Source organism: Canis lupus, chromosome 19, assembly GCF_011100685.1.
Source record: "Canis lupus familiaris isolate Mischka breed German Shepherd chromosome 19, alternate assembly UU_Cfam_GSD_1.0, whole genome shotgun sequence".
In the NCBI taxonomy this organism is placed as follows: Eukaryota; Metazoa; Chordata; class Mammalia; order Carnivora; family Canidae; genus Canis; species Canis lupus.
The window spans coordinates 14,898,143-14,970,231 of NC_049240.1; the positions used below are offsets into that span (position 1 = coordinate 14,898,143).

Below are 72,089 nucleotides of genomic sequence, written 5' to 3' on the forward strand. Positions count from 1 at the left end.
ATTTCTGCTCCTATTACTTTCATTGTATGTTGAGTATGCGTCAATAGTGTCTTCTCAAAACTCTTTGTATCAGGGCAGCCCAGGTGGCTCAGCGGTTTATCATGCCTTCAACCAGGGGTGTGATCCTGGAGACGAAGTGGGATCCAGTCCCACATCAGGCTCCCTGCATGGAGCCTGCTTCTCCCTCTCCCTGTGTCTCTGCCTCTCTTTCTCTTTGTCTCTCATGAATAAATAAAATCTTAAAAAAAAAAAAAAAACTCTTTGTATCAGTTGCATCTGTTGTATTAATGAAATGTAATTGACTATTGTATAAGTCATTGAAAAATAAAATCAAACAAAAAATTACTTCTATGAAGACTAAATGACATGATTTGAAAGCTTAAATATGGGGTAGTTGCAAACTTAAGTGTGTACCTGAAAATGTAGAAAAATTGTAGAGGAAAGGAATTATGAAGCACTAGGAGGCTCTTGCATTCAAATTGCTTTACATTTCTTTTTAAAAATTCTAGTTTCTCCTTAAAGAAACTTAAATTGGTACATTTTGCATATAATTGATTCAAGAAAATTTAAGAAACCTGCAAATTGTAAACCTAAAGGAAATGGCTTTCTTCCTACAGTAAAGAATAAGCAAATCAAGTTAAAATTGCTATGTTGTAAGTTAAATGTTTAAGTTATGACTACATCACTATTTTTATGATTTCCAGATTTAACTTCCATTTACAATGATCTTACTTACCACTGACTGATTTCAAGTGTGCCAGATATGAGGGATTCAGTTGTTTCTAAATACTTAATATTAACTCATTAAATATCTGCTGCCTAACTCAGTGTCCAAGTCACAATGATGTTTGTTCATAGAGACCTAGAATATTCTACCAAAAATGTTAGATCTATCATGTGAAATCTGCAAAGTGTGGAATCTGCACTGTCCATGGTAGGTAAGGAATGAGGAGAAACTTTTGTGTGACGTGAAGAAACAAACATATTACTACCTCACAACAAATAGAAGCAGTGAGTTTTTCAGGAATCTGATGTAGCATTCTGGTTCAGAGAAGTTCTGGCTGTGCCTTGGGGTTGAGCTTGCTGTTTATCACTTGAATGCAAGGGACAGATGACAAGGGGAAGTTTCCCACATGTGAATCCATCCTTGGACCTTAAAGAGAAGATGATGGATGTTAGTGTGGTGAGAGATAAATGGGCTCAAAGTAATTATGCCCCTGAGTATTCTGGCTTAAGTCTTTTTTAATATAGCATTCTCATGTAAATTATTTCTTTCAAACATTTTTTTTTTCAGGCTAAAGGGCTGAAAAATCTTTGGTTAGGATAAACAAAACAATTGTAAAAATATTTTTATACTCTAAATGAAATTTAAGTGTACTCGCAGATACTCTATATTAACTCTGGTTAAATTTCCTAGAACACATAATACTCAATTATACCACTGAAACTTCTGTTTTGGTCTCTCTGGCACCTAGATATATTTCAGAGAAATGGCTAGTTTTGCACACAGATATTGGTGATTACTAGATGGCCTAAAAATTTGGATTATTTTGTTAATTTAAATTTGGCTTTCTTAAAATTCTATAATTCTATTTTATGATCCAGATAAATATGACCTTGAAAGGGAAAATGTGTATCTTAAAATAAAATATAACACCCATAAGTTCTTAGGTTTTGTTTTTTCATCTGCAGTTCTGCAAAACACATTCCATTTCCATCCACAAGTTAATTTTTTCAAGTTATCTTAAGAATTTTATCTGCATGAAATTTTCAATAACTACAAAGTAACTGGAAATTTCTCTGAAGATATTATGATTAAATTACCAGCAAAAATCTTATGTGCTTGGAATTTCAAAATGATTTGGACAAGCAGCCAAAAACTTCTTTGTCATCAAATCTGTGTTTACAAAGTACAGCTAGACACATTTCTGTGCTTTACATTTCTTTGAACAGAAAAATTGAGTGTACATGTATGTATGCATATGTAATGAGGCCATATTGACTAGACTGACCCAGTACAAGAAGGAATAATCATCAGGAAAAAAAAAATTTCCCCCCCAGATTTTTTTTGCTATTGTCTACTAATTTAATAAAAATGTTCAAACAATGTATGTTTCATTAAAACCTGAGTTCTTAGTGTAGTTCAGGGTTTTTTTTTTCCCACTTCTTTTTAAGATTTATGATTATCTTCTAGAGCAGTTTTAGGTTCACAGCAAGATTGAACAGAAGGTACAGAGATTTCCCACCTACCTCCTGCCTATACATGCAAAGCTCCCACCCCCCATTATGAACATCCCTTACCAGAAGAAACATTTGTTACAATTGATGAATCTACATTGATATACCATAAACAAATAGTTCCCTTTTATGCATTAAATTCTGATAACCTACTGTGTACCTCATATTTAAATGGAACCTTGAAATTTTATGAAAACATTAGAGGGGTGGGTGCCTGGGTGGCTCAGTGCCTGACTCTTGATCTCAGCTCAGGTCTTCATTTCAGGGTTGTGCGTTCTAGGCCTACGTTGAGCTCCGTGCTGAGCATGGAGCCTACTTAACAACAACAACAGCAATTGAAAAACACAACAATAAAAAAACCTACATGTGATAAGTAAAAAAAATTTGATACCCAATTGGATAAATAAAGTACTGAACATGTTTTCCTTTGGCTTTAGCATGAGATTTTCATACAACTTCTGAGATACCATCTAGGTTTATTCAGTTTAAATTTATCCAAAATAATCTCTTTGGACAATATAAGCCTATACTTTTGAGTTATTTCTGTTATTCATTAGGAGAGTTGTAGACTGATAGCTTCAATTGCCATCTTAGCAGGAAATCTCCATCAAATGTGCTAAATATTTATAATATTTTAAGGGAGTGTGAACACATTTTAAAATGTATGCAGAGCAACCAAGAGGTTGAAGAGTTTACAGACGAGATTATACATAATGATCAAAGGAACCGGGCACATTTCTTGTTGATAAAACTGATTCTGAAGAAGGCGTGTATTGAAATACCTGGAGGGCTGCCATTTAGTGAAGATTTAGACTTACTGTTTACAGCTCTAAAAGGCTGAGGGAACCAAAGATAGAGGGAATCCACAGGGAAACATATTTTAGTTTAAGAGAATGATATTTGTAAAATTGGAAGAAATATTTTATAAGATTGTGATATATTTTCCTTTGTGGTATGAGAACATACTTGGCAAAACTTATTTATTTTATAACTGAAAGTTTGTATCTTTGACCACCTTCCTCCAGTTCCCCCTCCCCCAACCCTCCACCTCTAGTTACCACAAAACTGATCTTTTTTTTTTTTTTCTATGAGTTTGCGTGTTTTGGTTTTGTTTTGTTTTAGATTCCACATATAAGTGAGATCATACATTATTTGTCCTTCTCTGTCTGGTTTATTTCATTTAACGTAATGCCTTTAAGGTCCATTCATGTTGTTGTAAATGGCAGGGTTTCCTTATTTTTTTTTTTTGGCTAAATAATACTCCATTGTATACCACATCTTCTTTATCAATTCATCCATCTATGGATGCTTAGGTTGTTTCAGTGCCTGGACTATTGTAAATAACACTGCTGTGAACAAAAGGGGAGCTGATATCTTTTTGAGTTAGTGTTTTTGTTTCCTTTGGATTTATTTCCAGAAGTAGAATTGCTGGATCATATGGCAGTTCTGTTTTTAATTTTTTGAATATCATCCATACTGTTCTCCATAAGTGCAACAGTGCCCAGGGTTCCCTTTTCTCCACATTCATACCAGCTTTTGTTAGTACTTGTCTTTTTGATGATGGTTATTCTAACAGGTGTGAGGTGATATCTCATTGTAGTAGTAATTTGCATTTCCCTAATGACCAGTGATATGGAGCATGTTTCTATGTACCTTTTGGCCATTTATATATCTTCTCTGGAAAAATATCTCTTTAAATACTTTGCCTATTTTTCAGTTGTATTACCTTTTTTTTCTGTTGTGTTGTATAAGTTCTTTGTATATTTTGGATATTAACTTTTGCAGGTTTGCAACTTTTTTCTCCGTTTTGTGTGTTGTCTTTTCACTTTGTTGATGTTTCTATTGCTGTGTAGGAAGTTTTTAGTTCGATGAAGTCCCAGATGTTTATTTTGTTGATTATGACAGAACATTCACATTTAAAATAATTATTGATATATTTACATTACTATCTACCATGGTTGTAACTATTTTCTATTCATTGCCTTTGTACTTCATTTTTCCTCTTCTCACTATTTTCCTGCTTTTTAAATTGAGCATTTAATATCATTCCATTTCACTTTTTTATTTCTCATAGCATATAAATTAAACTTCTTTTTATAGAATTTTTAGTGGCGACCCTAGACTTTGAAATATACATTTTAAACTAATCTGAGTCAACTTTCAGATAATCCTTTACCACTTCTAGCTATTGTAGGTTTCTTATGAAAGAGTTTTCTCATTTCTTGTCTCCTACCCCTGGTGACATTGCTGTTCTTCATTTTATTGATCCATACGGTATAGTCATCCAATACACTGTTACCATTTTTACTTCAAACAAATAATTATGCTTTTGATCAGTTAAAAATAAAAAATATATTTTATATTACCATCATTTATTCTTCTCTAATGTTCTTAATTTCTTTATGTCATTTTAAGTTTCTATATCATTTTCATTCTCCCTGAAGAATCTTTTAAAGCATTTTTTGCAAGACCATTCTTCTGGTTATGAATTCCTTCAGTTTTTATTTGTAGGGAAAAGGATTTTTTTCTTCTTCTGTTTTGAAGGATAATTTTGCTGGATATAGAATTTTGGGTTGATGGTTTATTTATTTTCTTTGAAGTCTTTAAATATTTTGTTTTACTCTCTTCCTACTTCTATAGTTATGAGAATACCACTCTAATTCTTATCCTTTTTCCTCCATAGGTAGGATATTTTTATCCCTTGGGCTTTTTTCAAGATTTTCTTTTTGTCTTTCTTAAGTTTGAATATGACATGCTTAGGTGTGGCTTTTTAGGTATGTGTACCACTAGGTATTCTTTAGGCTTCCTAGACTTTTCATTTGGTGTTTATCATTAATTTTGGAAAATTTTCAGCCACTATTACTTGTTGTGACCAATTTCCAATGATTATATGAGAGCCAACTCAAAATTGGACACCGACTGTGATCTTGGTCAGGGATTGCGATCCTGATAATCACACAGGTGCACACACACACACCCAAGAGGATATGAAAATTTTACTAGTCATGTAATGAGGCTTTCTAGGAAAAGCAGGGAATCTTCCAAGCAAATGCTAAACTGCCCTTGAGAGTGTAGGCATAGGATTTTCCTTGGAGTAATTATGGTGGTTAGGAGCTAGGGCCAGGATGAGAGTTCCTGTGCATTGTTTGAACTTAACAGCTCCCAAAGGAGCATCTAGGTTTTTCCAGATATAGGAAAGAAGGTTCAGACAGAGGCATGAGGCTTAAAAGATGTCAGAAATCAAATATAAAAAATTGAGTTAAACCCTTCATTATATTACTTTCAATATTTTTTTGTTCCAATCTTTTTCTAGTATTCAACTCTATATATGTTCTGTCTTTTGAAATTATCTAATTTGGATGTCTGTTCTGTTTTTTTCCCAATCCTTTCTTCTCTTTGTATTTTAGTTGGGAAATTTCTACTGACCTGTCTTCAAGCTACTGACCCTTCAGGCATGTCAAGTCTGCTGATGAGCCTATCACAAGAATTCATTTCTGTTAAAATGTTTTAAATTTCTAGTAATTACAAATTATTTGAATTTCCTTCTCTCTGCATGTATTAGTGAGGTTCTTTAATATTGTCTTCTTTTTTGATTAGAGCCCTTAACATATTAAATGTAGTCATTTTAAATTCTTTGATAATTCCAACATCTGCATCATTCTTTGAATCTATTTCTGATGATTGCTTTGTCTCTTAAGGCTGTATTTTCATTTATTTTTTTGTCATGTCTTACAATCTTTTTGTTTAAAGCCAGACATATTTAACTGGATGATAGAAACTGAGGTAAATAGACTTCTTGTGTGGGAATTTATGTTATCTGCTGGGAGTTAGACTGTTTGATGTTTGCTATAGTTACACTTGCTAGAGGTGTTAGATGTCCCTGGTATCTTTGTTTTCGTCTCCTCTTTCCACCTTGGGCTTCCCTTAGCATTCTTCATCATGTGATTGAAGTTCCTTCATCTCTAATCCACTCTAATCCAGGATCTCTGTTAGTGTGATGGGCGAACAGGAGCATTCTATAATCTTCTCATTATACCTTAGTGTTTTAGTATGCCCCATCTCAGGACTGTGCCTTTGACAAGTGTTTCTTTAGTGGCATAGCATCTTTCACTGACCCCCATACACCTTTCTCTCATTTCAGCATTTTACATCCATTTCTTTGAAGCCTCAGACTTTGTTAACTATGTTTTCTTTCTCTTTTTCCCTTAGGTAAGACAAAAAGACTAGAGAGGGCAAAGTGGAAGGATGCCCTTTTTTCACTTGGGAAAAAGCTCTAGCCAAGTCTTTTCTTTGGAGAGTGAGAATTTATGATGACGAAAGTTTTGGGCATTTCACAATCATCATTCTTATTTTGTCATCACCAGAGCCACAGAGTCTTTCTTAAATACTCACCTGTTGGGGTTCCTGGAGGCAAAACCAATGAAATTGTGAATCTTTCCTAAGCCTACATTTCCCAGGAGTTTTTCACTCTCAAGCTAGTTCACACTTGGCCCCCAGATATTCATCAAAATTGCCAGTTAAGTGTTCCACTAGTTCATGGCTCTAGTGGTTTCTATTTGAAGTGAGTCTATCTTGGCTGTCTCCCTGGATAAGTCTGCCTCTCCAGGTTCCAGGGTGACAGTTTGCCCTACAACTTCATTTCTTGATAAGCCCAAGAAAAATAATTAATTCTTAGTTTGTTTAGCTTTTCTGTTGTTGTTGTACAAACAAGAGTGATGACTCCCAAACTCTGTACAAACTGGAGTTAAAACCTGCTTTCTTATTTTTAAACAATTGGGAAAAGTTTAAGGAAAGTTTTCAAAGTTTACATATTCATGAATAGTATAGAGATGTCTTCTTATCTCGGGATATTTGTGTCTGGTTTCTCATTTTTCCCTAATTCTCCTCACCACTTCCTTCTTATTCTTAAATCTCCTCTTAAAAGTTACGTTTTTAGTGATGCAAGGAGGATTTGAGATGCTTTGGGCATAGAGTGTAGTCAACTTGCATGTTTCAAAGCAAGCTCCCTTACTTACTAGTGGATAACTTTTAGCAAGTCATTTATCTAGTCTCTGTCTTAGCTCCCTCACTTGTGAAATGGAGATAAAAGTAGAATCCTATCACATTAATAAATTGATTAACATTAAGTTCTTAGGATAGTATGTGGCACATAGTTAAGTGCTCTACAGGTGTTATGTATAATATTAAATAAGTGGTCTACAATGAGGATAACTTACTGTATGTCTCTATCAGTTACTGTATTTCAGATCTTCACTTTGAATAATTGGTGAATAACATCTTGATTTTGTGAATTCCCTAACAATCCACAGAGCCATTATAATGACATCCAAAGCTACTTTTTATTCTGATCTTCAGAATCCTCTGAGAGAGATTGGGGAGACATTGCCTTTCTCATTTTAAAGGGACATCATTATCTTGCCAAAATCCCACTAGTAAGTAAACTGTGCTAGAGCTTGAAGCTAGGCTTCTGATTCTAAGTGTGGTGTTTGTTCCATATCATGTACTATGTCAATAGATTTTTTTAAGTTTATTTATTCATGAGAGACACACACGGAGAGGCAGAGACACAGGCAGAGAGAGAAGCAGGTTCCCTGCAGGGAGCCTGATGTGGGACTTGATCCCAGGACTCCAGGATCACACCCTGGGCCAAAGACAGGTGCTCAATCACTGAGCTACACAGGCATCCCCTATCTCAGTAGATTTTAATGAACTTTTAACCATATTCAAGTTGTAGTAAAATCAGTGTCCTGTTATCTTTGAGAGAAGATACTGAAAATGAGAATTTAAAATTCTTTTCCTTTTCATCTGCAAATATTATATGATCTGTGCAAAGCCATAGCTTAATAATATTTTTGCTTTTCTTATTGCAATGCATCTTAAAATGTCAATATTTGTAAAAATGAGGGTAATCATACAGAAAATGTAACTCAGAAAATGTAACTCTAACCAGTAGTTCTGTTCATAATACCAAAGAAAACCAGGGTGAATATTTTGAAGGAAACCGAGTTGCTGTATAGTCTCAATTCTCACTTCATTTTAAATTTGTAATGTTACATAGACTCACTGACGATTTTGTTATTACATTAGAATTAATGCATAGGTGTAGTTAATTATAATTGCTTCTTATTTTCCAGATCTAAGTTATTAACAATAGTTTATAATATTCTACATTTTATGTCTCCTTTTGTTACCAAATGCTTTGGTATGTATATTGTCTTCATTCTATAAGTTAGCATCCAGCTGCAGTACATTTTCAAGTTGATGAAGTAAGGAATTATTACATGGGATAAGGAACTTGTTAAATGACAGAAGGAGCTAGGAACCATTTATTTTACTTTATTTTTATAAACTTGTTAGTAAATCTTTGTAAGTCTATTTTTACAAGTTAAGCGGTTTTATATGTTTTAAGAGCAGTATACTGTGTTGTTTAAATTATTAATTGACTCTGGATAGGTCATTGATCTAGTGACTAGGCATTCTTAAATCCACTTTAATATGTTTGTTTGGCTTTTCCTAAAAACAAGGCTGGGAAAGAGGAATTCAGAGTTCTAACGGAGAAAATGCTCATTTGTGCCACCAGCATTTCTAAAGAATACATTTGTTTTCTGGCTATATGTAATACATATATTTTATTTAACTGTACATAAATAGGAAGTTTCCATAGTTTTGTAAACAGATAAACTATTGTTCAGGCTTCCTGAACACAGTCCATGTTATTGGCCAAGCTTTATTATTATTATTATTATTATTATTATTATTTGCACTGACAAACGTGCCCATATATTTTCATTTGCAGCACAGGTTTGTTTTGTTTTGTTTTGTTTTTTAACAGAAAACAACAAAAACAAAGTCTCCCAATAAAATCTAGTGATTTTTTTTTCAATGAATTGTTGAGAATAGTTATTCTCTAAAGAATGGCTGCATTCTCATACTTCATGAAACAGCAGATTTCAGAATGAGTTCCCGAGGTTGTAGGAAATGCCTCAGGGATATTTCAGAGAGCTGGCTGAGAATTGGAGAGGGCAGGTAACATTTAGTGGAGTTATTAATTTTCTGCTCCCACCTCAACCTGCATAGAGGTTGTTTGTAATATTTTATTTTATCATTAGGGAAACAAGAATTCTTCTGCTAAAATAACACACATTTGAAAGCCCCTATTCTTTAAAGGTGATATTTTGTACAACAATATTTTTAAAGGATTGATGTTGGAGTATACTGTGTCAGGAAACAGCATTAAAAATAAGTGTGATGACTTAACTATAGATTTTCAGAACTTTCAATATAGATCAAAATTTTGAGGACAATGATAAGGCTGAGAATTCACAGAAGGAACAGATTAATTCATATAGTTTATGTATGTGAGAATATAATGACCCTGGAATTTCTGTTCTGCGAAGCAGTCTGCGAACATCCAGTTGGTCATTGTTTTTAAGAATTGTTGTTCAAGAGGGACATGCCTAGACCAGCCAATTACCCGTAAATGTCCCCTCAATACTGAAGACTATTTACTTCCAAATACTCCGAAAAAAATACCACGTTTTCATCTTCTCCCTAAAACTTGGGGAGATCATTGAATTACAATAAGGTAATGAAATTCTAAAAAGTAATTTTAGTTCAGTATTTGTACAGTCATACAAGAAATGTTACTTGCCAGCAGATGAATTGTATTGCAGAAGTACAGCTAGGACATCTATAAAAATCCAATGTAGACTTTTTTTTTTTTGCTTTCCCTTTTGCCCCCAAAATCCTTTTGTCATTTTTCAACCTTTAACCTTAAACTTCATTTGACTGTGAGGCCTGCCAAATTTTCATCAAGACAGCAGCATATAGATACAAAGGGAAGCATAAATTATTATCATTAATAATCCATCCTGTTCTTCCCCCACCTCATTTAAACTAATGGACCATATGTTGCCATTTTCTTTTAACTGTATCCAAGAAAATTTCAGAACAGAAGAGGAGAAGAGTTTGTAAAATATATGACCACAACCTCACATTTATTTTCCAATTAAGACAAGAAAAGTAATGATAACTGTGATACTTTTTTATCTGTCTCCATGGAAATATTTCTTGATGAAAAATAGAGTAATCAAATTTAGTTATTTAAAGTTTCAAAGGAGAAAACTATTTTTGAAAATGTTTCAAGGATTTTTAAAATTTTTAAATGTTTCAAGGATGTTATAATGAATAAAGATCAACAAAATTTTAGTGTATTATTATTCTTCATAGCATACATTTTTTTCTTTGACTACTCAGGTTAATTGGCCATGTTTTCATTTGTTGGTGAAAATCTTAACATTTTTATATCCAGTCAAAGGTATATATACCATTAGATGAAAGGAAATGCTGTTCAAACTAGGGAAAATAAGAGCAAAACAGTCAGAGTAGTTGGATGTAAATTATTTTCAGGATGCAAGAAGTAGTAGAAAAAACTGAGATGGAGCTTACATAAAGTAGAATGGAACTTGACATAGGAATTTTGAATATTATAAATCAGATATGACTGGAGGATTAGGGGAAAACCAAGCAATCTATTGAGAAAGAATTTAGCAAAGATAATATGGAAGATGTTTGAGGCATAAAAATTAGGTTCAGAAAACTACACAAAGGTAAGCAGAAAAAATGTGGTTCTCAGTATGGTGTAATAGTGACCCAGGCTATCCATGAATTCAAGTCTCGGTCCTGGGCTGGGAGCTCATCCTAACAGTTCTTTCCCAAAAGATGTTAGGAGCACCATTGGTGTTACTGTCATTGGAAAGAGGAAATCCCTAGACTTCAGCAATGCTATAAGATGATGCTGAGGCCTAGTCATCAGATTTCTCACCCTTAGGCTTTGAAGGGTTATTATATGAGCTGGAATATCTGCAGTGATTAGGGGTGAGGCTAAAGAAAAGATATTTTCAATTGTTGTTATGATCAGGGGCAAGTCAGGGTAGAAAGCATTTACATATTTTTCCTCATTGTTTTTCTAATAAATAATATATGGAGAAATTATGATAAACTCTAAAATTGTAAAAATTGTGTACTTAACTCATGCTTGATGACTCATTCAATTTGACTTCATAGTTTAAAAATTATCCAGTCCACATCAGTTATACACCAGGTACCATGCTAGGCCTTAGCTATAGAGAAATGAAAAAGTGAGGTACCTGTTCTCCAAAGCTTTTGTTTTTGTTTGATAGGATTTTCTTTCTTGAGACTTTTCTTTTACTTTGATCTCTAAAAATGTTGGACAGGACAAAAGAAAAATGAAAGGACAGGAGGACAGAAGGAAAGAAGGATAAAGTATAGTTTCAATAATCTGCCATCTGGTCTCCCTTTCTCTTCTTGCTACTCTTTTGATATTCTCCATAGGGTAAGATCTTTTTGGAATAGATTGCCCCCAAAAACATGCAGATGACTTATCATATAGCTTAAAGAATAAAAGCCTAGCTCCTAACTTTGAACACTCTATCTTATGAGTGTACATTGTAAACTTCAAATATACTGGTGTCTTTCTTCCCCTTTACACTTCTTGCCTAGCACCTTTGCACTAGCTCTTGCTTTGACGTGAGAAACTCCTTGCCTGGATCTTGTCATGGCCACTTCCTCCTTCAGATCTGTCATCTCTCCAGAGTATTCTTATGACTTTCAAATATAAAGTGGCCCCTCAGTCATTTCCCAGAGTACTGCCTTATATTATTGCCTTTGTGTGAAGTCTTACTACTAGCAGTCAGTTGCTCTACTTATTTAATTATGTTTTACTCATTCAAATGTAAGTTCATATGTTTGTTTTACATGTTTAACTACTAAATTGCCATATCCTAGAAATAAATTCTTATCTAAGATTTTCATCAAAACTTCTCATGAAAATCTCCAAATAAAGAGAACAAGCTCAGTTAAGAAATGCCAGAGAAAAACAATAATAACAATAATAAAATCCAGTAGCACTCCTGAAAAGGTTACCCAGATATACATTCAAAGTCTCTGGAAAACAGATTTAAAAATAAAAAACTTTTTTAAAAAAAAAAAAGGTAAATTTATTGGTTCATATAAGTGAAAATTCCAATGATAAGACGAATTTCAGATAGAGTTGAATCTATGTACCCTAAAGTTATTTTGAAAATTCAGTCACCTTATAGTTATGTCCCCAGTCTGCTTCTATTATATTAGCTTGATTCTCAGACAGGCTTTCTCCTTATAGTTGGCTACCATTACCTCAAAGCTTCTCATCCTATAAGGCAGTATTCTTAGCATAAAAAGTTTTTTTCCCTAAAAATTCTAGAATTAGCTATTATTGAACTACCTTGGGCCATGTGCTCATTCTTGACTTAAGTACTATGGAATACTTTGACCAAAGCCTTAGAGCCACATGAATAGGTAAGACTATCTGAAACAATATGCAATGAAAGTAGGAGAGGTTGTTCTTCAAACAGAGCAGGAGATTGTCACTTGAGGGAAAAGATAGATTATAAGCTGGTGAAAACCAAAAAATATTCATGGCAAAATCAAAAAATGTTTTTGAATATGCTTATAACACAAAAACAATACAGATTATAATATCAACTCTACAAATAGAATGCAAGAAGTGGAGAGGAAAGACAAAATCAGCACACTTTATTTCAAAGAAAATCCAATTTTTGTCATTAATGTTAATCAGATTGATATGAATTTAGAAATTATTTGAAAAATTTTAAGTCCTTGACAAATGCATTTATAAAATTAATGGCTATTTTCTGAACTAATGGTACATGATCTACATGGTATATTATATACTAATTCTTAGCTGGCTGATGTTGATTTGATGAGACAGTACTTTTGTTTTATGTTGCTGTAATATTAATATTGGCATGAACACAATATATCACCAAGCAATATAAATAAGGAAGAATTTTTAATAGTGAGATGGGGTATACAAATTCTGTGATGTCTTTTTGTAATGGAATCTGATGCAGGTCATACTCAATATGAACACTTCAACCTCTGAAACACCATCTACTTCCCCAGAGCACAGCTCAGAAAGAAATAACAGAGTACCTAGAGGTGGGAAGATCTATTACAACTTTCCCATTTCTGGAAAATAGCTGAGGTCTGGGTTTGAGAAAGAGCTCAACATGGAAGAAGGGCAGGGATGGAACTCCATTAAAAAAATAATAATAATAAAATAAGTAAATAAACAAGCAAATAAGTTTACCAGAAAACTTTGTACTTATAATAAACAAAATAATTGTGGGCAAATATGTTTATTTATTTATTTATTTATTTATTTATTTATTTATTTATTTATTTATTTTTTGCATCAGCATTAAAGACCCTCTCACACACAAGATTTTCTTCAAGTATTAGATGACCTGCTAATGGCATGGTTTGAACTGTATCCTCAAAGTGTGTATCCTCAAAGTGTATATGTTGAAGTCCTAATCCCTGGTACTTCAGGATACAACCTTATTTGAAAAAAAAAAGGTCCCTTAAACAAAACAAAACAAAACAAAAAACAAAAAGACTCCTTAAAGAGTGGTAATCAAGTGCAGGTGAGGTCAGTAGGGTAAGTCCTAGTCCAATTTGACTGGTAACCTCTTAAGAGGAAGAACTCTGTCAGAAAGATGCCCATAGAAGAGTATGTGGAAAGACACAGAAAGAAGCACAGTGTCTACAAGCCAGAGAGAGGCCTGGAGCAGATCCTTCCCTCACAGCTCTCAGAAGGAATAAACCCTGGGAACATCTTGCCTGCAGGCTTCTCACCTCTAGAACTGTGAGATAATTAGCTTCTTTTGTGTAAGCCACCCAGTCTGTGGTACTTTGTCTTGGGAGCCTTAATAAATTAAAATAGTCTGTAAATAGAGTAGAAAATGGAATAGCATAGGAATGCCTGGATGGCTCAAGGCTTGATCCTGGAGTCCCCGGATTGAGTCCCACACCTGGCTCCCCAAGGGGAGCCTGCTTCTCCCTCTGCCTATGTTTCTGCCATTCTCTCTCTCTCTCTCTGTGTGTGTGTGTGTGTCTCTCATAAATAAATAAGTAAATCTTAAAAAAAAAAAAAAAGGAATAGCATAGACAAGAGAGAACAAATAAAGACAATGAAAGAAGATAGTCTAGGTCAGAAGAGAAAGATTTCCCACAGCCACACCCATTTTTTTTTTTTTTTCTTAAAAACAAATTAGAAGTTGATACTGGATCCACATTATGTGTCCTTGTGTACAATCTGCAGTTTGTTGTGTTTGGTAGTGGTCTAGAAAATCACACATAATTCACATTATGGAGGCTGAGTATTCAAAATAATCCATTTTATGATCTTTATAAATTAGTTAAATGAGTATCTTTAATATGGGTGAGTTGAAAATACATGTTCCTTGAGAAATAGGCCCTTGGTATTCTATTCTATTTGGGAGATACAAAGACAAATGCAGTCCGTGATATGATTTTAGTGTTCCTACTAACATACATATATATGTAATTTAGGGATAGTCTGCTCATTTAGGGGTATTTATACCTGGATTGGTACCACTCTTTAAGGAACAGTGCATCGAAAGAGCTCACTTCTTACCAGTTGTACTCCACTTATATAATTCCACTTTATGTCCTCTTTGAATAACAGGCTAAGACTTTATCATGCAAAAAAGGCAAATGTAAATTCACAGTTTTGCTTTGAGTCACAGCCTCTGCAACTTACAACATTTAATGTAAAAATGTATATAAAACAGAGATTCTAATTTATCAGTTCGAGTTTACTCGGTAATTGCCAGTTCTTAATCACAGCCTAACAGTGTAATCTAGTCAACAGTGTTTGAGTTTTACAAAGGGAGAATATCATTTGAGTATTATTATTCTTTCATGTATATGCTGTTTTTTAGTGTAAGGTAAGCAAACTCTTCCTAAAGGAAAAGTGAGGGATCTTCTGAAACATATATTAACATTTTCTGTGTTTCTCATTAATTATACAGATTTGGGTTTGGGTTTTAACATGGCATGCTGTCTCAGATAAATATAAAAATCTCCACATCATTTATCTTATGTTGTTGTTGCATTCTTTTGGTAAAAATTAGTGATTTTAGCCTTTGATTCTCAGGAGCTCACTATCTCATCAAAAAAATCCATTGTGCCAAATTAATTTTCATGTAATTTATTAAAGTTAGTGCCTCATCAACCTGAAAAACTGTCAGTACATATGGTTATTCTTTATTTTACTGGGGGATAAATTCAAACCATCTTCTATATTTAGAAATTCTGAAAGAGGCAGCAAGCTGTATTTATTTTACTTTCATCAGTTTATGAATTTGCAAATAGGTAAGAAACATGTGATTATTTGAAAAAGTTCTTAACTGTGCTATATATATCATGAAAAGCCAGGATAAAATGTGTAAAACATTAACGGAGTTTTTAGGATTATCTGTTAATGAGGCCTCGTTAAGGAGTCTTCTTTTCTAAGATGTTTACATTTGTAAGTCATTATTTTTTAATTAAACGAAATCAGGCACATCTGTGTCCAGTATGTGAACAAAAAATCCCTATTTGTTACCTCAGCCATTTTACTGCTGATACTAAGTGAAAAATGTACACAGCACAATTTCTTCCCCCTGAAACAAAATACCAATTAAATAATCTGGAAAGTGTTACTGATGAGCTGGAGTCTGGCTTCTATACTTAGATTTGAAATAAAGCATGCTTTGCCCTTTCACAATGTTTTAATTTTGAAAACTGTCAGAGAGTGTTTAACAGGAACAAAAACCACTGTGTGAATGCTTAATTCTTTATCAAATTCAACCCACCTGCACCTATATTATTAGCATTTTTCTGTCACCGTTTTGTTGGTTCATTACACTTTGAAAGAGAATTGTAGAATCTTCAACTTAGGGGAGTAGACTGCCCTGTAGGTCAGGTTTAGTTGAGAAAGGTTTTTCAGAACAGAAAAATAAGTGCAGAAATATACATGAATTTTACCATATAACATAGAGCAAGAATATAACCCACATTAATAGGTTGAAGTCTCCACTCATTTTTGTCTTTTGTACTTTCAATTTTTCTTTTTCTGGTTCTGTTTCTACTTAAGGTGCATGTATGAGACATCAGGAAAAATAGTTGAAAGATTTATGAAATTTTTAATTGTTAATTGTATTACACTATTTTATATTCAATTATATTATTTTTAATAATATTAAATAGCTTGAAAGATTATGCAAAGAGTTTTGTTGATTGTTTTTCTCTATAATTCATTGATTTTTCACTGACTGACATATTAGGTGATACTTGGCAACATTTATAAATAGTTCTTTTCAATCAGCTTCTTTTTTTTCTAAAAAAAGAATTTCTTCCACATGTTATTCTTAATTTGGCTCTCATGGAATCATAGGATTACTTGAGTTTTTAAAATATCTTCATTCTTTATTCTCTCTTGTTTTTCCATGCTAAGAAAGAAGTTTTTAATTTATTTTTTCAGTTTTTTAACTTTTATTTTAATCCCAGTTAGTTAACATACAGTGTTTTATCAGTTTCAGGTATACAATTTAGTGATTCAGCACTTCCATACAACACACAGTGCTCATCATAACAAGTGCCCTCCTTAATCCCCATCACCTGTTTCATCATTCCCCTCACCCTCTTCCCTCTGGTAACCTTCAATGTGTTCTCTATAGTTAAGACTCTGTTTCTTGATTTCTCTCTCTTATTTTTACCCTTTGCTTGTTTGTCTTTATTTTCATTCTACAGAATTAAAAGCCAGAAATTATGCACTTTTGATTATTTATTTTTTTCTTTTTCAGTACATAATTTTAAAAAACTGACATAAATATTTTGTTACATTAATTTGCAAAATTTACATATGACAGATGCTGAATTCTGCATCTCCTGATTCCTTAACGATTGTTTATTGGACCAAAATCATAAAGCCAGACAAAAATTGTTCTAGAGCATTTCTATTGCTTAGTGTGTACATAGTCATGTTTTAAAGAATACTTGATCTTGTCATAATGAAGTCTACATACATCTTGAAATAGAGTCGAAAGCAAAAGTTGTAAGGTCAGATTGCCTGGGTTCAAGTGCAGACACTAAAAATTACTAGCTCTGGGAACATGGGTAAAATTCCTAACCTTTATAACCCTCAGTTTTCTTACATAGAATATGGGGGAAAATAATAGTGTCAAACTCATAGTTCATTGTGAGGAGCAATTGTGATCTATGCAAAATGACCAACAAGGTACCTAACAATTTGTGAATGCCCAATAAAGGTTGAGTATTTTTATATTTAAAATACTTCAATGCTTTCCTTAAGTTATGATTAAATTCATTCCATCTTTACCAAGTGATTTAAAAGACATCATTTATGGGGTTTCACTAATTCAGTAGTACTAAATATTTGTTACCTCCTACTGCCATTACTGCATGCATTATTTTACCTAATAGAAGCAAAACATAGAAATGCTTTTCCATTCATAAGGTGGATACACTGGAACTTTTTTTTTTTTTTTTTTTTTTTTTTAACTTCTGGGTAGCTTAGGAGCTTCTCAATACATTTTGGAAATTTAATTGGGTGCATAGCCATACTGCCATTGAAAATATCAAATTAACCTTCAATACAAATGAGAATTTTGTAAGAAAAATTCCATTGTAGAATATTTATTTAGTACAACAGCAGTCTTTGTTAAAGGTCAGAGTAAAATGAATTGCCTTTTTTTCCCAAGTTAAACATATGAAAATTTAGAGCTATAATTTCACTTTTCATTCACATTTCCGTTCTTGATGGTTTCATTATATGCATTCTCATGTTAAATGAATAAGTGTATTCAATTAGCAAGTACATTTTCAGCATTATTTTTGTCACAGTGATTCTGGATGTTCCACATTTGAGGATATAAATTAAGTAATAAAGAAAACTTTAAAAATTTTAAATTCAGGGATCCCTGGGTGGCTCAGCGGTTTGGCGCCTGCCTTTGGCCCAGGGTGCGATCCTGGAGTCCTGGGATCGAGTCCCGCATCAGGCTCCCAGCATGGAGCTTGCTTGTGTCTCTGCCTCTCTCTCTCTCATTCTCTCTCTCTCTCCTCTGTGTGTCTATCATGAATAAATAAATCTTTAAAGAAAATTAAATTCAAGCAATCATTTCATTTTGCAAGGTATATTTTACAAATTTTCTTCTATCATATTTCAGAAAAGAATGAGTTATAAATTCTGAACAATTTTATGCCATCTTTAAAAGCTTATTTTTTTAAAAGATTTTATTTTAAAGACAGGGGCGGTGGGGGGAGGGGGGTTAGAGACACAGGCAGAGGGAGAAGCAGGCTCTGTGCAGGGAGCCTGATGTGGGACTGGATCCTGGGTCTCCAGGATGGGGCCCTGGGCTGACGGCTGCACTAAACTGCTGAGCCACCAGGGCTGCCCTAAAAGAAATTTTAAACGTTAAAGAAATTAAGTAGAGCATAGGGATATGAAGGATTCACAATATGACTATACTTTGTTATCTGGAAGTTAAACATTCTTTGAAAATAATTACATTTCTAGAACTATTTTTGCCGGGGGGAAAGTTGTATATTTTGGCATATTTCTTTGAAATTTATAGGAAAGTCCCTTTCAAGGTGCTTGTGTACTTCAACTATCTCTCATTGCTGGCCCAGGTCAGTAATGACTTCAGTCTTATTGTCTGCCTCCACTCTATTTAATACTTCAATTTCTAACTAAACTTGAATGAGTGAGAGTTAAGCAAAATTGAAGGCAATCAACTTTAATTGAGACAGATGGGTAATTTTATTTTGATAAAAATTATAATTCCTAATGTAGATATATCCTTTATTACATTTCAAACATGTGTTATGCTGCCTCAAAAATACATATGTAAAATTGTTAGAAATCAAAAGGAAACTAACATAAAACAGTTGCTGAAAATTTTTGCATATGTTGATCACCTGACAATGTTCAACACATCAAATATATAAGAACGTGGAGAAAATTTGAATGTTATACTTAAGGTTTAATTCATGAATTAATAATGTTGATCTTCTGTTCATCTCTCTTTCTGTGTAAGACCAAACTTTCTGGTACTAGCAATGGCAAAGAGAATAATTTTGGCAATATTTTATCTGGTTTTTATTTGGTTTGCTCAACTCCAGGCCAACTTAGGTGGATCATCAGAATAGTGAACTTTTGTCATTTTGAGCTTATAGTTTCTTCTCAGTAATGATGTCAATAAATATAGTAGATAAGAATATGTAGGTACATTTCTACCTGTAAAGATTTTGCCAAGTTATAAAAGCTTTCTCTCTCTCCTCTCTCTCTTGATATACAGATATATAGGTATGTCATCCATGGTGGCCTAGCACGTGGAATTCGCAAAGCTGCCAAAGCCTAAGACAAGTACCAAGCCCATCTGTGTGTGCTTGCCTCCAACTGTGATGAGCTTGTGTAAGTCAAGTTGGTGGAGGCCCTTTGTGCTAAACACCAAATCCATGTAATCAAGGTTGATGACAAGTATCAAGGGGAATGGGTAGGCCTCTGTAAAATGGACAGAGAGGGAAAACCCCATAAAATGTTTGGTTGCACAGTGTGGTGGTTAAGAACAATGGCAAAGAGTCTCAGGCACAGGATGTCATTGAGGAATACTTCAAATGCAAAAAATGAACAAATAAAAAGCTTGGTTTTTGTTCCTCAAAAAAAAGTAACATGTATACAATGTTACATATGTTCATATGTTATACATAAACATGTTATATATAATATAAAATCTTTAAAATATATATTTATAATATATGACATATATAAAACATCTCAATTCATTTCTAACATCCTATATCTCATTTTTTAAAACAAGAATAAAAGAACAATTCTTCTATCAAACAATCCATCTTAATCCAAAAGCCTATATCCTACTGAAAGTCAAAGTATAGCATTGGAAGGACTTCCTTGAAGAGACAGGCATGCTTGCTATCACCATAACAACTTAGCAGCGGACTACAGGTTACATAACATGCTGTCACGCATTTTATTCTTCAGCACATCATATAATCTGTTCTGACATAAGTCAAAAGAGCCATTATTTTTTTTATTTAAATTCAGTTAGCCAACATATAGTACATACTTATGTTCAGATGTAATGTTCAATAATTTATCAGTTGTGTATAACACCCAGTGCTCAAGGTAAAATATAATGCAGAAAACGCACAAATCCAGGTGTCCAGAATGCTAAATTTTCTTAGAGTATACTTGCGATGTCAGCACTCTGTTCCAGAAAGAAAATATTACCAATTCCTCAGAAGTCTCCCTGGTTTTCCCGTCTAGGCACTACTCAGCCCAAAGTTTATACACTGTCTTGACTTTTAACTCTATATATTGTTTTGCTAAAAGCAGCTATTGATTAACTACATTTACTTATTAGATAAGGAGACTTAGGGTTTGTCGTAAAGCCATTGCTTCGTCAATTAAAGGCAGTAAATTCTGCAAGCAAGAACTAGGTTATAAAAGTTGGAAGCAATATTAAATAAGCTAAATATTCTTGTCATAGAACTGAAAGTACGGTTACTATTCTTCACAGGCCTCCCTTCTGAAAATAGGACCTCAGACCTGGGAATCTGGCCTCTGTGCCTTGCTGGAAATTTTATCGTCAACCTATTTTGACATTGGCCGTTGGGAGTCTGAAATAAGGAACTCGGATGCTTAGTTCCAGATAGAGAAGATAGTCTTAAGGGGAACTGTGGGATCTGAATCTCAGCAGCAATTGTTGAAATCCTTTTTTGTCTGGCTTTAACCTTTGTAAATACAATATTCACCTTCACTTTCTCCCAAGGAACATGAATAGGCCTGTATAGGAATTGGTAAATGAGCCATGGAGAATGAGGATGGAATCAAATTGAGTGAAATAATTTCAGCTGCTGGGAACTCTTAATAGGCATGTAAACAAGAAGGGGTTTGTTGTGTGTGAACGCTCTCACGGAGGTGCATGAACCCTTATCTCTTCATGCTGGCTGCATTTGGAGCGGTTCGTGTTTAATTTGAAACAGTCTCCTGATGGTTCAGTTCAATTTGAAACTGTGCTCAGCCCATTATTTTATTATTTTTAGCTTAGAACAAAAGAAAACATTTGGAAATAACAGTCATTTCAAGTGGTGGGTTGCATGGGACACTTCATATCATTTTCCAAAGTATGTCTGCAGTATTTGGATATGTAGCTAAAGGGTTAGGGGAATTGAATGTGATGCATTTTATTTGCTTGTCAGAAGTAAAAAAAAAAAAAAAAGTAGAGAAATCATGCCTAAAAATAATGCATGTAGCTGTTTTGTTAACAGGTCTGTATCTTCCCTTTCTTTTCGCCATCCCTAATCCAGTATAATGGCATTGTCAGTATATCCTTGCTTTGTGTTTGTTTGAAAAAAAAACCTTTGATCTTCGCCTCAAAGTCTCCCTTCCTAGCGTTATTTTTCATTCCTCACTATCATTTTCTAGACCTTTCAGTGCTTGTACCAAAGGACTATTTCCCATTTTGAGAACCTGTGATGCTTAGGGTGCGACGGTTTTATATATGGTTAACAGAAATGCATTTTAATTAGACCAACTATTGTATGAGTAACAGCTTTAGAATAAATAAAAGACACGAAAGTCTGTGTGTCTATGATTAAAATGTTGCAAATACATATTAACAAGTTTGTATCAGTCAACATATGTATTGAAACAAATTTTCTGAAAAAAATCCTTTTTTTCTACAATTAACTAAACATACAAGGAATTGTAAGAGAGTACTAATTTTAATACCCTGTCAACTAGAAGTTATATATTCCTTCAGAATAAATCAATATGCTATATTTAGTGATCTTTAAACATAATGGAATTTACCCCCAGTTTTTCGGTGTTCTAAACTCAGACTTACTTTGTTGCAGACATTTGACAGAATTAAGTTTAATGATCTCTTCAGTTTTCATTATCTCCACTCTGCCTGGGACTTTGCTAAATTTTTACTAAGAAAGAAATAGGGAAAGAAAAACCTAATCAAATAGCTTTAGTGAAACATAAGCAAGAAATGCTATATGTCAATAAATTAATATAAACCGATAATAATGTAACTGAAGTGATCCTATACTGGATTATTAATTTTGATTTTGAACATCATCCAATCAGGATTCATAACCAACAAGAGGATTGAAGGAGAAGTAGCCTGGGAGCCACCAGGGATTCTAACTTCGAGTGAAAGCATGGCTTTGGGTCTGTTTTTTGTGTGTTAATTTTGTTCTTCAATAGATGTCAAACAGTCACAATGAATCATTGTCACAACACTTCAGGAAGAAATATAAAAGGCAACTTTTTATCTATAGCTTCTAGGTGGGAAAAAAAATGCCTCAGTGAAATTTAGTAATATATTTCTGGCCAGAAAAAGGAGCAAAACCAACATCTTTAAGCTTCCCATGTTCTGTTTTCCTTTTAAAAAAACATTCTTCCCTCTGCCACCCCCAGACTAATTATGATAGAAACATGAATCACAAAGCCTATACTGTTCATATAATTAATTGGTGATCTAGTGAAGATGTTAAAATGGGACAGTCTTTCCAAAAAAAGAAAATGAAAAATCTGTTAGTACAAATAACATTAGGAACTGGTGGAGACTTTTCCCTATTAGCTCCTATTCTAGAAGAGGAATGGGCCAACTAACAGTCCTAAGGCCAAATCTGGTCTGATGCCTGTTTTTGTAAATAAAGTTTTGTTGGAACACAGCCACCCGTATTCATTTATGTATTTACTAGGGCTGTTTTCATGCTTCCACTGTAGCAGAGTTAAGGAGTTGCAATAAAGACCATATGGCCTACAAAGCTTAAAATATTTATTATACTATCTGGTGCAGTAGAGAAAAAGTTTCCAGACTTCTGTTTTAGAAAATAAATCTCACATCACATCTCTGATTACATGAATCATGCTTAATCACTGTGACTGATTAGTTCTATTTTTACGTCTTTATTCAGTACTTAAATCCATGTAAACCGTTAATAATAATAGGAATAATATCTATCTAGATTTATTCATCACCTAATGTGCGGGATAATGTACTAAAATGGGCATTGTTTTAAGCCGTTAAGTTTGGGGTAATTTGCTCCACAGCAATACAAAGCTAATTGAGTTGGCATTCCTATTTTGTTGATAAAGCACCTGAGGCACCAAGAGACTAATGTTCCCACTGTCACAAGCTAGCAAGCAATAGATTCTGTGCTCTACTTTCGACTAGATCTGCCTTACTCCAAACTGTTGGAAGCTTTTTGGTGTCTCTTGGAAAAATCTTTTCCAAGTTTATTTCCTGCCCCATATCATGGATCTATATTTCTAAGAGGCTGTTCTTAGTCTCACCCGCTGGACAGGTTTATTAAATCAAGTAAAATGGAAAGGGAAATGTTGGAATGTATTTCAACTTCTTTTCATCTGCAGGATGGATCAAAATATCATTAAATTTTATGCTAGAAGAAACAACCATTGTTTTTAAAATACTGCATGTGGTCTGCCTTATTATAAGATCATTTCATTGGAGCAGGTGGTTGGGCAACTCATCATTTTAAAGTGAGATATATTACCGCTTCTCAGCCTTTTGGCTAAGATCAAGTGGACTATCTGTTCTTATCAGTTTAATAAAGTGAGACATGTTATGCACAAAGCAAGCCTATCTTATCACTTAAGACCTAAGAAAGCAGAGAAATGTAAACCTGTGTTATTATAAATTTTCAAATATAGGGACAAAATAGAAGAATTGGAAATCCAAAATATGACCACATAATAATCAGGAACAGTTTACAATGATGCTATTTTTTTTCTCTATGGAATTTATTAATATTAACAATAAAATAAAGGTAAAATGCATTATAAAGTACAATCAATTCCTGGTGCGAATTTTCATTGCATTAGGAACAGTGTAATATTTACATTTACTCTAGAGGTAATGGAGCCACTCAACAATTAATGGAGGAAAAGTTATATATTTAAGATGTGACATGTCATGTCTGTCTAATTAGACTGCTTTGTTATTCACCAAAGAAGTGTGTAAGGAAGTTGGAGATCTTATCCTGGCAATATCTGGTTACTGTAGGCTAATCAAAAGTTGATAGAACATTCTGGAGTCCTCTTCCTCAGTGCCCTACACCTGCGTTTACAGAGAACCACAAGACTGTTCTTTCTATGGTATATCAGAAGCATCACTTGGATGCTGTTCATCTATTTTGTGAAAGGAACTTTACTCAAAATTTCCTAAGCCTGGAAATTTGTAAACCAACTAATCATAGTGCATGTTCAATATTTAAGGTTAATTCAAAATCTACAATAAATCATAAGAGTTTATAATTAGAGCCAAATGGTGACAATACATCAAAAACCTAAAATAAAACTTCCCATCAACACTAGTTCTTTAAAGAATTATTATGTTTCCTCTGTGTGTGTGTGTGTGTGTGTGTGTGTATATATATATATATATACACACACACACATATATATGACAGTGTGATTGGCTTTGGAGTTTTTATTCAACAACATTTTACTGAAATGAGCACAAGAGTGCAGATTAAAAAGAAAGACTCAGCCCAGATGTTTTGGGTTGTTTTTTTGATCTAATTAATAAGAAATTATATTTTTATTATAATAAAATTCAGACCCAGATTATGGGAAAGTATAAGGTATTAGAAACTTAATGAATTTTGAAAGAACAACATTACAAAATATTTCATAAATTTTAACTATTTTTTAGGATACAATTAACACCTTCATTTTGACAGCTTTGAAAAACTAGTATTCAATATTTAGAGAAAATAATCATGAATGTCATAAAACAATATTTTTATGTATTGTGTAAGAGGTTCTTTATATAAAATAAATAGTATAGAGATGTTTTAAAGATAATTTACTACCAGCCACCTGTGTGGCTCAGTTGATTAAGTGCCAGACTTGATTTCAGCTCAGGTCATGACCTCCAGGGTTGTGAGATCAAGCCCGCATTGCTCCACATTGGGTGTGGAGCCTGCTTAAGACTCCCTCTTCTCTCTGTGCCTCTCCCTTTTCCCCTCCGTATACCCTCCCATGCCTGCTTGCCATAGGCTCTCCCTCTCTCTAACAAAAAAGATAATTTTACTCCCTATTAATCATAATTATTGAATCAGTAGCTACAAAAAGTATTATGGAGTCAAGATTAGAGACTATAAGCCTATATGGAGAAACTTTAAGAGTTATTTATACCAAGACTTTGTTTTTTATAAGGAATTTTATTTTAGTTACTAAAAGTAAATAAAGATTATGTGAATAAGCTGAAAATGATTAATCATTGTTTCTGAAGTCAGGAAGTTCCTAAATCAAAATATGTGATCTCTCTACAAGATACTGGATGTCTAGTTTATCTTTCCAGAATATTACTGAACACTATCCTAAAATGAATCAAAGTGCATACAGCAGAACTTCACCTGACAGAAATTATAAGCTTCCCTTAATTTGTTTTTAGTTATTATTTTTATTGTTGTACATTTTGCAAAAACTTGGAAGTATCACTGTAGTGTTCATCTAATGTTCTTTATTTCACTAGAGAGATAAAAAGTGAAAAGAATATGGGATTAGAAAATAAACATGTCCAAATTCAATCCTGTTTTCACTTCATACATGAGTGAATTGCATAATCTCTACTTGGTTACTCGTATTCAAAATGGTATTAATTGGGGGTACTGGGCTGGCTCAGTCCACAGAGCACACAACTCTTGATCTCAGGGTTGTGAGTCTGAGCCCCATGTTGGGCATAGAGATTACTGAAAGAAATAACACCTTTTACAAAACAGGATTAGTTGTACCTAGTCTTCAGCACTGTTGGAAGGATTAGGGATGGTGCCAGGACAGGGTGGAGTGCACAGAACTAAAAGCACTTCCACATATGTATGCTATGATTTGCATTCTTGCAAAAGTGACATCATCACTCTTAATGATGAACTTCATCATTTTCTCACAGACTGAGAGATGTTTTCTAGGTTGTAGCCTTTCTGTTTTTCTTAGATAAAAGTCCACCTTAGCTGTAATTTCTTTAGTCAAAAAATATCACTAGCTGGGTATAGATTGGAACATCAGTAATCATATGTTGAATTTGCTCAAAATGCTGCTACTCATTATTCTGATCATTCAGGTATTTTGAAACCTGTAGGCATTAATAAAATTATTAAATCCTCCATGGGGGGCACTGGGTGGCTCACTCAGTTGAGCCTCCAACTCTCAGTTTTGGCTCAGCTCATGATCTCAGTCAGGGTCATGGGATCAGCTCTGAGGCAGGCTGTGTGCTTAGTAGGGAGTCTGCTTGGGTTCTCTCTCTCCCTCTGTCTAAAATAAATAAGTAGATTTTTAAAAAGAATTATTAAATCCTCCATGAAAACATTAGGTGGCCTTGTAATTAAACATAACTTTTGGAGGTTTTAAGACTAGGGGATATTAAAACATTGAAATTTAAATTACTTCTTTTATATTTGACTCTGTCTTGCTTTATAACAAAAACAACAAAGAAATGTAAGGTGTAGGATAAGAGGAACAGAGAGTAACACAATAATCTGGAAGAAAATTAATGCCATAAAATAATAAATGAAATAGAATGTCAAATTTAACTAGGCATACAACAGTGAGAAGTCAAAACCCTGCCCTCATGGAGCTAATACTCTGATACATGTAATAAATCTTGCTTGGAATTCCTAAATTTATTTTTAAATGGAGGAATCAAATTAGGGATTTAGAATTGATGACCATGAACTTTGCTATTTTCTCAGTGGAACAATTTCATTACCCAAGACACCTTATAAAAATAGGGGAGGGGGTGGAATTCTCATATAAGACAACCATCTCTTTAAGCAGCAAAGAAAAACTTAAGATATTTAAAAGCAAACAGCAAACTATAACAAGATCTCTTTTATTATGGTGATTAAATTTTCAAGGTTCCCTACCAGGAATGTGGCATTTTTATTCAGATTTTAGTCTCCTTTAAAACTCCTTTGTTTCATTGAAACTTCTAAATCTCTCCCTAATATCTCAGCACACACACACACACACACACACACACACACACACACCCTTATATAATACATCCATATAAATATACATAAATATTATATATTCTTGTTATATTTATATATTTTTAAAGATTTTACTTATTCATTCACGAGAAACACAGAGAGAGAGAGAGGCAGAGACACAGACAGAGGGAGAAACAGGCTCCATTCAGGGAGCCTGATGCGGGACCTAATCTCAGGTCCCCAGGATCACGACCTGAGCCAAAGGCAGACATACAACTGCTGAGCCACCCAGACATCCCTATTCATATGTTATATTTTAAATTACTTGTATATTCTTAGAAACTTTCAGATATACTCTACTTATTATTGGATTCATATAATTAGTGAAGAGGCTAAATAACACTAGATCTCCCATCAGCCTTTAGGCTTTCTCTACAATCCCCCTCAGCCCAGCCCATTACACTGCTATTTATCATACTTTTTTAATATTTGTTTTTCTAATTCTTCAATCTTTTTGGTATGTTCCATAATTAAACAATGCAAATTCGTTTAGCTAAAAAGAAATAAACGAATCCTTATTTTGAGTTATAAACTTTCATTTTACTGATCTAAATTCATCCAGTCACTAGAGTAAGCTCTCAGAATACCCAAAAATTGGTTTTAAGTTACTCAGCTATTTTTCTTCAATTAAGGAAGCTCTCTGAAAGGATGTGCTAGTACAATTTAAAATTTATTGAGCAAGTTAATTGTATGAGGATTAAGAAGAGGAAATGTTAGAATCTCGGGTGTGTTTTTCTGAAGACTTGATCCTGTTTCCAAAATAGTAATTCGAATCTATTTTTACATCTTCTTTTCTTACTGTCATAAGTTATATACGTCCATTACAATAATAAAAGAATACCAAAAAAAAGCTTAAAGCTGCACATACCTAAATAAAAAATAAAAGTCATCCTACAACTAAGATCTAGAGATAAGTACTTTTGACCTTGTTATATACAGATTTCTAGTGTTTTGAATTATTATAAAACATATCTTTTAAAAATTGTATTATATTTTTAAAAATATATTATTTTAAAATGTACAATGAGGGGCACCCAGGTGGCTCAGCCAGCTAAGCGTCTGCCTTTAGCTCAGGTCAGGATCCCAGGGTTCAGGCTTTCTGCTCAGCGGGGAGTCGGCTTCTCTTTCCTCTGCCCCTCTGAACCCTGCTTGTGCTTCTCTATCATGCTCTTTCTCTCTCAAGTAAATAAATGAAATCTTAAAAAAAAATTAAAATGTACAATGAATGTAATTTCCTTTAATGTAGTTGGTAATGGTTGCATGGTGTTCCACTATATGGATGTTTAGTAATGAATTCGCCTTCATTTTGGAACATTTGGGTTGTTTACAAGTTTTTGGCACTATAAACAATCCTGGAGAGAACATGACTGTAGCTGTGTCTTTCTACAAACCCTAATTATTTACTTAGGATAAATTCTAAGGAATGTAATTACTGAATCAAAGTTATATATATTTTTGAGGTTCCTATATGAATTGCTTGGAAATTCATATCAATTTAGAGTTCTGCTTAATATTTAATGTGCTGTTAGCATGAACCCTTACTAAGATTGACTAGCTTTTAATTTTTATAATTTTGTTTCAATATTTTTAAGTTGAAAATGACACATTATAACTCACTTTTTATTATATTCCTTTGATTTTTAGACAGTTTAAACTTTCCCCCTACTTATTTCAGTAATTTTAACTTATTTTATGTAAAGTTCCTTTCATCTCCTTTGCTATTTTCCTTCTGTGGCATTAATAGTATTTTTCTTAATTTGCTAAATCTCTTTGAAGTGTAAGGAAGTAAGTATATTATCTGTCATGACTTTTATATGTTTTTTCTTAAATTATGTTTATAATATACTTAAATATATAAGTAAAGTATATCATTTTTAGTGTATAGTTTCTGCATTTCATATTACCAACTTTCTCACAAGAAACCAATACAACAGAAATAATCCTAGTGTCTGGCAGATAGTAAAGACTATTTAAGCATTAGCTATTGCAATAATTCTCATTGTGATAATGGAAGAAATATATATATGCATATATACATGTGTTTATATGTATATGTATTTATACATATATTTACTTGTATTTACAAACATATACATGTAAAATGCACTCGAGGTCACATAGCTGAAAATGTGTACGTAAGTACAAACTCAAGCTGATAAATTCTTAATTACTTGAAAACTTAAGTCTTATTTAAGACTCTTTCTTCAAGGAGTCCTAGTTCCCTTTAGTGGGAACTAAAATCTAGATCTCAGCTCAAGAGGTACATATTGCTAATGTTGTATCATTGCTTCTAGGCTCCTCCAGGATTTTCCAGCTCTTCTTTTTTTTTTTTTTTTAAGATTTTATTTATTTATTCATGAGAGACACAGAGAGAGGGGGTAGGGAGGCAGAGACACAGGCAGAGGGAGAAGTGGGCTCCATGCAGGGAGCCTGATGTGGGACTCAATCCCGGGTCTCCAGGATCAGGCTCTGGGCTGAAGGCGGCGCTAAACCACTGAGCCACCCAGGCTGCCCCCAGCTCTTCCTAAAGAACTAGAACACACACATTGTCTTCCACAGAGTTCTTCCTCACTTTCCACTGGATGTCTGTATCTTCTTTCTTCCACACTGAGTCTTCTGGTTCCTGAGGATATCAATATGTTTACATATGTGATCTATTCTATATCACACATAAGAAAGATTTAGATTTAACTACATTCATACCCCAACAATAAACCAACTAAAATATAGCTGATCCTTGAACACCATAGTTTGAAGTGTGTGAATCTACCCATACATGGGATTTTTGTTAAATATAGTTAAAGTACTGTGAGTCCTATTTTCTCTTCCTTATGATTTTCCTAATAACATTTTCTTTCCTCTAGCTTTCTTTATTGTAAGAGTACAGTATACAATACATGTAACCTATGAACTACATGTTGATTGACTGTTGATGTTATTGGTAAGGCTTCCAGTCAGCAGTAGGCCGTTAGTCGTTAAGTACTTGGGGGAGTTGGTAGTTATATGATTTCCGACTGTGCAGGGGGTTGGTGCCCCAAACCCCTCATGTTGTTCAAGGGTCATCTGTAATTCCTTTGTGGTGATTTTTCTCCTTAGGATGTCTACCACTAAAAAAAAAAAAAAAAAAAAAAAAGAAAAAGAATGTCTACCACTAACTGTTCTGCCAGAGGACTGTGTCCAAAAGTTACTCGACTTTATTTTATTTCTAATGTATGTTATTAATTGGAAATGAAGTTTGGTTTGTTTTTGTAGATGGAATGGGAGTGACTATTTTATCCTTTATAAGTTTATTTCTGAATATGTGAAATACTAATGTGGTTCAAAAGTCAAACCATAGAGAAAGTTAAACTCCATGAATTCTCACTCCCAGCCCTATTCCATTAATAACATTACTTCCCACTCTCTGAGTAATGATTTTTTATTATCATAATTCAGTTTTCCTAGTCTTCTTTCCACAAAAAATAGCAAGTGCATACATTGCCTTCTGATTTTTTTTTCTTTCTTACAAACACTGGAGTATGAGGCATTTGCACTTTATTTTTTTAAGCTAGTATGTCTCAGAAACCATTCCATAGTGGTTTATAGAGATTCCACACACGTTTATTTATGCTTCCATAGAAATAGATTATGTTAGGTTGTTTTCAGTATTTTGTTACACAAATAATAATTCAGTGAATAATTTTGTTTATGTGTTATTTTATATCTGTTGTAGTATCTTCAGTTAAACCCTAGAAGTGGGATTGTGCCAGTTGGCCCTCTCACTAGTAATGTATGAGGAGGTTTCTCTCTCCAGTTTTGCCAGCAGAGTGTAGCAATAGACTTTTGAATTTTTATTCACTTTATAGGTGAAAAATAGTGTCTTATGGTAGTTTTAACTAGCATTTCTCTTTTTTTAAATTTTTTAAAAAGATTTTATTTATTCATGAGAGACACAGAGAGAGAGAGAGAGGCAGAGACACATGTGGGCAGAGGGAGAAGCAGGCTCCATGCAGGGGGCCCAATGCAGGACTCGATCCCGGGTCTCCAGGATCACACCCTGGGTGGAAGGTGGCACTAAACCGCTGAGCCACCTGGGCTGCCCCTAGCATTTCTCTTAATAAGAGTGAAAATGAGCGTATTTTAACATGTTTAAAGATGTTTTACATATCATTTTTTCCATAGGCTGATCATTAAGTTGTCCTTTTTAATTGAAGTATAATTGACATACAATATCATATTAATTTCAGGTGTACATCATAGTGATTTGATATTTTTGTACATTCCAAAGGATCCCCCTACTAAGTGTAGCTACCCCATCACCAAAGTTATTACAATATAATTACTATATTCCTTATGCTGCACATTATGAACCCATGACCTATGTATTTTATAGCTGGAAGTTTGTACCTCTTCACCTATTTTGCCTGCCCCCCTGACTAACAGTTTGTTTCCTGTATCTATGAGTCTGTTTCTATTTTATTTTGGTTTGGTTTGGTTTTTGATTCCACATATAAGTGCAATCATAGAGTATTTGTCCTTCTCTGACTTATTTCACTTAGCATAGGGCCCTCTAAATCCATCTATATCTCTTCATACTGTTACAAATGGCAAGATTTCATTCTTTTTAAAGATGTAATATCATACCTTCTTTACCCATTCATCTATCAGTAGATACTTAAGCGATGCTTTCAAACCTTGGCTATTGTAAACAATTCTGCAATAAACTTAGAGGTACATGTATCTCTTTGAATTGGTGTTTCCTTTCTTTGGATAAATATATATAAGTGGAATTGCTGGATTATATGTTCATTCTATTTTTAATTTTTTGAAGACCCTCCATACTGTTTTTCCAAGTGGCTGCACCAATAAATATTCCCACCAACAATGTATGACAGCTCCCTTTTCTCAACATCCTCACCAACATTTGTTATTTCTTGTTTTTGATAATAGTCATTCTTACAGGTGTGAGACTGTGGCTTTGATTTGCATTTCCTTGATGACTAGTGATGTTGAGCATCTTTTCATGTGTCTGATGGCCATCTGTAGGTCTTCTTTAGAAAAATGTCTATTTAAGTCTTCTGCCAATTTTTTAATTGGGATTTTAAATGTGAATTTGTGTAAGTTTTTGTATATTTTAAATATTAAACTATATCAGAAGCATAATTTTCAAATATCCTCTCCATTCAGTAAGTTTTGTTTTGTTTTGTTGATGATTTCCTTCACTATGCAAAAGCTACTTAGTTTGATATCATCTCTTTTGTTTATTTTAGCCCTTTTTTCCCCTTGCCTGAGGAGACTAGACGAAAAATAAATATTGTTAAGACTGATGTCAAAGAGTTTACTGCCTATGTGTTCTTCTAGGAGTTTTATGGCTTTAGGTCTTGCACTCAATTCTTTAATACATTTGAATTTATTTCTGTATATGGTGTAAGGTAGTGGCCTAGTTTCATTCTTTTGTATGTAGCTCTCCAGTTTTTCCAGCACCATTTATTGAAGAGACTGTCTCTTCCCATTGTATATTTTTATCTCCTTTGTCATACAGTAATTGACCATATATACTTGGGTTTATTTCGGAGCTCTATTCTCTATGAGTCTATTTTTATACTTATATCACACTGTTTTGGTAACTCTAGCTTTGTAATATAGTATAGTTTGAAATAAGGAAGATAATAGCTCCAGCTTCATTCTTTCTCAAGATTGCTGTAGCTATTTAGGTTTGCTTGTTTGTTTGTTTTTTTGTGGTTCCATACAAATTTTATGATTCTTTGTTGTAGTTTTATGGAAAATGCCATTGGTATTTTGATGGAAGGTGGATTTAATCTGTAGATTACCCTGGGTAGTATGAACATTTTAATGATATTAATTCTCCCAATCTAAGAGCATGGTATATCTTTACAGTTTTCATGTTGTCTTCAATTTCTTTCATTAATATCTCATAGTTTTTAGTGTATGAATCTTTCACCTCTTTTGTTTTAGTCCTAGCTATTCTATTCTTTCGATGTAACAGTAAATGGGATTGTTTCCTTAATTTCTCTTTCTGGTAGCTCTTTATTAGTATTCAAAAATGCAACCAATTTCTGTATGTTAATCTTGTATCCCGCAACTTTATTGAGTTTATTTATTAGTTTTAATAGAGTTTGGTGGAGATTTTATGATTTTATATATTATCATGTCATCTGCAAATAGTGACAGTTTTATTCCTTTTTTTTTCTGATTTGGTTGCCTTTTATTTCTTTTTCTTTTTGAATTGCTGTGGCTAGGAATTCCAATACTATGTTGAATAAAAGTGGCAAGGATGTATATTTTTCTTTTGTTCTAATCTTAGAGGAAAAGCTTTCAGTTTTTTACCATTGAGTAGGATGCAAGCTGTGGGTGTCATGTATAGCCTTTATTATGTTGAGATACATTCCTTCTGTATCTACTTTGTTGAGAGTTTTTATCACAAATGGTTCAATTTTGTCAAGTGCTCTTTCTGAATCTATTGAGATAATTGCATTATTATTATTTTTCAACATTTTATTTATTTATTCATGAGAGACACAGAGAGAGAGGCAGAGACATAGGCAGAGGAAGAAACAGGCTCCCTGTGGGAAATCCCAGGACTCTGGGATCATGTCCTGAACCAAAGGCAGATGCTTAACCACTGAGCTACCCAGGTGTCCCTAACTGTATTATTTTTATACTTTGTTTTGTTAATGTGGTATATAATATTGATTAACTTATGGATTTTGAACCATCCTTGCATCCCTGGAATAAATCTCATGTGATTTTGATGTATCTTATTGTATTGTGGAATTTAATTTGCTAATATTTTATTGAGGATTTTTCCATCTGTGTTCATCAGGGATATTGGCCTGTTTTTTGGTTATTGTTATTTTTTTGTTTTCTTGTTGTTTTTGTTTATTTATTTATTTATTTTTTATGTCTTTGGTTTTGGTATTAAGGTAATGTTGGCCTTATAAAATGAGTTAGGAAGAATCCCTTCCTCCTCAATATTTTGGAATAATTTGAAAAGGATAGGTATCAATGCTTCTTTAAATGTTTTATAAAATTTATCTGTGGAAAGCTGTCCAGTTCTGGAGTGTTGCCTTTTGGGAGTTTTTAAATTACCAATTTGATTTCATTACTCATAATCAGTCTATTTAGATTTTCTATTTCTTTTTGATTCAATCAGAGAAGGTCTTATTTTTCTAGCAATTTATCTATTTCTTCTGTGTTTTCCAATTTGTTGGCATAGTAGTAGTCATCTCTTTTGATCCTTTGTATTTCTATGGTGTCAGTTGTAACTACTCTTTTTCCACTTCTGTTGTTATATATTGGCTTTTTTTCTTCATGAATCGAACTAGTTTTCTTGAACATTATTTTGCCCTTTTAATAAATTGAGGATTTGGTCTTTTTATTTTCCAGTATTTAAAGAGTCCTTTATATATTAGACCTTTAGCTGTAATATATGTCACAAATACTTTTTCCATGTTTTCAGTTTTCTTCTGATTTTGTTCATGGTATTTTTCTATATGATAGCTTTTCTTTTTAATGTAGTTGAACTTACCAAATTTTCTTGTATTGCATCTGGATTTTGAGTCATAATTAGAAAGATTTTCCCAAAAATAAGTTTATAAAAAATGTGTTTTCTTCTAATAATTATATTAACAATGTTCCTTTAAAAGTAGAGCAAGCCCTATTAATAATACAGTTGGCATTTCAAATGTAACACAAGACTGCCCCAGGAAAACAGGGACATATAGTTCCTTGTTTATAGGTATTATCTCATTTAAACTATAGAGCTAACATCTATATCATTTACCTTATTTTCTTTTTTTTTCATTTACCTTATTTTCTTACTTAATTTTAGGTTAAAGCTGTAGCTGTTTTGCTTTCTCAATCTAAAATTGTTTATCATTTCCTTATAAGTGGCAGTGCTACTCTATTAAGCAAAAGTTTGCTGTATTTTTAGATATTATCATATTTCAGGACAGATATACATTAAGCATATTCTGCTCCTTAAATCTTCACTGACTGAAGAAGAGGTTGCAGCATGCATTTATTCTGCCTAAGAGTTGACCTCCAGATCGTTATTTTTCTTTAATAACTAACAATTATATTCTGTAAAAAGAAATAATTAGTCATTTTAAATTTTTCTAAATGGCAAAAATTCTATATCATTCTTGAAATTCTTCTATAATTGTTGTCATTGGTTTAAAAAAAGTAAATGCAACCATCCATGTTAAAACCAAATTAATTTCAGTGGGGGAAAAGGAAATTTACTTTAGAACTATAAGTTTAATTTGTACTGATGTTTTTACCTATGTTATTTCAATTAATTCTTCAGAGAGCTTAATATAGTCTACATTACCATCCTCATTTAAGAAGGACAGAAACAGAGGCCCAAAAGTTAACTAACCTATCTAAAGGCAAAAAGAAATAAAGTGAGTATATAAACTCAAGAATGCCTCACTCCAAAGACCTTACTTTTCTACAATACTTTGTGGCTTCAAATGAGAAACAAATTGCTAAGTTTTCTAGGAATTTCTCAGAGTGCAGTATTTTTACTTGACTATCATATGTTAACAATGTAGCTATATAAGCTATAAGCTATAAGCTATAAGCTCCCGTGACGCCCAAATTATCACTCTACTTCACGAACAATTTAAAGATGAACCCTATATTCCAGTGAAATGAAGCACAACAAATCACAGAAAATAAATTCCTATGCAGTCATGCTGATAATCCTCCCAGATCAGCTCTCAAGTGGGTGTTGGCTATCCCTGTGTGCAGGGATATATGCCTCCTTCATTTAGACTTTCCTCCCATTTTGTTGTCATCTTTACAAGAGATGTGTGTTCTTGGGACATGGAGTTTCTTTAAAGGTTTCTTTCAGTAGACCGTTGAGGGATGGATTCGCTTCTTCTCAGGGTCTGAGAAATTAAAGGACATGCATAGCCTCAGGCCCTCATTTTGAAAGCACTATCCATTCCTTATAAAATGACAAAAAAAGCAGCAAAGCCAACCTTTTATTTTCCTACCTTGGACTTCGATCTATTTAGTAATGCCATGACATTTCTATCAGGTTTCCTCCATAAGGCCCTTTCAGAACACAAATAAAAGAATGAATACAGGAGCTGAGCTTTCTCCCATTCAACTTTCAGCTCTGTTAGCTTTCAATACCAGAAATGTATTTAAAACTGGATAAGGTTTGTTAACTCTTATATACCACTGTCACTCATCCAGATAGAAAAGAATAAAACTATATATGTGATAAGATTTGCAATTCAAATCAAACCATTTCACTTTGAAAATATAGAGTGTTGTGGTTTGGGGAAGACAGGAAAAGCAAGAATAAAGTTTCAAATTTACCTTTGGTAATAATATTGTAGTTGATGTTCATGAAACTAGGTATATACATTTGTATATTCTTTACCAAATATTATACTAAAAGTTTTCCAACCAGGTTATATTTTGTTGTTTTTTCCAGGTTATACTTTATGTTTGACTCTAACTATGCTTTAGCATTGAGCTTTTAGAAAAAAATAAGTATATCTCTGAACAAATTTAGATTTTTAAAACTATGAAAGCCAAATAAAGCTACTTTAGAGTTTTTCAAGATATTTGTATATTTTAAGTCAGATGTTAAGGACCTCATCCATATTTCATACAACTCGGGAAATTCTTGTAAAGAAGCAGACAAAGAGAACTGGATGGGAATAATTACAATCTTTTAATACACAAAACAAAACAAAGAACAAACTCTTTTCATAACAGTTCAGCTAAATTCCACTGCCTGTCACTCAGATTGCATTATTTTAATAATTCTGTAAGAAGCTTACTCCAATAACTTCAACTTACTTTTAACTTGAAAAATAAACTCAACACATTTTACATAACAGTGTCATCAAAATACATTGGATTAATTTAAAGTGAACTTAAGAATTTTCTGAAATGAGAACATCATAATGTTTCCAAGTGCTATGCTGTGAGTAGTGATTGTGAAATATATTACAGGTCTTTAGGAAAAAATGTGGAAGCAAAGGAAATAATATGAATTCAGCATATGTCTACTGCATAAATGTAGTTAGGGTAGTTTCAGTAGTGGAAAGTAAGTTCCATCATCCACCCTCATTCATTTATAGATGAATCAGATAGAAGGAATAGAGAAAAGCTTTGACACTGTTATGCTAAACCTCCTGAATCTAAGAACAACCTACTTGCCACATATGAATAGTCCATAAGCAGTCAGCTTCATGCTTCATGACTTTTCCCAGCCCACGTTGATTTGCCTAGCAGCAGAACACCTAAACCAAGCAGATCCAATCAGATTCTTTCTCCCAAAGGTTTGGCATTTTGATTTGCAGAGTAATATCTGGGTTCTGACTTGTGGCTAAAACAGGCCTGTGATTCTTCTATGAAAACATATGGGGAATGTTACAGCCAAGATCTCTGAAAAGATTCTTATTACCACCCTTTCTAAAGCTTAGTAGATGGGCTCATCCTTGGATTCTGTGAGTTATTCATTATCCTTTTAATAATTTTCCTAATTATATTACCTCAAGTTAGTTTCTATTAACTACGAGTGGAAGAATTAGCAAGAAGTCTCCCAGTTTAACCTGTTCCTGGTATACCTCTTTATTTTTAATACCAAAACTTTATAGAATATGCATACCTCTAAATATAATGTTTTGGGTTATGTTTATAGAAAAAATATGCCTTCATTTCCAAATGTTAGAAATTTTTTAAAAGATTTTTTTACTTATTTTAAAGAGAGTATGTGAGCGGGGCAGAGACAGAGAGACAGGGAGACAATATCAAGCAGACTCCCCACTGAGTGTGGAGCCAGATGCGGGCCTAATCTCAGGATCCTGAGATCATGACCTGAGCTGAAATCAAGAGTCTAATGCCCAACTGACTGAGCCACCCAGGCACATAATTAGAATTATGTGTAGGCATTTTGAAAAGCATGTCCAATGTCAAAAATGGGAATGCGCATCTCAGATGTAGCTGATATTGAGAGAGGTCATTACTCTATATGAAGCCATCTTAATTGATATTCCAGAAGAAATGTTTTAAGCACTTAACATTTTTTTTTTAAAGATTTATTTATTCAGAGAGAGAGAGAGGCAGGGACACAGGCAGAGGGAGAAGCGGGCTCCATGCAGGAAGCCCAACGTGGGACTCGATCCTGGGTCTCCAGGATCACACCCCAGGCTGCAGGTGGCACTAAATCACTGCGCCACCGGGGCTGCCCAGCACTTAACATTTTAATGCAAAGCTACCTGATAGTGTTTTAGTTTTCTGGAAACTGGTTGAAAGTTTTGCTCTATATATGAATTATACATTTTTTGGTTAAAAAAAAATAAGTGGAGAATAGTTTCCATCCCCCACTCCCACCCTGCCTTTCCCCCCCACCCCAGTCAGTAATTGTTTAGTAAACATGAATAGGAAATTCCCTTCTCTAAATTTCCATGCAGATACTGCAGTCTATTGGATGAGATGACACAAATGCAAAGTTGAAAGTGTAAACTGTCACAAGAAGGGTAAAAGAATAAAGTTATGACAATTTAGAGGAAACAGAGGAAATGAGACCTAACATCATGTAAGAGATGCTTGTAAGCAAATCAAAAAAGGTTCAAGAGTTGAGACTAAGATTTTGGAGCTCTTTGCATAGACATAATAGATAAAGGATTGCCAAATAAAAAGACTTTGTTAGAGAAAAGATAGTGTTCTTTGGTAATTTTTAAAAAAGATTCTACTTATTTATTTAAGAGAGTACAATTGGCACAATTGAAGGGAGGAGCAGAGGGAGAGGGATGAGTAGACTCTGTGCTGAGCTCTGAGTCTGAGGTGTCTCAATCCCACAACCCTGAGATCATGACCTGACCCGAAGAAATCAAGAGTCAGACACTTCCCCAACTGAGCCACGGACATACCCCAAGACAGTGTTCTTTGAGAAGCCTTTTGGAAGATCTTTGAAATCATGTGCTAACACATGTATGATGTGCAGTTTTTTTTAAGATTTTATTTATTTATTAATGTGAGACACAGAGAGAAAGAGAGAGAGAGAGAGGCAGAGACACAGGCAGAGGGAGAAGCAGGCTCCACACAGGGAGCCTGACATGGGACTTGATCCCGGGTCTCCAGGATCAGGCCCTGGGCTGAAGGAGGCGTTAAACTGCTGAGCCACCCGGGCTGCCCTATGCACTTTTCTTAGGAAACGACCAGACCTTTCATCAAATTCCCCTTCCACACTCAGCTGGAAATTACAATTTTTCAAGAAACTTTTATGATTGTTTTTTCAATTGTGCTTTCTATAAGAAACATGAAAAAGAAAGTTTAAGGTTATATAAGGAAGGAATTTAACAATATTTTCCAGAGATGTTTGAGTCTAGACCACTTTCTTAGTAAAACGGGTCAATGGAATGCTTAAATAAGCAAAAAGATCACCATTATTGAGTTAAAACAGAATCAATTCATTTAGAAAGAGCATAGAGATAAACATAAATCTCTAAACCACTTGAAGTAATTTCCATACCAGAATGACTAGATTGTAATCGCAGTGAAGAATTTTAACATATCTAAAGAAGGAATATAGCAAATAAACCTAAAAGAGAAGGTTTATTTAGGAAGAAAACCTTGGAAAATGATTGCAAATAAAGATATTGGTATGCCCCCATCTCTTCTTAAACCTGTCCAGGAAGAAGCTAGCCTGATCAGGCCCAAGAACCAAATCCGTTACTGATGATGGTCTATGCCCATAACTGAAGGACCAAGGCATTATTAGGTTGTTTAAATCTTAAAAAAAAAAAAAAAAATCTGATGCCTTTTAGCATTTTAAATCATATACCAATCTTTCTTAGTCACATTTTACAATCACCAAACAGCATTTTGATTTTGACTTATAGTGTTTTGAAATAATAGGAAATATATACCCCCAGTTCCTGCTAATAGTTGGTATTTGACCCCAGTTCCTGACACATCTCCAAAACCATTGTGATTTCCTGAGTGATAGGAGTGTCTGACACAGAGCTCCTAAATCCCTGGCAACTTCCTGGGTAATAGGAATATCTTTTGTTGTAAAGAGGTTACTCTTGGCAGGCTTCTGGATATGGGCTGATCACCAGAAAGACCAAGATTAGAAGCCTGGAACTTTCAGCCCTCACCACCTACCACCCCCCTCCAACCAGAGGGCTAGGAAAATGAGTCAATCATGAGTCAGTCATGCCCACATGACCTAATGGACCCTACTTAAAATCCTAAATGTATGGTGTTTGGAGAGATTCTGGGTTGGTGAATACATTCACATGCTGAGAGGGTGGTGCACCCCATCTCCAGGGGGATATAAACTTCTATACTTGGGACTCTTCCAGACCTTGCCCTCTGTAGTTCTTTATCTGGCTATTCATCTGTGCCCTTTATCATATCCTTTATTATATAATAAGCCAGTAAATATATGTGTTTCCCTGAATTATCTGAACCATTCTAGCAAATTATCAAACCCAAAGAGAGGCTCATGAGAACCATATTTATAGCCAGTTGGTCAGAAGTGCAGGTGACAACCTGGGATTTGTGACTGGAGTGTGAAGAGGGAGCAGTCTTTATGGGACTAAGCCCTTAACTTGTGGAATCTGATCCTAACTCCAGGTAGATGGTGTCATCTATACATAGTGTAGAACTGCATTGAATTTTAGGACACCAAGCTGGTATCAGAATTGGTCAGTGTAGGAAAAAAACAAACAAACATATCTGGTCACAGAAATGTTCTGAAAGAGTAGTAGAGGAGAAACACAAGAGTTTTTCCTAATAAGCCAATAAGGAGAAAAGTGGCTAACTAGAGGATATATAAGGGTCAAATCTTTTAGTAGATATATTTCTTCCTAAAATAAATATAGGAGTAACTTGATTATCTATTCACCATCTTCCACCATTTCAGAGAATTATAAAAATGTAAAATTCTAAAAGATAAAAAAAAATCATGAGAGTCTCATGGAAAGACAATATGGTCTGGAAAATAATATAGCCAAAAATATATCAATGAACAGAAATTGAACCACATGACCCATATAGCTGACAGAAGTGAGGATGTAACATCATGGCACAAGGATGAGATCAAAACAGAGAACAAAGTATAATCATTTTTATATCACTCAAAAGAATAAGCAAACTGGCTGTTTGGAAGATCTGTTTTTGCTTTATTTGTTTTTCTGTTTCTAAGATCTGGAGTCAATTTCTCTCATGTATTATGATAAAGAGAAAACTTTCATGTGAGAGAACAGGTCTTTTTAACATCCCTAAGATAGGTATTCTAGGGAGTGAGTTTATATCATGCTTTCTTCTAATATGACTCAACGTAGGTCTGTAGAATAATGTTGATATAAGACACAATAAATTGAATGTAAAAAGATTTGAAACAATGCTGTCCATATATGTTCTTTTCAAATGGTTTATTCTCATAAAAGTATAAAATTTGTATTTCTAGAAAAATGTATGGACTTCCATTCTCCATAATTATTGTTTTTATCAATAAAACAGTTGAAATTATAATCTCTGAAAATTACCTGGAGTGAGTAAATACTGTTTTTAATTAAACGCACTTCATTTTTTTTGATAAATGCAAAGTAAAGTTTCCTTTATGAAGACTATAAAATCCTAATTTCAAAATTTGCTTCAAGGTGTTTAAGTTATTATGATTTACTCTTATGGTAGACACTATTAGTAATCATCAATATTTGGTTTCCTTTTCCTTTTTTGGATATAAGTAAAGACTATATACTTTCCAGCCCCTTTATATAGTTAGGAAGGCAGTGTTGCCAGTTTAGACTGTTGAAACATGAACAAACATGATATAAGGCACCTCTTTTATAAGGCAATGTAACTGCCTGTTGAGTTCTTAGGTTCATCCCTTCCTCTATTGTAACAAAAATGTTCATTTCATATTGAAATGGTAGAGCCACTAGGATAGAGTCATAGCATCTTGGCTCACAGTTACATCTAGCAGAGAACTATTATGGAGAGTGTCGACTTATGGTGGATCATGTGTGAGTGACAAATTTTTATTGTGTTAATCCCTAAAATGTAGTAGGCGGTATGTGTCACTGCAACAAAATCTAGCTTTAGCTTGTCAGGGCACTTGATTGCTTCTCTTTTAATTATTATTTTAAGTAACAAGTAATAAATTGACATTCTGATTTTGTTCTTTACCAAGTCACTAAACATTCAATGAGTACTTATTGTCTGCCAGGCACTGAACTGAGGAGAAAAAGATAATTTCTGACTTTGGGTGATCACAACCACCTAAATAGAAAAAAAAAAAAAGGATTTAAATGTCATTAGAATTCAATTTGGTAAGAGAAATGATAGAGATATGCAAAAACTCATGGGAATTCTGAAGATGAATGACTAATTCTCAGGAAGTAGATGTGGTTTCCTTTGCTATTTGAACTTGAAGCTGGCATTTTGTAGACTGGTAGATTCACATTATATACATCGCATACCCAAAACAAAAAAATATAAGATACAATTGTGGGTAGTCTAAATTATAAATTGTAAATTCATAAAGAACCAAGTTCTATTTTTTAAATTTTCATAAAATAAAATAAAGGTTCTGCTTCTAATTTTCATCTGCTGGTAAGGGAAAAGTTTCCTCACACCAAACAAGCAATTTTCTAGACACCAGCAGGTGTCCTACAATTTGACTCAATTCTGACACTATTTACCTAGAAAGGAATCTGCCCCTCCCTCCACCAATTTCACATGTTAATCATAAGTCCAAATTGTGACCTGTGCTTCTGACCAACTGGCTATAAGACTGGAGGTTCCAATGAATCTCTGTTTGAGTTCCATTAATTTGCTAAAATGGTTCACAGAACTCAGAGAAACATTTTACCCACTAGAATACCAATTTATTATAAAAAGGTATAGCTCATGAACAGTCAGATAAGAAATATACAGGGTAAAATATGCATCCATGTGCTCTCAGAGTGTGCCACTTTCCACAAATCACCACATGTTCACCAACCCTAAAGCTCTCACCCTTTTGAGTTTTTATGGAGACTTCATTACACAGGCATGATTGATTAAATAATTGATCGCTGGAAACTGATTCAACCTCTAACCTTTCTTCCCTCCCCAGAGGTCAAGGGAGTGGGATTGAAAGTTCCAACCTTCTAATCACATTATTGGTTCCCTTGGCAACCAACCTCATCCTTATAGAGTCCAAAATTCACCTCATTAACATAACAAAAGACACCTTTGTTGCTCTCTACACTTAGGAAATCCCAAAGGTTTTAGGAGCTTTGTGTCAGGAACAATGGATGAAGACCAAATATGTTTCACAATACCACAACCACCAAGCCTCCTTTATGGGGCTATTTGTGGCCATGCAACTAAACTGTAAAGAAAAGAAATGTTAACAAAATGATGTGTGTAAATTATGGATTATATCGATAAAAGGAACTTGCTTGTCCACCACTTCTCATTCCAATAGCTTAGAATAAAGATACAGAATTAGTAAGCTATCTTTGACCATGACATGTAGAAAGTATCATAGCATATATAGGAGTCACAGATGGAACACCTCCTTTGTGGAGGAGGTTTTGTCCTTACCATTTGAGCTGTTCACCTCTCAGATCCTTATGTAGTATAGCCCATTCCTCTTCTTCCTTCCTGGGAGTGGGCTTGCCCACAGAGAAAATATTCTAATCAGTTAGCCAGGGAAGACACTGGTTTCCTAGCCTCACCTATGTAAGCATGTATAATTCTGAAGTTCAATATTTAGAAATACTTGCCCACGGCAATGAGCCCCTTCCTCAAAAAGCTAGGTTGTTCAGCCATTTTAATAAGTTTATATGTGGATTTCCCTTTTCTGAAACTCCAGTTGCAACATTTGTTAAGTGTGAACATCATTATCTATCTACAACAAGAAATATTTCCACATTCACCACTTTCCTCCTTTCGAGTAAAGGGTTCCTTTGAGAAAATAATCAAATGTTAATAAATACAATGAAATTGTCAGTGAACATATATATATACTTTTTACTACACATGAGACATACAGTATTCAACATATAGAAAATTATGCACCATAACATGAAATTCAGGGCTGATGCTTAGCAGAACTGAAGGACAAAGATGCCCCTGGCTGATTCTAATGGAATTCTTTTTTCACCCTGTAGTATCCGAAGTTACTTTTTAATGACCCCGTTAATGTTGGTTTGTAGTAACAGTTAAAAGAACATTTATGCAATTGATTCAATTTGCCTTATAGAAACTGATTTGCACTAAAGGATATAATAGTGCTCCCTATTTCCAATGTAAAAGCCATATTCTATATTAGGAGAGACTTTCAACTCAAATCTCTGACTGTAGAAGCACAAATTTACATATACATCTCTTTCTATTTTCTTGTTTCACATTTCCCTTATTTCCCACAAGATAAGAATACAATTGTTCTAGGACTGATATACTGTAGCTACAGCTCTTTTATATAACACTAAGAATTTCATTTACTAAATATTTTGCTTAGAGTTTTTCAATCATTACCATTTTTAAATCAACAAAAGAATATAACTATGTTTCCTTCTCAAGTGTCACATTTGAAGATAAGTGTCTGCAGAGCAATAATAGGTATTATAGTTATGGAAATGAGAGCTGATGGGGAATAATAAATACTTACTCTAAATTAATATGAAGTTTCTGATTATTCCGCTCTTTAATGCAGGAACATATTTTTCGGTAGTGCAAAGTAAAATACTATTTTTAATCCCTATAGAATAATGTTACCATATTTCCTTTCTACTACAACATGAGCGGATAACATAAACATAATTATTTTACAATAATATATTATTTTTGTGTGAGGGTGTATAGTAAAAATGCTATTTATATATTTAGCTGTCTGCATTCTTTTCTGAAAGCAATTTATCCAGTGCTCAAAAGCATTTAATGAGCACTAATATTCCATAGACACTGATATGTACATTGAAGATGTAGCTTTGAACAAGACAGCAGAATTCATATTTCTCCTGGAATTTATTTTCTGAGAGAATATGGGAAGCTAAATAACTTACTTCAGATAAGGAAATGTGGTACAAATAAAATAAAACAGGGTACCAGAGCCAATAGATAGGCTTAGGAAATACTTTCTGAGGAAGAAATATTTGGGCTGAGACCTGAATGATGAAAGACAGGCAACTATGAGAAAATCTCTGGGAAATGCATTCCAGGCACAGAGAACAGCAAGTGTAAACACTCTGAGGATAAACTTATGCCTGTGAGGAAATCAAAGAAGGCCAATAGGTGATGCATCACAGCTGAAGTGGAGATGAGGTCAACTAAATAGGCATGAAGCAGACCAAGGAAGAGAGCTTACATACTATAGGTTTTGGATTTTATTCTAAGATTCTCTCAAAGTACAGTGGCATGTGGCACGTCCTAAAGTCTTGAAGTTTCATTCTGGATACTCTGGAGAAATTACTGAGGAGAAATGCATAAAAATATGCCAGCAATAAAAACAAGTAATGCCTATGTGAGAATAAAGTTTCACTGTACTCCAGATAGAGAGTGGTTTTACCCAACCTCCGAAATAATGTAAAAAACTAGACAAAATGTATGAAACAATGGTTTTCAAGACATTGGACATGAGGTAATGAAGGTCAGTAATCCCTAAGAGATAATGGGGTAAGCCCTATAATTACACTACGTTTACAGTCTTGAGAGAGTTTCTAGGTTGTAGCATCAAGGGAAAGCAGGTGAGGCGCGGTGGATTCTATTGGTTAAGGAGACAGAGCTGAGAGCTAGGGGCAGAACACAGAAGAGAACAAAACTGGACATACAGAAAACTCTGAAGGACTAAAGAGGATATACCCAAGTATTCCACAGAGTACAAATCAATATATGCAAGAGAGGAAACTACTCAAGGCTATAGAACCATCTTGCAGGATTTGAAATAACAATAGCCAGGCCTCGTGGAGCACTAAGAATAGTGCCTGTTTTTTTTGTTGTTTGATTCAAGTCTTTCTTTAAATTCTAATTACTAAACATGTAGTGTAATATTGGTTTCAGGAGTAGAGTTTAGTGATTTATCACTTACACACAACAACCCAAGCTCATCACAACAGATGCCTTTCTTAATCCCCATCACTCCTTTAATCCATCCCCCACCCACCTTCCTTCCAGCAACCCTGTTTGTGCTCTATAGTTTAAAAAATGTACAGTGCCTATTATCACATTCAGACTGGAAAACCTCATTGTTCATATGGGTTAGAGTGCTCAGAAAGTTCTCTTACAGTAATTTCCTAGGGCTGTAGCAACAAAATTCCACAGACTGTGTGGTTTAAATAAGAGAAATGTATTGTCTAACAGATCTGGAAGTTAGAAGTCTAAAATCAAGGAGTTAGCAGAATTGGCTCCTTCTGAGGGCTGTGAGGGAGAATCTGTGCCATATCATTGTCCTAACTTCTGTTGGCCCCAGGTGTTCCTTGACTCAAGGCAACATAACTCCAACCCCTGCCCATACTTATTTCTGTGCATGTCTATATCCAAACTTCCCCTAATTAAAATGCTATCAGTCATACTAGGGCTCTTGTAGAAGAGTGACCTCATTTTCACTTGTTTAAATCTGCAAAGACTGTATTTCCCAATGATGTCACATTCTGAGGTACTGGGTATTGGAACTTCAACATATCTTTTTTAGAAGGGACACAAACCTCAGTAAAGGTGAATGACCAGATTTAGAAGAAATGCTACTCTCATTCTACCTAAAAAAATCTTTTTTTTTTTTACCTAAAAAAATCTTAAATGCCAATAAGAATCAAACTGTTTCCAAGTTACTCAACTGTGTCCCAGAAAAAACTCAAGAATATGTACAAGGAAATAAAAAAAATAACTACCACCAAACAAGGTTAAATTTACAATGTCTGGCATCCAATGAAAATTACAAGGCAGGAAAATATGAAACACACCAAAGAAGAAAATTAATCATTTTGAAATCAATGCATAGCTGACAGATATATAGGAATTAATAGACAAGAATATTAAAATAGGCATTATAATTGTATTATATAAGTAGAAAAACCTAGGAGAATGAATATGCTAAGCAGAGAGTTGCAAGATATAGATATGTATCTTATGTATATTTGAAAATATATTTACATTTTATTCTCTGGAGATTGACTTCATTTAAGTCATTTTGTTATTTTGTTTTTGGGCAGGAAGTGCCTGTCATTTAGCCATAAATTCTTAGTGCTGTCCTTGGTATGATCACAATGTTTTGTGTGTTCTCAGGATAGGGCTTCTGTTTTTTTTGTTGTTTTTTTTTTTTTAATTTTTATTTATTTATGATGGTCACACAGAGAGAGAGAGAGAGAGAGAGAGAGAGAGAATGGCAGAGACACAGGCAGACGGAGAAGCAGGCTCCATGCACCGGGAGCCTGACGTGGGACTCGATCCCGGGTCTCCAGGATCGTGCCCTGGGCCAAAGGCAGGCGCCAAACCGCTGCGCCACCCAGGGATCCCAAGGGCTTCTGTTTGAGTAAACATCTATAGTGTTACTATTATACATCATGCATTATTATAATGAAGACAATTTGAGCAAAATGAATACTTGATAAAACTATGTGGAGACAGTTATGATGCCATTTGCTCTCAGGTTCTAGATGGTAGATAAAACCTTATGATATATGAATATAAGAGATGATATAACTTTAATATTCCATAGTGATTTTGAAGAAAATTATTCATCTTATATTTACATAATATATGTTTTTCATATTATAAAATGATACCCATTTTAGAACATATGTAAAAAAAGATTTAAACACAATAAATTTATATAAGTTGTGTATCTAGATTATTTTACTTTGATATTGTCCCATGAGAATTATTTATACCATTACCATTTAATTTTCTTTTTTGATTTTATTTACTTTAGAGAGAGAGAGTGCAAGTGAGTAGGGGGAGAGGGGTAGAGGGAGAGGAACAAACAGATTCCATACTGAGTGTGGAGCCTGATGAGGGCTGGATCCCAAGACCCTGAGATCATGATGAGAATGGAAATCAAGAATTGGACACCCAACCAACTGAGCCACCCAGGCACCCCCCATTTAATTTTCTTTAAAAACATGTTTTCAAATGGTTACATAATATTTCATTACATAATTATATAATCTATACTAAAATGTAAGTATTTCTTTATCTTTGGGTATCTTGGAATTTTGGACATTGATTTCTCTTAAACAAGTTCTTAGCTAACAGAGCTGCTGTGAGATTCTGGGAAGCATCAAGTACACAAAACTATCAGTATAAAACAACATGTTGAGAACTGTATATAACTGTTGCATATTTTGTAAGTATTGACAAATACCTTAGTGACTTTTGTCTAGTTTGACAATGCATAGTACAAAAAAGCCCCACATAATCTAAAAGTTCATTAGATTAATTAATATTAATGGCTTCTAAAAGATAATGAATTATCGATTTAAAGATAAAAACTTATCAATTTAAAAAAGAAACAAGGGCAGCCCTGGTGGCTCAGCGGTTTAGCGCCGCCTTCAGCCCAGGGTGTGATCCTGGAGACCTGGGATCGAGTCCCACATGGGGCTCCCTGCATGGAGCCTGCTTCTCCCTCTGCCTGTGTCTCTGCCTCTCTCTCTCTCTCTCTCTCTCTCTCGCTCTCTCTCTCTCTCTGATGAATAAATAAATAAAATCTTAAAAAAGAAACAAACTTGTAATATTTGTTACATGTGGAAGAAAATGAAAACTAAGGCTTTTAACCTTTTTAGCAAAATCTGAGAGCTTGGGCTTAATTTCAGATGTACCATTTCCATTTTATGATGAACTGCTGGGCCCATTGGTCCATATGATTTGGCAGGGCAGGTTTTCCCTTGGTCAAGTATCCATCTCTACTAAGGATCAGTAGCATGCCTGGAGCTGTTTCTCACAGGGTGTATAGTTCTCTCCTATAGCCTCGCTCCAGATTCCCAGGGGTCTGCATTATGATCCTCTTGTTTGCTGTAGTGCCTACTGCATCTTTTCCCATCAGGGGTGCCTCCACACAACAGATCTGCGCAATTGTTTGGCCTACGAGGCAGGGCTGCTTGCATTGTATCCTGGACCAACTCCAGAGCTTTTTACCACTGTGGGACCAGCTCAAATTTGGCAGCCTTCCATTTTACGTAGTATATGGGCTGGGGCAGTAGTCCTTGGTGTGTGATTTTGAGATCCAAAGAAGCCTACTAGAAGACCCTTTGCTTCCTTCTTTGTGCTAGGGGATGTAAGATGCATAATTTGCCTCTTTTTTTGGAGGAGATATCTGGGCAGGCCCTGACTATTGCACTCTTAATTTTCACTGAAGTAGCATATACCTCTGAACCTTCATAGGTCTTAACATTCAATTCATGAAGCGCGTATATCTTATCAAGGTCTCCAATGTACTAGCCATCTCTTGCTTGTTCTTCTCAATTGGCATGGCATCATCAATATAACTGATAAATGTGGTATGCAGGTGATATTCAGGTGGCTCAGATATCTTTGTACTGTTTTATGATGGAGGACAGAGCATTAACACAGCTCTAAGGAAGACCATGAATGTGCTATATTTGGCGTGAGATGTTGCCAAATATAGAGATGTTGCTTGACTGAGTGTAGTAGTCTAAAATCATTCTTAAGGATATATACAGTTTCTCCAGTGGCCCGGCTGGCAAATTAAATGCAGATATGATTGGGACCAATACCTCTTAAATCTTCATGTCATTAATAGTGGTGTTAATTTCTGCCATCCCACCCCCTTCTCTACCTCTGAGATGTAATATTCCTTTTTATTTACTAAAATGGTGGGGGAGGGCAGTTTCATAGGTTTCCACTTGGCCTTACCTACTCTGAGTACTCTTCCCTATATGCTAAGTGTGGGGGGGATTATTCTAATTGCAAAGTATAACAATTCAAATTATACACTTGGGTGTTGGAGAAAGGAACATTTGGTCAGTCCTAGTTGTCCACTGTGACCTGGACTTTAGCCAGGACTCCATTTAGTAGGGTTCCAGTAAGCTCCCACTTTATGCCATGATGATACCTTAATGTCTACTCAGACCCTGGTTCCCCAGCTGTTCCAGTATTCCTCCTACCTCACTATGTAGTGACTTGAGTAAATGATCATAGCTCCCTTTGAGGGAAGGACTGGGGGAACCATTACAGTATGTAATCACCGTGGGGCTCTTTCTCTGAGGGACCAGGCCACTTCGTTAGTCAATGGGTTCCAGGTTTGAAAATGCCTCAGAGAAATGAACAAGAGCTCGTTACTTTTTAATGGGGGCAATTGCCCTCATCCCTCTGCTCCTGCATTTTGCCTTTCTTGGTTATAGATGCTAAGCAACACCCTTCTTGACAGCACATCTGTTTTGTCCCTGGGGATGCTGTGCTTAATTATCTCCCCAAGTCCCTGAGGATAATACCCCCTTGGTGTCTCCACTGCCGTTGCCTTCCAATTATAATTGTAGCCTCCTGGCTTCTGGTGATTAAATAGTGCCATCTGGCTTCTGTTAGTGGGGTGCATCTTCCCTATGGAAGTTAGTGAGTTCAGCTCTGTGACCTTTGTGACCAGCTTCAGCCCCAGACCACAGAAGCCAGTTGCCAGTGAACTTCTTTATGATCCTGAGCTTTGTCACTAGAATGAGGTGCATCTCGCCTCTCACCAGAGCGTGCCTAAGGCCCTCGATGAATGGTATGTCCTTACATCCCTCCTATGGAACCTAGCCTTCAGGTGGGTGCCTTGCCTTTTACATATATCCACTCAAGCCTAGCCACTGCCCCAGGCCCTTTATTCCTTCCTCTGACATCTGTTAGGTAATTCGGGCATTTCCCCTTTACAGAGCACAGGCCTTGTTTTTTTCTAAGATTCTTTAAACCACACTAGTAGGGAGTTTGCTCCATTCCCCAGGGTCCTTTCCAGGATGTTAAACTCTGGGTCTCTGAAACAATGAGCCCAAGTGAATTCTTTTTTGTCCAGTCTCACATTCTAGCCCCTTTAAGTCACCATCCTCAAATTCCAAACCTAGGAATGTTTTCTTGGCTCCTACTTGTACAAACTAACAAATTCTTAAAACTTTTTGGTTAGATAGTCTGTTTCATCACTTATGAAGCCCAGCACCTCTCCAGACAGGCTAGAAAGGGATGTAGCCCTGGAGGAAGCCAGAAAAGGTATTAGGAGAAGCTCCTGAGGGGTTGTTACATGGCAGGGGGTGGAGGGGTGGAAGTGTGATCTGTAACATCATTCAGCATGGTAGAAATGCTAGCTCTTAACAAGAGAAGGGTGGGCCACCTCTCTAAACCTAGGGGGCGGTTTGAGGGATCTGCAGAGCCAACATCCCCAGGTGCATACATCCAAACCTCCCTTTCTCATGTTGCAGGATCCCACATTTTCCTTAGTAAGACTTTGACCTTTACATAACACTTTGGCTGAGTCTATTAGTCCAGGTTCTCTAGGAAAACAGAACCAGTGGGACGTATATCTGTTTCTGTCTATATGTATAGAGAAATTTATTATGAGAAATCGACTCATGCAATTATGAAGGGAGAGAAGTCCCACCATCTGCTGTCTGCAGGCTGGAGACACAGGAAAACTGGTTAATTTGAGTCCTGAGAACCAGACGAGCCAATGACATAGATGCCAGTGCAGGTATGAAGGCCTGACAGGCAGGATGCTGAGTGCAGGGGATCAGTGTCTCAGCTGAAGCAATCAGGCAGGAAGGAGTGAAATAATACTCCTTCCTCTACTTTTTGTTCTGTTCAAGTCCTCAACAGATTGGATGATGCCCACCTGCACTGGGAGGGCAATCTACCAATTCAAATGCTAATTTCTTTCAGAAACTTCCTCACAGACACACCCAGAAATAATGTGTGATCTGGGCACCCTGTGGTCAATCTAATTGACACACAAAATTAACCAACATTGAACATTCAAAAATCTTTGGACTCTGTTACAACTATTTATCCTCCTTAGGTATTTTTGCCTTTCCCCATTAAATCTTTAGTCACTGAGATGATACCTTTTGCTAGGGACTGTCTGTGCCCTAATCTACCAAGTAGGATGGAATCTTTTTGTGTGCGTAGTGGTGAGTGGGCCAGTTCCAAATCCCCATCTTACAGCCTGCTTTCTGTTTTATTAAGAATTAAAAAAAAAAAAAAAAAAAAGAATTTTCCCCAACTCCTACCATGAGCTTTATATATCTACTTATACAAGCACACACATAGTTTCTCTCTACCTTTTACCCTGTATGAACACACAGTCCTTCTAATTAAAGCCAATGCCTCCACTTTTGACTAGATTCTATCCCCTCTCACCTACTTGGATAGCATTCTAGCATCCTCCCTGTCTCTGTTGCACCATCAAATTGGTACTCTATCTGCATTCATCACTTTTCATTGCTTACACTGTTAACAGACTACACTCAATCATCGTAAATACTCAGACCACTATCAAGCCTCCTAAATGTTCTCCCTAATTCCTCCTTTCCCCCATCCCCAATCTATTCTCAACATAGAGGCCAGAGGGAATCTTGTAAAATTTGAATCAGATCATGTCCCTCTTCCGATCAAAGTTCCTCAGCTTCTTCCCATCTTAGTAGCCAAAATCTTGACAATATTCCAAGAGGACTAACATGATGTGGTTGTCCCTTACATCTCTGAACTCATCTCCTAGTATACTTTTCCCCACTCTGCTTCTGTTGCATTTTCTTCTTTGTCTATTCTTGGTTATGTCAGGCATCCACCTTAGAATTAGCATCAGCTGTTCCCTCTGTATGGACTATCCTCCCTCCACAAATCCACCGGGCTTATGCCCTTGCTCCTTTCAGATATCTGCTCAAATGTCACCTTTTCAAAGGATACACTCTGACACTTCATTTAGAATTGCAATGCTACTATCCTCATTAGCTTGTTTCACTTTTCCCCCATAAGACTTCTCATCCTGTAACATATGACATATTACTAATTGGTTACAACTATTCTTTGTTTGCTGCCTCCTCTCCAGAGAATATAAACTCTGAAGATGACATTTAATATGAAATGTGAAGGACAAGAAGAAAATACATTATAGGTACAAGCGCTAATGTTAAATCCTTAAGGAAAAATGGGCTAAGTGTTTTTGAAGAACCAAAGAAGGTCAACATGATGGGAATTTAGAAGGACACGATTGGCTCAGGAATCAGAGGGTTCCTGGAATGTGAGATGTTTTCAGGCTTAAGACGAGAACAGTCTCAGACAAGCGTTGGTCTTGGTCACTGTGATAGGCGGAATTCTAAGATATCCCCCAAGAGTCTCACCCCATGGTGTACACACACCTTCTCTCAATTATTTAATCAAACATCTAAGTAGGTGCTGCTGTGAACTCCCTAATCAGTTGACTCTAAGAAAGGGAGAGTACTTTAGGTGGGCCTGACCTAATTAAATGGGCCCTTAAAAAGAATCTAAAAAGATTTCAAGCAGCATGGGTTTTCCTACCAACTTGAAAGTAATCAAGCAGCCGTGTTATGAATTGCTTATGCAGGAGTCACATGGATAGGAACTGAGCATTGCTCTCAGCTGCTAGAAACCAATCTGTGTAGCAGCAAGAAACGGGGAGTTAAGTCTTACAACCACAGAGTTTAAAATCTACCAAGAATTTAAATGAATTTGATAGAGGGCTCAAGCTTCAGATGAGAGCCCAGCCCTGGTTGACACCTTGATTCCGGCATTGTGAAGACCTGACCAGGAGCCAGTTATGCCATGCTGAGACTTCTGACCTACTGAATGTGTAAGGTAATAAATGGGTATTAAATGGCTAAGTCTGCAATAACTTGTTACACTATAGTAGAAAACTAATACAGAATCCTGAAGCAAGGAGGGGTTTTTAAGAGAAATTTAGAGGAGAGGCAGGCTCTGGATCATACAGTGTTTTGTATTTTAAGTCAGAGGAAGGAGCTTGGATTCAGTGCTATTGGAAGATAAAAGGTTATTTTAAACTGAGAGGTGCACAATGAAACATTTTCCCCGGGATGCTCATGACCACTGGATCCTTAAAAATACAGCAAATGGGGCAGACCTTGAATCCTTATCAAGTTTATCTGTCTCAAAAAAAAAAAAAAAAAGTTTATCTGTCTCACCTCTGTAATATATGTGTCTCAACAAAGCCCCTGGTAGTGGATCAGTGAGATGTTCTACTGTCCAAGTAGTTCAGATCTCTTTGGACTATTATTATGGCACCCCACTGGGGAGTTAAGGCAGCCCTGGAGCAAAACTGTGAGTGTATTCTGTTGTCTGTTCCATGCGATTATGAAGTTTTAGGGAGATTCTTTTATCGATAATGTTATAGGTAGCAAAGAATACATTCACCGAATCAATCATTATATGCCATGTCCAGAAGACTGTATGATGATCTATTCTAGAAAATACACCTGGCAAGGGGGCTGCAATTGGAGCTATTGCTAAGTTAGGTTTGCAGTGATCTATTTTTATTCTACAGTATATTTCTATTTATGTGGGAAATAGACTGGTGAAGTAGAGATGTGTAGGAACCTACACTGTGGAATTTTTAAAATCCTTAATGGTGATACGTATTTCCATCACTCCTCCTCCAAGGCAATACTATTTTTGATATATTGTACTGGTTAAGGGTGGGTATGGGCTGTTTCAGATGCTGCCAGTCACTTTCAGGTGTCTGTTAATTGATCCCAGCTTTTTGTTATCTTTTCATAAGGCATACATTGAGTTTAGCCCAATTCAATTTTATTTTTATTAAATTTCCTATATTCTCCAAATGTTTCAAACAACTGACAAATTGTGCATTCCTTTCCACTGGGATATTGTTCTGATTAACAAGTGAATTTTTTTAAAGGTTTTATTTATTTATTCATGAGAGACACAGAGAAAAGAGAGGCAGAGACAGCAGGCAGAGAGAGAATCAGGCTCCATGCGGGGAGCCCGACGTGGGACTCCATCCCAGGTCTCCACGATCATGCCCTGGGCTGAAGGTGGCGCTAAATCGCTGAGCCACCTGGGCTGCCCCACAAGTGAATTTTTAACAAGTTGAACCAATACCTTGTGCCAGGGACTATCCTGTGCTTACATATCACAGGTGATGGGTCTTTGATGCCAGTTGGTGACAAATGATTCAGCTCTGAGACCTATCTGAATGCCTGCTTTCTTGGACCACTCTTAATATCAACTGGTTGGGTCTGTGACAGACTCTGAGATGATGTTAAATGTGCAGATATTTTCTAGGGAATAGTACTAAAAATTAGTACTTTTGGAAGGTAGGTAAAAGAAGCAGGGTTGGGCAGGGAAAGATGAGCAGTAACAAAGGTCTGACAGTTCAGCCCTACCACATGGCGCTCTGAAGATACAAATTGCCCTTTAGGGTGTCCATCAAAGCAGCTATCCTTGATTATGTTACCACCAAATAAGTCCTAAGTAAGCAGAGGTTTGATCTTGACATCAGTCATTTTCATGACTCAGCAGTTCAAAAGGCTGGGTATTTTTACTCTTGCTTCCAGCAGTCATTAGATATAGAGATGTGACCTTGGATAAGACAGCTCTCTGTAGCTGAGACAATACCCAAAACAGTTGACTACTGAAAAATATCTGCTGATAGCAGTCCCTGCAGCCAGAGCAACCAATTCTTCTATGAAACGGTATTTGAAAGTATTTCTGAAATATTTTGAAAATATTTCAAAATGATGGTCATTCTTGACAAAACTTGTCTTGAGTATGAAGCTGAGGCTGCACTTGGCACAGTGGAAGGGCCACTTCCTGGTGTGGAGCTGCGGGTGGTTGATCGGGTATTCCTTCTTTCTCTAGCACTTCTTACAGTCAGGACATTGGAAGGGACACTCACCTGTATGCAGGGTGTGGAAGCTTTGGGAAGCCAGAAGTACTCAAAGCTCTTCCTGCGCTCCCAGATACCGGTGGTGCTGGACCATCTCAAAGCCTACTGGTGCCTCCTGGCCAGGAGCCACCACTTCTGTGTGCAGTGCTTCCTATACTTCATATCCAGGTGCAGCAGTGGGGGTGGGAAGGGCAGGGGGAGAAAGCCTCTGCTTGACTGCCTTGTGGCAAAGAGGCTGTCAGAAAGATTCACTGTCAAAGGTTTCCAAACCTGGGTGGCTGTGGGTGCTGGAGTGCTACCACTGGAGCATGCCATGGAGACTTCTGATTGAGGTAACTACAAGTATGTGGCTGCTGAAATTTTTACTACAACCAGCTAGGTTGAAGGGCATCTTTGGGTCTGGGGGTTCACTCTGATAGCTCAGCTGTGGAGCTTATCCTGGGGAAGAGGCATGCAGGGAGGCAAGTGGCAATAGCCCATGCATTCATATGCCTCATCATTACCTGAGTGTCCTCTGACACAAAGTCTCACTACTCTCTACTCAGGAGTTCTTTTTTTCTCACAAAGTATGCACTAGAAAAGAGTTCCTTGTATGAAGGGGAAAAACATCTGAAGTTGTAATTATAAATCTCTTTGTAAATTAAAGGGTCTTTTTTTTTCTTGTTATAATTATAAAATAAACATACTACTGATAATGGGATGTTCTAGAGCTATCAGAATAATCCACTATATACTAATAGTTTTCGAACTATAGAGAAGAATCCCCTGGAGTGTTTATATAAGATAGATTTTTTAAAAATCTACTTCTCTAGACTCCAACTTACTAGGATGAGGTGGGGTTTAAGAATTGGCATTTTTAGCAACCATGGTAGATAATTTTGATGTAAGTGGTGAGCAGTCATCACTTAGAGAGTTATGACAAAAAGCTTTTATGTTCATAAATGGGTTGATATTGTTAGGAGAAAGGAATCTTGGCAAACAGTGGTGTATAACATCGTAATCTCAAAGAGGATAAACTGGAATCTCAAAGTCCTTCACCTTGAAGTCACTGCCAGAACTCAAGCCAATGCTCTTTCTGTCACCACCTTGTAACTAGCATGTTGTCAAACAGATGCAAGGTTGGTTTACCAGAATTCAGATTCAAAAACTTTACTAAATTCGTTAAGTTTTACAACGACGCTCATGAAAAAGTGGAATCCTTTACTCTTTGATTACTGTGTGATTATGTTGATATAAACAACATAGATTCTTCACTTTCCCAGAGATACGTTGATAGGCAGAAATATCATTACATGTCTTCATAGAGCTTTGCCTGTGAAAAAACTCTTGCTTGTACACATTCTTTAGTAAGGTCTTGGAGATAGAGGTGCCTTACTTGCAACATGAAAGCTTGAGCTAATATATAGATGTAAGAGTCCAACTACATCAACCCAAATCTATTTGGATTGTATATGTCCTCTCCAGAGATTCTAAGGAATTTTTAAAAGATGCAAAGACAATTTATCCCTTTTTTCAACTTATATCCTGGTAGATACTGTGGTTTCTTTGGATAGACATTGAAATATAGTTTTAACATATGGCCCATATGCATTTCTAATTAAAATGTTCAATGTCAAGTACTAAAGATTCTTCTTCCCATAAATTACTTTGCATTTTTCTTGGTTTTCCAAGCTGAGAATTTTGGGAAAATACCATTTGACTATGTGCTTTCATTGGGGAATCATGCTTTTGGCCCAAAGTTGTTCTTATTGATGTTAATTCTTGGCTTATACTAAAAATTGGAAAGTCTAGTTTGCTCAGCAGTACTATTTATGAAAATGGGAGGAAAAAAATGTAGGCAGTAAACCATGCTGGCATGATAAAGGGAACAGAGTAAGCAGAGTGCAGTGAAAGAATATAAAAAAGGCAAACTGGGCTATTTTAGAATTTAAAACATGAAATTATAATAGATTTAGTATTAGATCTGATTGTTTTACATATTTACCATTTGACATAGCAAAAAGTCACTTACCATCCTTCTAATTTAGTTTGTGAGTTCTCAACCTTTTATACCTTATATTTTTTCAACCTGGCTACCTCCAAGGAAAACATTCTAAAAAAAATGCTTATAACTATATAATCCTTTCAGAGTACCTGAGTGGCTCAGTTGGCTCAGGTCATGATCCCAGGGTCCTGGGATCTAGTCTGCATCAGGCTCCCTGCTCCTCAAGGAGACTGCTTCTCCCTCTGCCCCTCCCACTGCTCATGCTTGCACGTTCTCTCTCTCTCTCTCTCTCTCGCAAAAATAAATAAAATCTTTTAAAAAGCTATATAATTCTTTCAGAAAAAATACCCTTTTCTTTTGTTTACAAGAATTGGTATGGACATAAAAATTGTAGTGGTAGCTTTGAGTGTAAATTGTAATGCAAATTCTTGGTAATTTTTATGAAAACCTTTTGTTTTATTTGAGCGACTGTATCCCACTCCAGTAAAAGGAATGGGTGTTGAGAAAGGAGCAACAAGGTTTAGGAATGTGGTGAAGAATCATCTGAAATGGGGAGTGAAGGCAAAGCAGTCAGGAAGAGTAATGGCCCAAAGATGGAGTGAAAATTGTCTCATTCATTGCTTTACAGTAAAATTGAATTTAAAGTTTTAATTATTTAAGGTTTGTTAATGACCCTAAGTCAAAAGAGTAATGTTAAATATTTTTCTCCTGAATTTGAGAATATAGATGCTGATCTTAGCTTTGAATTTTGGCAAACAGGAACTTGATTCTCTTTCCCCTTCACTTTGTCATATCCTATCCTTTTCCAGGGGTCAGTTTAAATATCACTTCTTAATTCCTAAAGTAGTTAATGTTACCGATTATACATACCCATACTGCAATGCATTTTTGCTGGGTTAAAGTTCATCATACTTCTTTTAAATTTATTGCTTAATGACTTGTTTATAACTACCTTGTAACCTTCAAGAAGGCACTTTACCAAACAGAGTAGGTGATCAGTATTTGTTGTGTTGTCTCTAGGAGGATGCTCGTCCCTCTTTTCTCACTGAGGACTTTTTTTGCTTACTTGGCCCAAAATTTCAGATATTACTATACCACAATTCATTTGTTTGTTTTATTACACCAACTTGTCTAAAAAATATGTGCTGTAAAAATAGCCTTTTTTTTTTTTTAACATTTATTTGAGAGAGAGAAAGAGAAAGAGTGCATATACATGCAAGAGGCAGAGGGAGAAAGTCTTGAAGCATACTCCTGGATGAGTGTGGAGCCCAATGTGGGGCTCAATCCCAGGACCCTGAGATCACGACCTAAACTGAAATTAAGAGTCAGACACTTAAATGAGCCACCCAAGTGCCCCAAAAGGAAAATCTTGGTAGTTTATGATAGACTGTTACAAAAAATGCTATAATGCCAGGAAGGGACCCTTGCTCGTTGGAAGAAATTATCCATTTATGGAAGACAAGGAAGTGAGAAGAGGAGAAACTAGGAGGACAGGGACTGGCCACATTCATAGCCCTGGGAAGGGTCAGTTAAAACAAAAAATCAAAGTATGCTGGTAAAAATGGAGTAGGGAATCTTGGGCTCTCCTTAGAAAGTACTTCTTATGATAATTGGTAACAAATTATTTTCTATGACTATACCAGCAAAATGCAAGAAGGTATTTGATCGTGACATTATATTGACTATTTTTCTCTTCTGAAGGGGGGGCAATAGTTTTTTCTTTGCATGTTACAATGAGGAAAAACAGTGTTTTGTACGATTTTTCTCATTTAACACAATATTTTTAAAATTGTGATTATATTCCATGTTCATAACTCAGCACAACACTGTGGCTTAAAAAAAGAAAGGGGGCAGGGGATGTAATCAAGGTTTTTTGTTTTTCTTTTTAGCTAAGAAATATTTTTGAAGTGTGAAATTGTGTTGACCACTGACAAATTTTGACAATGTTCCTATTTACTATATGTGAAAGGAAACTTGCCCCAGGAATGTTACAAAACAAAACCTAAAACATTGACTTCATGCTATTCAGAATGGAATTATTGGTAGTGAAAAAAGTATATTAGAAAAACTGTACTTTTCTCAATTTAACTCCAAATATCTCAGCAAGTGTGTGTATAACAACTTCTATTTAAACTGAGTATGTGTGTCATTCTTTGCTCTTTATTAAAACACAAAAATCCACATTATTTTGAAAGTCATTTTAAAAACTAAACTTACCCCAATCTCTTCACCCTACTAAATGTCTCTTTGCCTTTCCCATCCCTTCAACAAATATCTTCGGAAAATCAATTAGTTCCTTGAGCTTCAATTATGTCATATTTCATAAAAAGACTGTCTTAAGCTGAACTATTATTCAGATACCTTCCAGAAGTGTTTGAAGTTCCAGAAGACACAGCTGCAAATCATTCAAAACACATTGTCAAGCAGACATTAAACAGAAAAAAGTTAATTGTAGGTCCTTTCTTCCTTTCCTTCCTTCCTTTCCTTCTTTCACCCCTTCCTTCCCACCTTCCTTCCTTATTTTCTCTCTAGCACTCTCTCATTGGCCAACTGAAGGGAAAAATATTTGTATACAATAACTTTAATTTTTAAAATTCTCATTTTTGGATATGTGTTGTTATATGATTTTTTTTTTTTTTGTCTCTTGCTTCCAGCAATGTTTTGGCCCTTTGCCACAGGATATATAGTTTTAAGACATTGTAAACAATTAAGTTTCAATTACACCTATCATAAAAAAAAACTTTATTTCTCTTTTTTAGAGGATTTTAAATCCTGTAAGTATTTGACCACCTTTGAAATCTCCACAGATATGAAAGGAACAAATATCACTGAAATAAAAAGAATCATTTAATCAGTAGTAGTAGCAATAGTATTTGTAAATAAAAATAATAGCCAATATTTACTGAATATTGCTTTTATTTGAGATACTATTATGTTTGACATTTCATATACACAGGTAGTTTTTTTTCCTATCGATGTAAAAGGAGAAGCTTCAGGTTAGCACTGTTAAATAACTTATTCAAGATTATACAGCAACTAAATTCCTTTAGAGCCCATGGTCAACACCACCATGCTAGAGAAACAAAAGAAAGTAAGTTTTCTATCATCCCGTCAACTGGACACAACATCTTTTCAATTGTCTGGAATGAACCTCCATGCCTAAGGCCATTGTTGGTGCTTTGCCCATGTAAAGACCATAGTGGTGATGTCCTCAGTGCTTCCAGGGAAGCATGTGCTTCCATGCTCCTCTGCTTCCAGGGAAGCAGACCTATTCCAAAAATCTTGTGTAGTCAATAGCCGAGTCTCCAAAAAGTATCATTGTTTGGGGGTAAATCTTTAAAATATCATTATTTGGGAATAAATAATTCTCTTTTTAGGCCCCTTGTTTTAAGTTCAGATAACCATCAAGATGGATAAGTGTTAAGTGGTTAGTAGTTATTAACACTTTACAAATACTATAGATATGAAGTTGAAATTAGTTACCATGATCACTTTTGCCTCCGAGTCTATGCTAAGCAATATGTGCTTATGCATAAGTGTGAGCCTGTGTTTTTGGATTTGTGCACACATGTGTCTGTGTGCATGTTTATATTTTCATTCTGTCTATAAAATAACCAGTTTATGGAGGAAAAAAAAATTGAGGCTCAGAGTTTGTAAGTAATATGCCAAAACTTCCTTGCCTGGCTGATGACATGGTAGAAAGAAAATGTAATTTGGAGTTAGATATAACTGAATTTTTAATCTCTCTGCCAGTTTCTAAATGGGAACTTGTAGAAGATCCTGTCAGTTTCCACATCAGTAAAACTCAGTAATATACAACTTAGTTATGTTGTATGAAATTTAAATGAGAAAATGTGTATGTCTATGTGATGTATGTAAATGTATATGTAATATATAAATATCGAAAACCACATAGTACATTGCCTACAGGGAGTAAACCATTTTTCCACATTGCCCAAGTCCAACCACTCTGCTTCTGAAAGGATGAGCAAATAGGTTCATCTTCTCAGTCTACTAGGAGCTTTGTAGCACAGGCTTCCAGGAGAGCCAGAAGGGAACAGTGGTGGTAATAAATTATTTCCTCAACAATTAGTCTATGTGAGAGATTATCACTGTACTCATTTACAGCCTTCCTCTCTGGGAGGAAGAGCACCATCCGCAGGCAGTACAGCACCCTTGGTGTAGAGCTGCTTCCCTTGCCTCCTGCGTGCCTCTGGGCCCTGCTGGCTGGCTTTATGTGCACGGTAAGGACACAAAGACGGAAGATCCCATAGTTTGACTGCTCGCACTTCACACTCACTATGTATTTAGAACCAGTGAAGTCATCTCCTGATCTGCTTCACCAAACGCATCAACATCAAGTAAAAGAGGCTTGATAAATTCAGTGATAATTTGAAAGCTGTGTCGAAAGCACATTTTGCTGAAATGGAACTACTAATAAAACCATGGACTCAGAAGGAGTCCATTATCTTCCTCACCAAGTTTGCAGAGAAATTGCCTCTCGTTAGTTCCCATTCCCTGGCGGATTCAGGCTATTTTTACAACAGGGTTTGAACAGAGCGTCTAGGACTACCTGCCAAGGAAGAGCAGGAGCTTTGTTCAAGGGGCTTGCTCATCACATGAGGTAATGGCACATCTGTTTGGACCGTCTGAGCTGAGCTGAGATAGCAGATGCTGCTGCAAACTGCATATTTGGAGAAACAACAACAAAAATAAAGAGAAAGCTACCCTGAAACGATCCCCCTTCAGCACAGATTCACAGGCTGCTGCCAAAGACTTGCAGAGAGCTGTCTGCACATCCCAAACATGATGGGGCAGCTCTGATGCATCACAGATCTCCTTGGCCAGTTGGAAGGAGTAGTTGAAAATAACTTTTTTTTTTTTTAATGTAACAGATTCCTTGCAACATTAGAACATTCAAAATGATATTCTTAACTGGTGTAACTTCTGGCAAATGGCAAACTGCTTTGTGGCTCTGTTCAACAAAAAAGGGTTATGCAATCCAGGCTAATGTTGAAAATTGCCAGATATCATTCCACCTCTGGTCTTCATGGACCTCACCTTTCTGGGCAGTTCATGTTCTATATCTGGGTCATTTTAAAACCTGCAACAATCTATTTATCATTAGTTTTTCGTTTCTCAGACTGTCCATCCAAGTAATCCAGTAAACTGAGCATCTGGGCTTTGTTTCATTTAGTTCTTAGACTAACTCAAATTGTGTATTTTAAAATAAGTTATTTAATATACATTTTTCTTGGGGATATTGGAGGAGATAGTCAAAATAGGTTTTCATTAATGAGATCTGTTTCTTTGTATCTATAGAAAACAGTACTACGAGGCAGATGCTAGATGCCCTACGCATAGGGTGACTACAACTGTGTGTGTTTGCCCCAGTAATCCCTATTTTTGCCACTTATCCTGGTATTTAGCTTGTCATTTTTCCTAGATTTTTCTATCTTAAAGTACTAATTTGTATTAAAATCAGCTTGGATGAGTTTGGTAATTCTCACATTGTTCTCTGAACTTCTGTTAGAGTTTCAGCTGGTAATTTTGAGATGCATTGGCAGTAATCAGTCTTATTTAAATATGTAGTTAAATGTGCAAGTTGACCAGTTTCCCCCCACCCCCACCCCCATCATTCTCACTTTACAACCCTTTACAGATCCATACTAACTACTCATTCAAAGGAAACACAAAGTTTGCTGATAAAATGAAGTGCTCTCAGCTGTACATGGCTAGAGCCTGCTAATTCTTTCTTATTCCAGTGGTGGCAAGAGGTGTTTTTTGTTAGGTGACCAGTTTTTATTTTATTAGAAAGGAAACAAGTGAGGACCCCAGTTGCTTCCAGGCACTCCTGCTGGGAAAATGCTAGACATCCAGTTATCATACCTAATGCTGCAACGTAGATTCCTTCATCCTTAGACCACAGAAATAAACCCCATTGAACTGCTCGTTTTTAGTATCACCAAAAACATGTCATATATTGACAGCTGAGCAGAATTTGCTCCTATGTAATATTTTCACATATCTCCCAAATACAGACAACCTGGAATTTCTTGCTGCTGCAGGAGCCCCATAAAGCATGGGGAGAGAGCATTTGCTGCAGAAAAAAACATTTATAATCCATAAGATGTGATGTTGGGTAGACAAAAGAAAATAAGTAGAAAAGGGCACCTGGAACTAATGTCCCTTCCCCTTCACAGTGATTGAGCCTGGGAAATATGTCTAATATCTCTAAAAATATGTCTACCTGTTGGTGGATTGGTGGGAGGTGGGCAGTCCCAAAGAAGTCCCTCATCAGTGGGTTGAAAGGAAAGAGAAATAAGACAGGTTGAGGTAGGTTGAGATTTGTGTTCTTGTAGGAAGACTGGTAACTAGACTGTTAGCTGTCCTGGTGGCCTTCAGTCCAGTGTGAGCCAGGTGCTGAAGTGACAACCTGGATACCATCCAGTCGTTAACCCTTCGCCAGCATAGGGTTGCACTGTCTGGGTCCAAGTAATGGTGAGGCCTTTGTGGTTGTTAAAATGGCCCCTCATCTTGAGGTTGGCATCATATGGAAGCTGTGGATGGAGATGAAGAGCGTGAGCAAAGGGGTACGCAGTCCCATTCAGATGACTAGGGAGTAAAAGCCAGCACACTCTAGTAACCAAGGACCCAAGATAAAGGCCCTGGGCTGCCAAGAAACTCAGCATTTAATTTCTAAAGGATGTAGTATAAGGGCATGCCCTGAGAGCACGAGGACGTGCTATTGCCTGAGAAATCGTGAAGATATCAGTCTTCTAGTAATCACAGTGATGGGAAGTATAGGAAATTATAGGTTATGCATATAAGAAATATGTGATGAGTGGGGTTGAGCTGTTTTTCTGTGAAGCTTACAAAGAATACTTTGAACATTCTTGCTATAGTCCTATGGTTATATATTGTATAACACAAGCCTATAATCGAGTATATGTATATATGTTTAAATATACATATAAATATATTTTATATAATGTACAAATATATTTATAATATACATATAAATATATTTATATAATATAAATATATTTGTGTGTGTGTGTATATATATGTGTGTGAACTTTACACCTGGGTCTGCTCTGGTAACCCCTATTTTTGCTAATTATCCTGGTATTTGTCATTTGTCAAGGATTTTTCAGTCCTATAGTATTCATTTGTATTAAAATAGGCTTGGTAACTACAATATTGTTCTTTGAGCTTTTGTCATAGTTTCGATTAGTTCTTATTTTAACATGTAGTTAAATAAATATATGTAAGTTGACCAGTCCTCCCCATTCCTTTTTGCAATATATGTGTGTATGTATTACCTAGTAACATTTTTAATGTTGCAATAAATCCTTTCCACAATAAGATGCTTAAGATCTAAATGCCTATATAATGAAAAACTTAATAATGATTTTTCAAGGAAACTGATGATGAATTGTATAACTTGACAAAATATTTGTTGACCTTAATCAACCAACATAGGGGCTGCAGTGACAACACAAAAATCAGGATGCTTCCTAAGAGGCATAAACCAGTAATTTAAATGTTAGTAATTATTTAGAAGATCACAGCAACAATTTAACATGGCCTACTACAGAGGGTGTATTTAAATAGCATTTTGTCTGTCTTTTTGTGTAGATCAAATGACCATTTTTAAAAAATTAATTTTACTTATTTTGTATTCAGTGTGTTTTGTTTTGTTTTTAGAGAGAGCGCATGTGTGTGCTAGCAAGGGTTGAGCAAGGGGAGAGGTAGAGAGAGAGAGAGAGAGACAGACAGACACAGACTGAGAGAGAGAGAGAGATCCCAAGCAGTCTCCATGCCCAGCACAAAGACCCGGAGATCATGACCTGAGCCAAAATCAAGAATCGATTGCTTAACCTACTGAGCCACCCAGGTATCCCTCCCTATTCTTTTTAAAATACTTTAGTTATTTATTCATGAGAGACACAGAGAGAGGCAGAGACACAGAGGGAGAAGCAAACTCTTCTCAGCCCAATGTGGGACTCAATTCTAGGACCTGGGATCATGCCCTGAGCCAAAGGCAGACTCTTAACCACTGAGCCACCCAGGCATCCCTCAGCCACCCCTATTCAAAGCTGTTTTTTATGTGTAGATATGTAGTAATTGATGTAACAGTTGTGAACTCATTAAGAGAAAAATTTGCAAAGTTTTTTATCTGCATCATTAGATGCTTCTGATAGAAAATCAGATTAATTCAAATAATTAAAATTTTCCCATTCCAAATCATAGAATCAAACCTCTATTTTTAGAAAGTCATTCTGTTGAATGTAAAATATCTGACATTATTATACATGGTATTATAAATTCAATTGAAGATTTTATATTAGGATAAATTACATGTGTTTTCAGTGATAGTGCAAGTACATAGATGGCAGAGCATGGCAAGTGTAAAAAAAAATCATATTCTTACTAAACTGGAAAACTTGGAAGTGGTTTCAGTGAACGCATAATTCATAATTTTAGTCAAACAAGTTCATATTCTCCCAGTCAGAAAAAGGCTCTAGTTATCAAAATATATAAATATCAACATTTAGACGAAATATGATTTTGGTTAAGCATAGTTTTAAAAAAATGTGGAACAACAGGCATTCTCATATATTGTTTGTGGTATATAAAATTATTCCATCACATTGTAAAAATTTGTTTGCAGTTTCTAATAATGTTGAACACTTGCTCTCTCACCCAGTAATTCCACTCTAAATATGTATCTAAGAGAAATAAATTAATGTAATATGTTCTCTAAAAGACTTGCAAAATAATACTTACAGCAGCTTTATCCCGAAAGGCTGAAACTGCAGACAAATGTCAGTCAACAAGAGAACGGGTAAATAGAAAAATATGATCAATCATACAAAGAAATTCCTTTCTGCAATTAAAAAAAGATGAGTGAATGATATAAGTAACTATGAATGAATGTTACATAATTCAGAATGGAGGGAGCCCCACATAAAAAATAGATATAAAAGAGTAGGATTCCCTTGTTCTGAAGCTCAAGAACAGGTTGCACTAATCTTCAGTAATATAAATAATTCCAAAAATATAAATAAATAAATAAATAAATAAATAAATCAGTGTAGTATCTGCCTCTGGTTTGAAAGGGCAGTTGACTAGGAACAGGCAAAGTAGGTGATGGGAATATTCTAGAGGGTACATATGGTATATACATATGTCAACAGCGATACAACATCAATACAATTGATGTTGGCCCATTTTCCTATATGCAAACTATTCCTCATAAAAATAAAGTATTAAATGCTCAATGGATGTTCTTTATATTAAAATGTGTTTACATCATTTGATAAAAATGATATTTCTAAAAGGAAGCAATACTTTTAATTGAAGTATAGCTGACACATAACATTATGTTAGTTTTAGATGTACGGCATAGAGATTCAAAAAATTTATACATTATGCAATACTTACCATAAGTTTAGCTACCAGCTGTTACCATACAGTGCCACTACGATACCAGTGACTACATTCCCAATGCTGTACCTTTCCACCTTGTGATTTATTCTTTCCATAACTAGAAACCTGTATCTCCCCTTCTTTTTCACCCATTTTCGCCAAACTTTTCCTTTCTGGAAGCCATTAGTGATCTGTATTTATGGGTCTGTTTCTGCCTTTTGTTTGTTTATTTGGTTTATTTTTTAGATTCCACATAGAAATGAAATCACGTAGTATTTGTTTTTTTTTGTTTTTTGTTTTTTTGTTTTTTTTTTTTTTGCCTGACTTGTTTCATTTAGCATAGTACCCTCTAGGCCCATGCATGTTGTTGCAAATGGCGAGAGCTCATCCATTTTATGGGTGAGAGTCCATTATTAGTCTATTTTGTGTGTGTGTGTGTGTGTGTGTGTAACACATATTCTTTATCTGTTCATCTATCAGTGGACACTTGGGTTGCTTTCATATTTTAGCTATAGTAAATAATGCTGCAATAAACCCGGGGGTACATATATCTTTTTGAATTAGTGTTTCCATTTTCCTTGGGTAAATACCCAGTAATGAAATTACTGGATCATATGGTATATCTATTAATTTTTTTTGAGGAAACGCCATATTGTTGTCCACAGTGACTGTTCCAATTTACACTTCCACTAATGCTGCATGAGCATTCTTTTTTTTTATTTTAAAGATTTTATTTCTTATTCATGAGAGACAGAGAGAGAGAGAGAGGAGAGGGGAGGGGGCAGGCAGAGACACAAGCGAGGGAGAAGCAGGCTCCATGCAGGGAGCCTAACGTGGGACTCAATCAAGACTCCAGGGCTATGCCCTGGGCCGAAGGCAGGCACTAAACTGCTGAGCCACCCAGGAATCCCTAGCATTCCTTTTTATCCACATCTTTGCCAACACTTGTTATTTTGATTCCAGCCATTCTGACAGGTATAAGGTGGTATCTCATTGTGGTTTTGATTTGCATTTTCCTGATGATTAGTGATGTTGAGAATCTTTTCATGTGTCTGCTGGTTATCTGTGTGTCTTTGGAAAAATGTCTATTCAGGGCTTCTCACTGCTGGTTATCTGTGTGTCTTTGGAAAAATGTCTATTCAGGGCTTCTCACTTTTAATCAGAACATTTGATCCTTTTTTGGTGTTATAGAAGTTCATTATATTTTGTATATAAACCCTTTATTAGATATATCATTTGCCAATGTCTTCTCCCATTCAGGAGATTGCCCCCTCCTTTTTATTTTTTTTATGATTTCTTTCACTGTGTGAAAGCTTTTTATTTTGGTGTAGTCCCAATAGTTTATTTTTGCTTTTGGGTCCCTTGCCTGAGGAAACATATCTAGAAAAATATTGCTAAGGCCCCTGTCAAATAAATTACCGCCTGTGTTTTCTTCAGAGAGTTTTATGGCTTGATGTCTCACATTTAGGTCTTTAATCCACTTTGAGTTTATTTTTGTGTATGGTGTAAGAAAGAGATCCAGTTCCATTCTTTTGTGTGTAGCTGTCCAGTTTTCCCAGCATCACTTATTGAAGGGACTCGCCTTTTTCTTCATTGTATATTCTTGCCTAGCAGTAATAATATTCTTCAAAACAATATAGTGACAGTATTAACCACAAGTGGCTAAGAAACTTACTAAAATACAAAATATATTAAAAGGATAACTATTTTTCTTTGTATTATAATAAAAATAAGTTTTTAAAATTTTACTTTCACGTGCATAGACATGCACCTTCAGTTTGGAATTGGTTTTCAAATAGGATTATTTTGTAACATCAACAATATCGTAAGTACCTTGTGAATCAATCTTTAAAAATTCTTAATTTTACTTTTGAAAAATGCCTCATTTTACTCTTAAAACTGTCCTGCTATGGACAGTAAATTATATAGTCACCTTATTTTTATATTTTATCATTTGAAATGGCTGGATTTCATGAGGTAAATGCATTACACACATTTTGCTTTTGAGAAAACTAATGCTTATAGAAGATAAATAATTTGCCAAAAGCTGCAAGGTATCTATTGTCAATTTGAGTAGAGGTGGTGGGAAGTATTGTGTCTAAAATCTTTCCACTAAGCCTTGATCACTGCATTTCCTTTAAACTGAATGCTTGCTCGCTTGATTAATGCACTTTAACAAGAAGCATTTATTTAAGGGCCACAAGATGCTATTCTCTAGCCTGCAGAGTTACAAAGGCCCCAAAATGTAATTGTTTCCTAGCAGAAGCTCAGAGTCTAGGGAAGGAGACAGAAAAAATTACAAGATGAGGGTATTGTGGTCAGGGTATGGACAAAGATTATGGGTGCATCTTCGAAGAACTGGCTAATCTTTCTGGCAAGTAGAGTTTGGGAAAGAAGTGATGTTTAAGTAACATATTTTTTGTCTCCACGTTGTTTTTATTTTTTACAGTGAGATATAGAAGTGAAAGAGTGCATGAAACATGTGTGTACACTTAAAAGATAATTAGAAAATACCTAACTACCATTGAAGTTAAAAGAATCTCAAAAGTCTCTAGGATCCCAGCCATTATATTGACTCCTGTAAAAATCATTTTGTTTTTAGAATAGTTTTAACATTTATTTATACATCACTAAAAATATAGTTTTCCTTTGCCTGTTTTTGAATATTTCCTAGTTGGAATCCTATAGTAATATTAAAGTGTCATTTTGCTAGACATTGCCATGCCCTTTGGGATAGGCCTGGAGGAAATACCCACCAATTTCATCTTGCATCCCTGGAACAATCTGGAGGCAACAAAGGAATTTTTTCTCACTACCTTCAGTTGAAGGTTGAAATGAGAGAATTATATTCAATATTACTTATATTCAATATCATTATGAACTATTCTATAATTTTCTCACAAGTAAAATATGTATAATATTATTATTTGTATTTTTAGTAATACTAAGAGACACTGAATGCTAACTATGCACCAAGCATTTTTTAAATGCTTTACATTATATATTTTTTAAAGATTTTATTTATTTATTTGAGAGAGAGAGAAAGCAGGAGCAGGGGGAGGGCCAGAGGCAGAAGCAGAGTCCCCACTGAGTGGGGAGTCCAACACGGGGTTCTATCCCAGGACCCTGGGACCATGACCTAAGCCAAAGGCAGACGCTTGACTGAGCCACCCTAGGCCCCACAGTGTTTTATATTTATAGATGTGTAAACCTGTGTGCAATTTCAAGGTTTTCAGTTAGTCCATGAAGTGGTCTTTTGGCAGAGAAGGGCAAACTGATCATCTCTTCTCTTTTCATAGTGGATAGCAGAGCCTTGTTACCACTCAGTGTTTAAAAGTCTGAAGGTACAGAATGTAAGTACTTGGGAGTTTACTGAAGAAATGCAGAGTGGGAGATAGATAGCCAGGCCAAGCCAAATCAGAAAAGAGGTAATGTCTGCAGTGCATGCATTCAGGGTTCTCTATTAACTTTTCATAAGTTAAGAATATATATACATACACATACGTATACACACAGGCTTGACTGACCAGGTACAAAACTATATTTGTATTTGACTTTTGATTGACTTCGTTAGAATTCATATAATTGCCTCATTCAGACTTAAGGGCATCCATCAACTCAGCAGATATCTTGTCTTTCTAAAAACATTGCAAAATTTTACGATAGAGATTTTAATTACAAAATGCCATTATTAAAATCTTTCTGGCGACTTGGAAAGACCCAAACTATGGTGGACAGGTTGCCATATGTGTTAAAAAAAATCTTTGCTAGAAACTAAGTACGTGTGACTCTAAAAGACAAGAAGGAGTATACTTGGCTTATGATGGAATGTTATATATGTCAGCCAAGAAGACAATAACAGATAATGTATGTGTTGTTATTTAAATAATTACTGACATTGGAGTTTCTCACATCTGTCTAGTTCACAAGGGAAAGATAGGATGTTGTAAAAGCCATAAGATTAACATGAAATGTGAATTTACGAAGAATTTGTTCTTTTGAAGACCTATTTCTGTCAATGCTGCAACAGGATATAGAACTACACTGAAGACAATTCTTGAGATCATCAACCAAAAATAAGATATCCTAAACATTTAGCCATAATGCGTTTTCTTTTTGGTTTCTCTGATGCACACTACTTTGACACCTAAATGGAACAGGAATTCCATTCTCCTAGGTATATAAAGTTCCCGTTATACAGCTGCCTCCATTAGGACCTTGAGTTTGCCTGTGAAATCCCAACAGCCATTTTCATTTGTTTTTCCTTGTGATCCAGCTGAACGTAATTGTATCAAATAATGGGTGACCTAAAAGTCCCTAGGCAATTTTCAGAGAGTGCCCAAGAGAACAAAACTATAGATAACCATTTTGATATTCTATTATAGTTTTTTTTTTTTTTTTTTTTCTGGAATGCTTTACCTTTAGTATCTGAGGGCCTTGTTAGACTTTGGAGCTCACCTTTCTCCATCACTTGTCTTTATGCGCTTATTGTTTAATCAACTGATTGGTAAACATCAGACCTTACACGCAGTTGTGTGTTCTGGCAAAATGTGTTCTTTTTAAAACTTCAAAGTGTTGCCATTACTGTCAGCATAATGCATTGGT

The 72,089-nt window shown here is 35.3% G+C and overlaps 1 long non-coding RNA gene and 1 pseudogene across 1 annotated transcript; one reads left to right on the top strand and one right to left on the bottom strand.

The window, feature by feature from the left end:
- The first annotated feature begins 23,740 nt into the window (after positions 1–23,740).
- Positions 23,741–23,842, top strand: LOC119864517 (annotated as a pseudogene).
- A 12,026-nt stretch (positions 23,843–35,868) lies between these two features.
- LOC111091110 lies at positions 35,869–43,351 on the bottom strand. The gene is made up of 3 exons (XR_005373945.1): positions 43,243–43,351; positions 37,425–37,619; positions 35,869–36,137 (listed from the first exon to the last, which is right to left on the bottom strand). It is a non-coding gene; the product is annotated as an uncharacterized LOC111091110 (long non-coding RNA).
- Positions 43,352–72,089: the final 28,738 nt, after the last annotated feature.